This window comes from Plutella xylostella, chromosome 21, assembly GCF_932276165.1.
Source record: "Plutella xylostella chromosome 21, ilPluXylo3.1, whole genome shotgun sequence".
Taxonomy (NCBI): Eukaryota; Metazoa; Arthropoda; class Insecta; order Lepidoptera; family Plutellidae; genus Plutella; species Plutella xylostella.
In genome coordinates this window covers 4697789-4769877 of record NC_064001.1, presented here as the reverse complement: position 1 = coordinate 4769877, position 72089 = coordinate 4697789, and the positions used below count along the sequence as shown (strand labels likewise).

At 37.1% G+C, this 72089-nt stretch overlaps 4 long non-coding RNA genes across 7 annotated transcripts; 2 read left to right on the top strand and 2 right to left on the bottom strand.

The window, feature by feature from the left end:
- Positions 1-2274: 2274 nt before the first annotated feature.
- On the bottom strand, positions 2275-4028 carry LOC125490217. The gene is made up of 3 exons (XR_007267545.1): positions 3386-4028; positions 3110-3274; positions 2275-2806 (listed from the first exon to the last, which is right to left on the bottom strand). It is a non-coding gene; the product is annotated as an uncharacterized LOC125490217 (long non-coding RNA).
- Positions 4029-4379: 351 nt separating this feature from the next.
- Positions 4380-5220, bottom strand: LOC125490218. Its single transcript, XR_007267546.1, has 2 exons — positions 5166-5220; positions 4380-4862 (listed from the first exon to the last, which is right to left on the bottom strand). It is a non-coding gene; the product is annotated as an uncharacterized LOC125490218 (long non-coding RNA).
- A 32562-nt stretch (positions 5221-37782) lies between these two features.
- LOC119690538 lies at positions 37783-46544 on the top strand. 4 transcript variants are annotated; one of them, XR_007267515.1, is made up of 3 exons: positions 37783-38141; positions 44386-45413; positions 45946-46544. It is a non-coding gene; the product is annotated as an uncharacterized LOC119690538 (long non-coding RNA). The 4 variants fall into 4 exon arrangements; XR_007267514.1 differs by lacking the exon at positions 37783-38141 and adding an exon at positions 38315-39228; XR_007267516.1 differs by lacking the exon at positions 37783-38141 and adding an exon at positions 38315-39232.
- Positions 46545-61160: 14616 nt separating this feature from the next.
- On the top strand, positions 61161-62115 carry LOC125490176. The gene is made up of 2 exons (XR_007267529.1): positions 61161-61707; positions 61804-62115. It is a non-coding gene; the product is annotated as an uncharacterized LOC125490176 (long non-coding RNA).
- The last annotated feature ends 9974 nt before the right edge of the window (positions 62116-72089 follow it).

The following is a 72089-nucleotide window of genomic DNA, read 5'->3' as shown; positions in this document are numbered from 1 at the left end:
GTTTGTTCAAATGAACATTTATCAATGTCAGCCGCGGAACAGATAACTAACAAACGTGATGTATGGAATGCAGCCACTACATCGAAGCCACATGCTCAAAAACTGTTTTTGATTGTTTAATTCGTTGTTACTACGCTGTGACAAATGTTATGTGTTTATTATAAAAAAATATTAAGTAATTATAAATTAAAATAATAAAATTATGTACTTATAGAGAAATTTTATATGTATAACTAGATAGTTATCATCAAGATTATCAGTTATTGATCGTCCATTAGTTACCGAAAGTTGTCTTTTCCTACAGATATCGTAACCCCACATGCCAGGTATAATATAAATAACGTAATGTTTAATTAATGTATTTAAGTTCTGCTACATAAAAAAATATTGACTCAAAAATACTGAAATAAACTTCTACTGCAAATATTACAAGTTAGTAGTCACTTATGTAGCTTCTAGCTACATCCGGCTGCTAGTATTTATAAATAAATGCAATGTTTCAATTGGAAGCCTTAATTATTTACTTCCAACATCATATTTATTTGCAAGCAATCAAAATGTCTAATTGCCTTGTTAATTGAAACACCATTTCTCCATCAAAACGGACGGAAACTTACTAATTTAATTACACAAAATAGTAATTATATTCCTTAGCATGACCTTAAATACCTTGACACAAACATTCCGACTACGTTATGTTATTAATAAGTATATGGCTATAAGTACTGACACTGTACTGTACAGCGTACACTTGATATTTACTAACTATGCCACTTTAGGTATTAAAGAAGTCCATATTTTGTGTATTTATGTAACAGAGTGTATAGTATATTTTGTGTGGTAATAATGAAAATTATTTTTGAAGGAAGTTTTTTTGGAAGCATGGTAGGTACTAATAAGTTTAATACGCTTACACCTTACCATTTTCCCAGGTACTTACAGGACATAACACCGTCAAAAATAATAACATAAATCACATAGTGAACTACGAATAATAGTATCCAATATTAGCTAAACACTGTTTCTCACTTACTAGAAACTTATACTGCGTCTCACATTCCTTGCAGACAAATTACGCCGAATTTACGTAATAATTCATGTAGTTAACATTATAGTAGCCTTAGGACCGCTGTCAGGCTGTATTTTAGGATATTCCCATCTTGGTAACAAGGGTCTATCTCTAAGAATCGGCATCAGTGACACAAATAATGCGGACCCATATCAGCGGTATGGACACATTGCTCCACCGAACAACAGTAGATCAATAGGAATACGGTAAATAAGGAAATGGGTAGCCATTGTCAAACATGCTGTTAAACCCCTTCCGGGTGGTTTAGCATGAAAATTCCATTTTAAATGTACACGCTTCGGAATAATGGAGAAAGAACTACTTTGGCCTACCTACCTTAAATTCTTAGGAAAACTATAGGTTTACATTTATTTATTTTTGTCCGTAATTAGATTACGTAAAAATATGCTGCGACGTATTTTGTTTATGACGTCATAATTTCCCGGGTAGCGTTCGCAACGGAAATTATTCACGCACAGCCGAGAGCGCGCCTTCAAGCTGCCATTCAGACTTCGAATAAGCAACAAAATTAGTGGTACCGCCAACTTGTAGCGAAAGACTTCTAAATCCACGGTGTAAAAGCCAATTTGGTTTAACTTGTACGAATTTGATTATTGGTCGAGGTGTATTGGTGACATTAATTAAATCAGACAACAGTTCCTTAGAAATGGGCTGGATTCTAAAATCCATCATTTCGTTAAAGCTGGAGGGTGATTCGTGTCACAAAAAACCACTTCGTTTTCATCTCGTTTTCAGATTTTTACGAACGAGCTATGAAATTGCGATTCACATGGCACTAAAAACAAGCTACATAGTAAGATCGTTTCGAGATCGCAAAATGAATGAACGGATTGGAGAATGACGCGATTCATGTCATTTTTGTTGAACTTTTTGATATCGCTTATCCGTCATATTTTGACGTTTATGCGATTTTAAACTTTCGAAGAAAAGGGTGAAATTGTTAGATCGTTTTCAGAAAAAATACTGCAAAATACTGTGAAATTGACCTTGTACGCATCTCTCCAAGATCTTCAAGCCATTTTTCAGCCGGACAGCCGTCCCTACGAGATACGTTTCCATCTTTACCGAATTCGTAATTTTCCTTTATAGTAAGCTTGTATTAGTGATATTTATTTGATTGGTGTGGGTTTTGGCCTGAGGCCCTCGCAGAATGAGGAAGAATATTTTAACCGAAAGCATACACATTCCCTCAGTGTGCAAATTGTAAGTTAATGAATTAAACACATTGTAATGCATGTATATTTTATTTATTGATAGAACTAATAAATTCTATGAATTATCACAAATATTAAAAAAATATAGGTAGTAATTAGGTCCCTTTACCACTTAATAAAGCTACAGATAATAGCAATCAAAGATTAAAGTCTTATTATTTTTCTCATATTCTCTCCTATAGGTTGGCTGGTACAAAATGCTTTTAGCCTTTCGTATAAGTAATTATTAATACTTATATATACAATATTTTGTTAACAATTATTAAACTATTATTGTATATAGGAACTTAGGTAATCAGTAATCACAGGTGCTCCTCTGTTTGAATTGACGCATGAAGAAGAGGAAGAAGAGAGGCGTGAGGTCATTGAAGGCCAGGCGCATGCGCAGGGACGGGATCCTCCTGCGCAGCAGCCGCAGCAGCGCCGCGCGGACCGCGCGCTCCACGCCGCCGGTCGCGGAGCCAGAGCTTCACTGGTCGCGCAACTGCGTCGCCGCTAAAATCTGTGGATTTTCAATTTATAGTTAAAACATATACCTACAAAAATATTTTGTACTTATTCCGATATAAATTATGTATACGTATTATTTTACTTTAAGTCTGGTCTTGATTGTTCCTTTCATTAGCCTAGAAAAGACAAAATGAAAAGTTCAGTATGATATTGTTCTAAAAAATTACAGACAGATACTAAACAAAACTACGCTGTAACATAAATATTCAACACCAGTTTTCCTAAGACATTATTGGGGTAACAATGAAGTTAAATTCTATTCTATTATTTAGCCAAACATTTAGGAATAACCTACGATTTCCATATGAGGAACACCTCCTCAAGAAGCCTCTCATTGACTGCAGCCTGTCTGTTCATTACTTCAGCTAATCAGCTATCATTGTGAGGGCTGAAGCCGTGGCCCTCTCACAACGCAGTTGCTCCTTCTGCTACTCAAGCACATCGGCTGCTGCTTGTGTTTCTAAAACAATTCAAAACAGAAATTGGATACATCGTAAATTACAATACCTTCTTGACTACAACCGGTAACATTTATATTTCAAAAAAAATAGGTTAATACATTGATACTTACATGTCTCAGTCGTATTTCTCTAAGTAAGTTAAACTTCCTTTCTTCTTATTTTCCAAAAAAACTACGTTGACACGAAAATGAGCAAAGAAAATCAATGTTTTTATGGAGAAAACATGGCGGCTGTCAAAAGTGCCACAGGTTATGAATTTCTTCAACGTTGAATTAAAAAGCTGTTTTTTGATACTTGCTATCGACACTAATTCCAACAAAATATATTGTAGGAACAAAATTATTTAAAACAATTAGTGGTAGTATTTATAATTTTTGCATGGCAATTAAAAAAAATATAGTTTCATTCATTTCACTCAAGCCATCCAAATACGAACTAGCGATATGAAAACGAGATCAAAGTATGTGTGCTATGAATCGCGTTTTTAAACATTGCGGATTTCATCTCGTAACTCGTTCGTATCGCTTTACAAATATTTCGGTTGAGATGTGAATCGCGCCCCTGGAGCGTGATTCGTGTCACAAAAAACCCCGTCGCTTTCATCTCGTTTTCAGATTTTTACGAACGAGGTGTCAAATTGCGATTCACATGGCACTAAAACCCAAGCTACATAGTAAGATCGTTTCGAGATCGCAAAATGAATGAACGAATGGAGAATGACGCGATTCATGTCATTTTTGTTGAACTTTTTGATATCGCTTATCTGTCATGTTTTGACGTTTTAGCGATTTTAAACTTTCGAAGAAAAGGGTGAAATTGTTAGATCGTTTTCAGAAAATACTGCTAAAAGTGAAATTGACCTTGTACGCATCTCTCCAAGATCTTCAAGCCATTTTTCAGCCGGACAGCCGTCCCTACGAGATACGTTTCCATCTTTACCGAATTCGTAATTTTCCTTTATAGTAAGCTTGTATTAGTGATATTTATTTGATTGGTGTGGGTTTTGGCCTGAGGCCCTCGCAGAATGAGGAAGAATATTTTAACCGAAAGCATACACATTGCCTCAGTGTGCAAATTGTAAGTTAATGAATTAAACACATTGTATTGCATGTATATTTTATTTATTGATAGAACTAATAAATTCTATGAATTATCACAAATACTAAAAAAATATAGGTAGTAATTAGGTCCCTTTACCACTTAATAAAGCTACAGATAATGGCAATCAAAGATTAAAGTCTTATTATTTTTCTCATATTCTCTCCTATAGGTTGGCTGGTACAAAATGCTTTTAGCCTTTTGTATAAGTAATTATTAATACTTATATATACAATATTTTGTTAACAATTATTAAACTATTATTGTATATAGGAACTTAGGTAATCAGTAATCACAGGTGCTCCTCTGTTTGAATTGGCGCATGAAGAAGAGGAAGAAGAGAGGCGTGAGGTCATTGAAGGCCAGGCGCATGCGCAGGGACGGGATCCTCCCGCGCAGCAGCCGCAGCAGCGCCGCGTGGCCCGCGCGCTCCACGCCGGTCGCGGAGCCAGAGCTTCACTGGTCGCGCAACTGCGTCGCCGCTAAAATCTGTGGATTTTCAATTTATAGTTAAAACATATACCTACAAAAATATTTTGTACTTATTCCGATATAAATTATGTATACGTATTATTTTACTTTAAGTCTGGTCTTGATTGTTCCTTTCATTAGCCTAGAAAAGACAAAATGAAAAGTTCAGTATGATATTGTTCTAAAAAATTACAGACAGATACTAAACAAAACTACGCTGTAACATAAATATTCAACACCAGTTTTCCTAAGACATTATTGGGGTAACAATGAAGTTAAATTCTATTCTATTATTTAGCCAAACATTTAGGAATAATCTACGATTTCCATATGAGGAACACCTCCTCAAGAAGCCTCTCATTGACTGCAGCCTCTCATTGACTGCAGCCTGTCTGTTCATTACTTCAGCTAATCAGCTATCATTGTGAGGGCTGAAGCCGTGGCCCTCTCACAACGCAGTTGCTCCTTCTGCTACTCAAGCACATCGGCTGCTGCTTGTGTTTCTAAAACAATTCAAAACAGAAATCGGATACATCGTAAATTACAATACCTTCTTGACTACAACCGGTAACATTTATATTTCAAAAAAAATAGGTTAATACATTGATACTTACATGTCTCAGTCGTATTTCTCTAAGTAAGTTAAACTTCCTTTCTTCTTATTTTCCAAAAAAACTACGTTGACACGAAAATGAGCAAAGAAAATCAATGTTTTTATGGAGAAAACATGGCGGCTGTCAAAAGTGCCACAGGTTATGAATTTCTTCAACGTTGAATTAAAAAGCTGTTTCTTGATACTTGCTATCGACACTAATTCCAACAAAATATACTGTAGGAACAAAATTATTTAAAACAATTAGTGGTAGTATTTATAATTTTTGCATGGCAATTAAAAAAAATATAGTTTCATTCATTTCACTCAAGTTAACTTTATTATTATTATTTAACTATTGATTATTGTTTATTGTTTATTGTTTATTATTTAACTTCACTATGTCACTTCTGCATAAATATTTGTTCACCTTTCAGGTAGATTAAGGTCTCGTGCTTATTATCATACTTCAAAAACTTTTATGTACCCTTAATCATGCAAATAAATACATTTCATTTCATTTCATTTCATTTCATTTCAAGCCATCCAAATACGAACTAGCGATATGAAAACGAGATCAAAGTATGTGTGCTATGAATCGCGTTTTTAAACATTGCGGATTTCATCTCGTAACTCGTTCGTATCGCTTTACAAATATTTCGGTTGAGATGTGAATCGCGCCCCAGCAATATTTTCGCAATAATAACGTTATGATACTTTTCCCTACCGATTTGACAAAGTTTGTTTACAGATTGATGGCAGGGAAATATTTTTCATAGTCAAAAGGAGCCATTCTACCCGTCCTTTCACAATAGAGCATTCGTGCGATAGACCAAGCTATTAGGAGAGGAGTACTTTTTTATCTGAAGCTAACGTGTATACTTCCTTATACTTTGTTACTAAAATATCGACTTTAGTTACATTCCAACATAAACAATCATTAAACACCAAATTCACATTGTATACCTACACGAAATAGTGAACCGGTTGGCTTTGGTACTCGTAGGAAACATTTTATTAGTAGTGGATTATTCTAAATACGGGATAGTTATACCGTTTGGCTATTTGTTCTGCTTTACCCCGTGGCCACAGCCAATTGCGGCGCGGCGTGCGGCGCGGCGAGCGGCGCGGCTAGCGGTGAGCGCCGAAAACAAACGCTAGACAACGTACGAAGTATGCCACAGCTAGCCGCGGCGCGAAATGCGGCGCGGCTAGCAGCGCGGGTTGACTGGCGCGGTGCGCGGCGGCGGCGGGCGGCGCGGTGTGCGAGCGAAACAAATGTACTAGAGAGTATCGAGGCGGCCACAGCTCAAAGCGACGCGCGCGGCGGCATCAAGTGGACGGACTAGCCAACGCGCGACCAAAACAATGGTCGAGCTGTGGCATACCACCGCAATCCGCACCGCCCGCCGCCCCTCACGCCGCACCTCATCCCGCACCGCTGAAAGCTGTGGCCACGGCCTTACCCCCTGGCCACAGCCAATTGCGGCGCGGCGTGCGGCGCGGCGAGCGGCGCGGCTAGCGGTGAGCGCCGAAAACAAACGCTAGACAACGTACGAAGTATGCCACAGCTAGCCGCGGCGCGAAATGCGGCGCGGCTAGCGGCGCGGGTTGACTGGCGCGGTGCGCGGCGGCGGCGGGCGGCGCGGTGTGCGAGCGAAACAAATGTACTAGAGAGTATCGAGGCGGCCACAGCTCAAAGCAGCGCGCGCGGCGGCATCAAGTGGACGGACTAGCCAACGCGCGACCAAAACAAATAATTTTGTTTTTAACGCGCGTTGACCGTTTGTGGCATACCACCGCAATCCGCACCGCCCGCCGCCCCTCACGCCGCACCTCATCCCGCACCGCTGAAAGCTGTGGCCACGGCCTTAGTGTTCTTTAGTGACGTTACAGTAGCCGCGGGCGGCGGCGGCCCCGCCAGGAGGCGGCGTCCGGGACCCGGCTGCCCACAGGGCACTCGTCTGTCACCACAACTGTGGAGACGAGCTCATTGCTCAAACGTGAAACAAACACCATTGCTATACAAAAATATTATCATTAGAATACGCTTGAGATATTTTGTATAATTTTATATGGCAATTGTTGTAATGTTTAATGAAATTGTTAGGTAAATGAATAAGTTACGCATTTTTGGTACGCGCCGACAAATAAGCCCTCCCCGCCTTATAATATAACGTAAATTCAGCCGCCGTTACCTCTCCAGCCTACTGTTTAGTATTCAAACAGCGTTCCCAGATACGAACCGTAACATCGACTGGTTTGTTACCAGTTTAGCCTCCAACATTTGAACCAAGGTCGGCCCGCAAGTGCGGCTTGTAGTTCCGTGGACCCTAATAAAACGTTTCGCACGTCGAGAGCAGACGGCCGCGCGTGGCGGGGCACGCCCAAATTGATGGGTCACTCCATCGCCAATGTAATGGTCCTTCAAAAAGTACGACCCGCACTGCCCGGGCCAGTAAGTGAAATTCACGTTTGATTAACTTTGCTTAAGAGCAGTGTTTCAGCTCCGCGCCCGTGCCAATAAGTTCTACTGCCGACCGAAAATGTGGAGCTACGGTAGGTACGCAGGATTAAATTAGTTTTTGACCGATGCCACTTGCGTGGGTGGATTTTATATGTAGAGATGGAGAGGATTTTTTAAATGATTTGCATTCTGTTCTTTAAACCGTGATGGATGAATGGTGCGTCAGTCAATAGCAGTCAGCGGCCATCAATCATGCGGTAGTTCGGCCCGCTGAGTATGTTCCTGTATAAGCAATCTAACCATTTTGTTGTTCACATCGGCTGGCTTTGTTTGCGCGAAATGTTGTGCATATTTCCCGATACTTCGTCAACATGGCGTCGGACGTCAAGCGCGAAATGACGAGAGTGGTCAGCCATTGTACGTAGTGTCCGGTCGAAATAAAATGACAGAGCGAGTCTCGAAAATTTTGCAGCAAACAAGGGAAATTAATTTATAAAGAGAAAAAGATAACATAATACATGCGGAACACTGTTTACCGCCACGTCCCGTCTAGCCCGCACATGTTTGTCTTACCTTCGGCGTATTTGATTAATATGAAAAGTACGCGTCGAAGTTACGTCGAACTCACAAGAAATACGAAGACAAAGAAATATTAAAAGGCTTTCGCGCATCATAACCGCAAGCAATTACCCTTTTGTTTCAGAGAATGTTCGTATAAATTTTTACGGCACAATAAATCTTGTTAGTGAAGCTATCAGAGAAGGAGCAAGAATAATTTCTTCAATATTAAATATTGAAGCGGATCCCCATAATGCGGGAAATTTATGTAATAAAAAATACTGCGAAACATAAACGGAAGTTACAGATAGTAAACTCCGAGTATTGCGGGGCCGAGCACCGCCACTGTATAATACGCGCATTACATCGGTCCGGCGATCACGCCGCCTGTTTATCGGCAAATAACACCGCTATTGGGACTTTATAAACGCTATTACATTGTAATGTTAATGCACACTTTTATGAACCTACTGCAAATGATACCGTGACATCAGCGACAATATATTATTATGTTCCATGTGAACTGTTTTTACGAGAGCACATGATGTCAAATGTATCCATTTACTTGTATTCTGTTGAGGAAGTGTGTTGCGTGTCAAGCCTGAGTAGGAAATGAAATTGTGTTCGCAGGAAAACATTTGCTCGCTTTTTTTCTCAGAACAAATTGACCATTGTAGAGATTCGTGCAAGGGCCTACTTCCATTCAGTTCTTTTTGAAATGTGTATTTTTTGTTGTGAAAAATAGAAGTCATAAATTAATGTAATTTTACGTTTTTATGTTTAGAAGCCACTGTTTATGAAACAACTCAAAACAACACTGTAAAAATCGACAAATCATAGCTGAAAAATTGCAAAGAAACAACATTGACCTGATACTAGTGAAGGTCTTTAATCAGGAAAAATGCTGGACCTTTTGTCCCTCGGGTTCCGCTGGCTGAATGAGTTTGACGAAGCCGGAGGTCCGAGCTGCCAAATACATTGTGCGCGCCGCGTGAGAGATTAAAGATCGTGATAGACGCACAAATGAATAGAGTCGCCTGACCCTCGCCAGGGGGGTCACTCTATATGACGAAACGAAAGACGGCTCTATCGCGTTGTATGCCGTTTGCACGACAGCTCTCGTCCGTTCGTTTTTCGTCAGTATACAGTAACCCTCCGGGGCCAGTGACGCGGACACCATTTACTTTAGATACATCGCCACTCATCCAGTAGGGATCCAACGTACTCGTAGTCGTTGGGATCCACAATGTCTTAATGTAAACAATGTTATAAGCTAAGTCATCATCATTTTGCATGCAAATTTTGTGGCAGTTCTTTGGTTAATAACGTGTTAAATTACAACAGCCCTCCCGAATGAGGAGTGGTAATTGAAGTCGAAACTCTCCCAAGTCACCTCACTACCTACGCACGTTACAACCCGCAAATATACATGGCGGCTTTACGATCCAAAACTCCATAACTCAACAAACTTTTAGTCTGATTTATTATGACTGTAGCTTTATAAAATGAGAATTGAAGTCACGTATAAGTATAATCATAAAACCCAAGGCGATGATAACTGAAATGGCATTTTCGTGTAATCCGCCGCAAAAACTCATCTGCCCTTATCCCGAAAACGAAGTTTGGGAGGTTTCATTTGGCTCACTTAGCTATTTAATCCGTATTCAAAAGTTTTCCCTTTCGCGACTCTTCAACACAAAATGCAACATAATCAAAGGATTGTTTAGAAAACCTTTTAAGTCCGTAACAAGTTGAGTGACTTTTGTAACTAAACCGCAAAAGGAACCGAAGTATTTCTTCATGCTAAAATTTTGAGGATGGTAGTTAATTAGAAAGTAAGAAATTTAAGTATTAAAATAGGGGTTATTTTTAACTTTTAGTTACATTGTATGGAAGTTTATTTGGCAATGAGTGAGAGTTCAAATGTACAGCAAAAACGGCGCAATCATTTCTCACCAAACATACATTACCGTCAGATAAATTAATGTAATGTAGCAACAAAATGAAATTATTTCAAAATTACAAGTGCAATTTGGACGCACGTTTTGCCAGCGAGCGCGACGCGCCAACATTTCATTAACCACTTTCTATTGTGTGCTACCGCGAACTATTTGCACTTTATTAACTCTTTAAAGTGGATAATAATAAAGTTGGTGTACATATTTTAAGCGTCAGAATGCGGCACTGCAACCCACATTGTTGCGAATGTAAAGCGCGCTTTATTAACAATTTAATTTCAACTAAGAGCTTATATAGAGTCTCTTAGCGGACGCATGAAGCCTCTTCAGTGCGGTGCAGAGAATTACGGCGCTTTCAGCACCCGCCGCGGAGCAGTCGTTGTACTAATGTCGTACAGGGATCAGGTAAGTAAAATAAAAAGGTTTGGTGGCTTTTCTAATTAGTTTTTTTTTGTTTAACATGTCAGAATTACTGTTATATATTTTAACACAATTACACAAAGGTATTTCTGAACTAAAGCAACTTGTGTACCATTATGGTTACAACCGGTTTGCATACACAATATTTTGCTTCATTTAAGCATCAAGATATAAATCTGACAAACAAAATTTAATTGAAAATCATATTTGGAAAACCTCGGAGGTAAGTTTAACGATAATACATAATCAAGTAAGTAAGTAAGTTTAACGATATACACAGGCTAAAATAAATAAAGGTAGAAATAAATATTTGTACTCGATCTCGATACATAAAAAGTGAAACGCGGTGTAGATAGAGATACGACACGACACAGTGCCGGGATTGAATAAATATTAGCATTAGCTGTGGAAAGAAAACGTTTTTCAAGCATCTTACGTTACCATTGCTGGAATACCTTCGTTAGGTAGTTACCTTATTTACTTTATTCGTTGTATGTATTAAATACGACAACGAATTCTGACTACAATAAAAATGACTGTAAATTTAAAATATGTACAAAATTTCTAAGAAAATATAAAAGTTATTAACAAAAAATATCTTTTAATAATTTGGTAATTGACAACGTATTACTTTTAACTTTTATATTACACACTCTATATTATCATGTCATTTTTTTTTCTACCATCGTAACTTTTTTATTATTTTTTCAATTTACAAGAGCCCCGCCACAAAGAGGCAATGGAAGCGTATTCTAATATGCAAATACGATCCGTATTTAGCTCGATTAGCTGCAAATTGAGACCGGCTCGGCTCTCCCTACTCGCCGGATTACCGGCACATACAGACTGCAAGGATACACGATGTTTACATTTGCAAGTTAAAAGGTGGAAAATATTTTTCTCTAATTTTATGGCTTATTCTTGTTCAAGTGCCGTCTCTGCTGATTTCCGTCATGGTGGCCGCCGCACGTACTATTCTATAGTGCTCAGCTGAAACCGCAGGCGTAGATTTCAGGGCTAAAACTTAGGTAATTATTTTTTAAAACAAGAATAAATGAAATAAATTTCCTGAGCCGTCATTACCGGGTATAAGTTACATAAGTGAGGTAAGGATTGTCACCGCGGAGTGGTGAAATGATAGGCTTGTCATATTAGTGTCAGTTGCTGACTGCATTGGTCGGTGGCTGATGCGCCGGATATAAGGAACACATTATAATATTTTCGTGCACCCCAAAGACTACCTACACAATAACTTCGTCAAAACCTGCGGCGCGCGAAATTTCACGGCCTAAAAAAACAATCTTAAGCACTTAAATAAATCCGCTAGGAATCACACTAAAGTCGGGTTTCCACGCCGGTGGTAATCTCGTAAATCTTTCGTACGTAACAGTCGAACCAGCGACCTTCCGCTTCACTGGCCAAATGGGAAACCTCGGGAATGTGCTCGTAAAGATTAAGGGAAACTGAACTGCATTAAATCATACCAAATATATACATTAAAATGGACCATATTATACAAAATGAAATAGAGTAACCTGCTGTTTAATTAGTATGTTTTTTGTCTTTAGGTACTATATATAGTTTTGTAAAAATAAAATGGAATTTAACTTAAACTGTCTGGTCATCATTTTCTTTTAGTTTAGTTTTAATTATTTAACTTTAGTACAAACCTGATAATGGATATTTAATCATATATAAGACAGAGTTCAGAAGAAAGCGTAAAGACTAAACATAATATCATTAATGCAATGTAAGAACAAAGTAGGTACAACCTACTTCAAAATTGTGATAAAAAGCGCTCATAAATTGATTGAACAATGAATCTGCCCGCATGTGTGTTTTTCGTTTTGCCGCTTTGTGAATGAATATTGTATTTTTATTTCACATCTCAAATACTCGGAAACGAATACAGATAAAGGACTTCCCAACAATAATATAATTAATTATATCTAGTAATCTGACCCGTAAACCATCAAATAACAAGAAGATTTCCCGTTATTTGGACCGATATGGAACAAATAACGGCATCCACAATGTTAATTATAAATGGTATTCTTTTTAATTACAGATATATAGAAAGCACGTAGATTTGAGAGAAACACACGAGTTTCGCCTTTTTTAAAATAACGAATGCCAAGTCAAATCGAATTCGATTATCACGTTGTCACTTTGTAAACCGACTGTAGTTATAATAAATAAGGCGTTTAAATCGCATAAACTTTAAAATGGCCGCCATTTCTAGAATATTGAGATTTGACCCCACATATGGGGGTGTTTTCTCGATGAAATCACTCGTAGAATACACCCTTAAAGTTTGTCGGGTTCGAAAACAACATATTGTATATTAGTGTTAACATAAAAATAAAATAACTGAAGTAACCGGAATTATTAACCGGAAGTAATCTATTCGGCAAGGTTTATAAATGATGTAAGGAGTCCCATATAAATAAAATAAAACATCTATTTTGTCTCATCCACAGAGTTGTCGCTGAGTCTTAAAAGGTAAAACAGAGTAACTATGTTAACTAGATAATTACATAGTCATGGTCACGTCTAAACTCAGAATCTTCCAATCTTACATTATAAAACCGTACTAATAAATAAATAATTGATGATTTGTGGCCCACAAATAACCTATTCACCACAATGAACCTTCCACAAGCGTCCTCGCCACCAATTACTGTCGTCATCCTTCATCAGCGAGCGCTAACCATTTTTGTAACCCAAACGAGCAATTTGAATATTCGGGGCGCAAATTTGAATGTAAATTTGTGACAGTCATCCTAAGAGCACAATTGATTACGCGCCTAACATCCGTTCATCAATTGTGGAACGATAACCGTCCGACGGAGTTTGCAAATGACAAATGTTTGCTAATGACTTGTAGTGTTGAAAACCGAATAATAATTGTGCCGGCTATTGGCATGCGAGTGAGCAATTATTGTTTGTTGAATTGCTATTCTTTCAAAAATATAACAGGCCGAAAATTGGATTGTGATTTTGCGTTTTAATATCAGTTTAATAAATAAAAATAAAAAATTGTTTCGAAGGTTTCAATTGGGTATGCACATGGTATTAAAACTATGAGGTAAGGTTTTGTTCCAACTTAATAACAACAACAACGTCTGCTGAGTCAATATAATTATTTCCATGAAATAGTACGTTTATCGTTTTAAATAACGTAGCGATACATACATGTTGCATGCAGCAATAGATTTTCACTATCCACTGTAAAGTTTCATATTGCAGCCCAGATTGTTTGCACCTGCCTAACGTATAGCTTATTGCTTTTCACCTTACGGCTTTGCCTTTTATTAGATTCCTCGTTAAGCACCGATATTATACGCTGGTAACGGAAGCGTTTATGCTAGAAAATTGCCAGCTGACATGCAAAATTTTATCCAAGACGCGAATAAGTTGTAAACCAACATTAATGTAAGTATTTCATTCCACAGCTCCAATAAAATTGGTAGCCATAAAAAACAATTCAACTGACATAAAAGTGGCCATTACAGATCATAATAAGCGCATAACATAAAAATCTCAAACGTGCGAAGACATTAACTGCTCTAAGCACTCAACGGATTGCCTTCTGTGAATAATGGGGAAGGAATAGTCGCGGCGGGGCATGCAGGGGGTGGTGGGGGGAGGAGCATGGGTTTCAGCTTGCTGCTGAATAGACTCGTAACTCCGCAGTCGTTGGGGCCGTAATGGCTCGAACGTGACGCGGTAACCGACACGTTCTGAATATAGTCGCTTTTTTGTCGGAATAGTCGCAGCTGAGCGCTGTGTGTGTATCGTGTCGCTGTACTCGCTGTGACTCGGCAAGTTTGTCGATCCGTCAATGTATCGCCTTGTTGGTGTAATATCCTAATTCTGGTTTCTAAATATGGTTACGACAAAGGTAGATCACTAAATGTCTGCAAGTGAGATGATCCATGCACATGTATGATGGTATTGCAAGCTATTTCACCAACATAACTAGAACTGATTATATTTTCTGTTATATTATAAAATTTTATAGCTTACATTAAATTCTTAACAGTGACGACGAGGTCTCATAATAAATTTTATGAATAGTTTTCGTTGTTATCTTTTCATATTTATTTCAAGAAGCAATTGTACTGTTCTTTATATATTTCAATAGCAAAACTTAATGCAAAGGGTTTGTTTAATTAAGCGATTCTGTTTGTTTCCCAAAATTGTTCATAAACATAATTCAAACTCGTTTCAAGACGTGTGACACGGCAGCTGTTGAAACTTACATTATTTGTGTTACCTGATTACAGCTCCGTTCGTATGCTTACTTGCTCAACTTTTCATATTTGACAGTGCCTCGTGGCAATCGTGATGACTGCCAGAATGTAATGTAAAGTAATTCTTTATTTCCATGTAAAGGTGGCGACTGACATTGAGCATTCGCTCGATGTGACCACATGGTGGTTACAAACATGTTGAAAACTCCGCAATCTCAGCATGTACGGTGGCCTGCGCCTAAAAGAATACAGGCGGAGTTTTTAAAATAGCGATCCCTGATGATCAAGGGACCAGCTACATCTGTTATAAATCCGGGGAAGTGTTGTGTGTGATGTGTGTAGCAGTGGTGTTTATGTGGATGTGCTTGACCAGCATGTGCGCTTGAGATCGCTATTTTAAAAACTCCGCCTTTATACTTTTAGGCGCAGGCCACCGTACCTAATAACAACAAACCATGCAGTTCCAAACAGCGTTACAATACTACAGGGCCGGATCCAGACCTCAAAATAGGTGATGGGCAAGTCAAAAATAGTGGTTTTGCCTCGCCTTGACGTACTGATAGCAGATTTTTTTGTATGTTGGTTGTGATTAGGGAATGCAATCTTGGAACCATACCATATCTCGAGTCTTTGTTCTGAATCGAGATTGGACAGTTCGAGATCTCATCGAGATCCGGGTCGAGATCTCGATCTCGAAATCGAGATTATTCAAGATTGAACAGGACCATAAATTGCTATCTTTGTCTAATAATTTCTGTAAATTGTAAAATCCAACCAGTATTTAATTTCGCCAAAAACGTTGTGATTCGGGAATTATTAAAAACTAGCTTTTCTCGCGATGAATTGCGCGGGTAAATTTCAAGTCTCTAGGTTTAGCGGTTCACCCAGTCAGTATTTTTATTTCCACTACTTCATAATTTTCACCCTTATGGGGGTGAAATCATCAGGAACGCCGAGACACGTGTACACTATTTTTCAATCTCCAGCATAATTCCAACATTTAAAGAATGGCTTCGCGTTGATGCCCAATCAGTCACTTTCTTCTTATATATTATAAAAAAATATATGTTTTTTTTTATTTAACACTACATTACTTTGGAAAACAGTCTAAAATTATATAATCCAGACTTTGGTGGCACACAACATATATATATGCCCTTCACGAACGAAATCTCGAGAACTCGAAATCTCGGTTCATTTTGTCGAGTTCTTGACGAGTCTAGCGAAGGAAGGAAGGAAGGAAGAGGAAGGAATAGTCCAGCGTCTACCGGCCACCTTAACAATATCATCAGATCATCGGGCCGGCGGTCTGCCTATTCCTCGTTTGCCAGTTCTTGGCCACCACTCTGTGACTGCCCCAGTCCACCTGCCGTCGTCCCTCCTAACCAAGTCTCCTGCCCACCTCCAATTTAATCTTGTGATTCGGTTACCCACGTCATCCACACGAGTTTTACGTCGAATTTCGACATTGGGCACACGATCCACAAGAGAGAAGCCGAGCATGGCGCGCTCCATAGCCCTTTGTGCGACTTTTATTTAGTGCATGTTGGCTTTAGTGAGCGTCCATGTTTCGACTCCGTACTTAAGTGAGGATAGGCAGAACACCTTAGTCTTCAGGCATTGAGGGATTTGCGACTTAAGGACGTCTTGAAGATTACTGAAGGCAGCCCTTTGAGATTGCATCTCAGAAAATTACTCTAGATCTCGGTGGAATCTCGATCTCGCGAAATCGAGATTGCATTCCCTAGCTGTGTAAAGCCCTCTGGATCAATCATTGTTAAAATCATTGAGAAAACGAATGTAGATACCTGACACCCTGAACTTAAATACAGGCTACTTTTATTGGGGAATTCCCAAGACAATATTTTTTTAGGCAAACCGTAGTAAGCGGGAATAGTTGGTAACTAACTTAAGACAAGTGCAGTAAGTATATCTCAATTGCAATCATTGCGGTATCGCTGCATTTTTGATAAGTAGGTATGTTGTTTGGGATCCTTCACATAGCAGTAGGTATAATTCAAATTTTGCCTCAGCCATACATAACTTACGGGCGGTCATTTAAAATTGCGGCAAAATTGGAATTCAAATATGTGAAAGGTGGAAAGATCCTATACTTATACCTAATTATAAATAGTTAATTACCCCTACAACTTTAAACAACTGATTCCCAAGAACACTATCAAAAGTATTAATACACATAACTAGTATAATTTCATTAGATATTCACACTCAGGAGCAATTTTAGATGGTCTTCCCCTTTTTTTATTAGTTATAACTGTATAATATTGGACTTAAACTAGTCTCGTTGTATATGTAAATAGTCACATTTGTTGTAAGCCGAAACTCAGACTCTTGGCTTGACCGAAAATTGTATGGTTTTATAATTCTTTAAAAACTATCCGGAGGGCTTTAGAGGTGGATAAAAAGCATTTAGCATAACCCGAATCATCACCACCAACTTAATGGTAAAAAAAAGCCTTACGAAAGTGATAAAATAACGAAATCATTATATTGAAATCCCGTGGTGTGATATGGCAAGTCATTTAGGTGATGGGCATGCCCATCTTGCCCATATGGGTGGATCCGCGCCTGCAATACTAGATGACTAGATAGATGTATTCATGCGAATATCCACATCGAGCAAACATTCAATATCAGTCTCCAATGATTACTAGTATGACGAAAATTCAAAAATTTTGGGCCTACGTTTGTGTTTTAAAGAAGCATAATGGAAATCCAATTAAAAACATGTCAATAATATTTATTTATATTTTATATTTTTAACTTTTATCCAATTTTTAATGTAAAATATAAATGGCTTTTTTAATCTATACTTAACATTTTTATGAAGACGTAAATTGAGTGAGTTCTAATTTCCTTTTTATTTTTAGTGACAAGTTAATTATTCAGCCTATTCAAATTTGTATATAACTTTTTTACATTAATAGTTAATTTCAATGAGAATTTTCTGTAAGTAGCACAAAAGTGTAGGCGTTATGAAATATTTGTAATAATAGAAAATGAAATTCTTTGCCATCTAAAAATCTAATTTCACAGTGAAAAAGGTAATGAAAATATTGGAAATAGACGATACAGCGACAAAGTTAATAGAAATGAAACCTTCCGGTGCAATTAATTAGCTGTTATTACTTTGATATTGACAACAAAATAAAATGAAATATTAGGTTGCTAGACTGTTTCATTTCAATTTGCGAAAGAATATTACTTCGTAATGAGCAAAATGCTTTCATTAATACCCCGTGCTGAATAAAATAGTTACGACTATCAACAAAGCATACCAACTGTTAACATCAAAGGGTACAATTATAAAAAAGAAATACCAGATTTACAGAAAAGTAAGTGACAAAATTATTTTCTCGGATTTCCAACAAAAGAACCATTCGACGAGCAAAAAGACGCACAACCGCGTACGGAGACCGAAAGACCTTTGTAAAAAGTGCAATAATAAATAATCATAAAGCTTTACTACAGCAGCTATCGGGAACGTGTTTTCTTGAGAAATATCCTCCAATGAGACCGCCGGCGCTGAGCGATGAGGTCTCCGACGTGCCTCGCGAGTATATTTCAAAGGCCACTGCATTTGCTCCAATAACATTTATTCTAGTAATTTATTTCACTGTGAAAACCATTTCAATGACGACGTGCTCCTAATGGAAAACGTTTGGAGATTGTTCAGGGCAGTTTAGTATACGACATTTTATAGACTTGGTAGGTAAATAAATGGTAAACAATGTCTTTTCAACAAAATTATTAGTATGGATGAGGTATGTACATACAAATTTATAGCACTGGTTATCGCCTACGCTGAGTCATTTTACGTCTTTTTTCCATTAACCCAGTTGCCAGTATATAATATCACAATATATCACAGTCTGGCAAATACCATCTCATTAAAAAAACTACAAAAACGTCATAAAATTAGAATGTCAAGCAAGCAAGACAAATTTACAGAGTGCTACGAATTTCGTAGCGGTTTGCTACGGCTACGAAATGTCGTAGCAAAATGCTACGCTGATTCGTAGCAGAATGTTACAAGTTTTATAGCTCATCGGTACGAGCTTGTGTATGCAATAAATAATAGAGAAAGGTCGGCATATAATATAATATAATGGTAAATTATAAAAAATAACTTTTATTGAATCCATTAAAGTTTAAATTGTAATACCGTTTTATCCCGGAATAAATTTCAAACGCCAGACAGAAATTGCCAGCTCTGTTTTCCAATAAGCGAAGATTTCACTGATACGTCGTACACGTCGGATATTCTCACAAATTCGGTACACGTCCGCCGATAGCTCCATACGTACCGTCAACGCTTTCCCGTAGACAAGAAATTGCCCTCTTTATGGCCTCTTGGCGTAGATTTTATGTGTTCCACTTACGAACATTGACTTCCGAGGTCTTGACACTTTCGTGAATTCTAAACGTGTAATGCCTTTTAAAAAATGTTCGCGAAGATCGCTGATCCGAGGGTTACTCTCTAAGTAGACGAACGAACGAGAGCCGTCGTGCAATCGGGACGTTTAGTAGAACGAGAAAGAGTCGGGGCTCGCGCAGCAGCGCTCTGTAACTTCGTTTTTCGTCATATAGAGTGACCCCCGGGGGCTTCAACAACATCGTTTCATCGCGGCGACGTGCGTTGCTCTCTGCAGCGGTAAGGAGGTTATATTTGGGTATTACTGGTATTAAGGGGTCTGCCGGTTTAAATACCTAGGCTGCACTGTCACGGATACGAACACTCGCGACGAGGAAATCGATACCCGCATCCAAAGCTTCCTGCGCTGCAGTGCCGCTTTGCATAAAGTGTTGACGTCTAGGCTTCTGAGCAGAAACACCAAACTCAGAATTTACAAAACGGTAATAAGACCGATACTGATGTACGGGTGTGAGGCCTGGACGTTAACGCAGAAAGAAGAGAGCAAACTGCTGGTGGCGGAACGGAAGGTCCTAAGGAAGATCTTTGGTCCAAGACAGAGACCCGATGGAAGCTGGAGAGTCCTGAAAAACTCCGAACTGGAAGATCTGATGGCGGGGGCTAACATAGTGGGAGAAACAAAAGCCCACAGACTTCGCTGGCTAGGCCATCTCCAGAGAATGGGAGAAGATCGTAGCGCAAAAAGAGCCTACATGGGCCGTCCGACGGGGCGCCGACCGGTGGGCCGGCCCAGATACCGCTGGAGTGACGCGGTGGAGGCAGACCTGCGCGAGCTACAAGTCGTAGACTGGCGGGAGACTGCACTGGACCGTCAGAAGTGGCGATCTCTTGTATCGGAGGCCAAGACTCACTTTGGGTCGCTGGGCCAGCGGAGTAGTATTACTGGTATTAGCGGCATGCCCGCAGTACCTCGCTCAAGTAAGGGGAAAAACACGAAAATTTATGATTTACATTTCCGCTACACACATAAAATAATGAATAGATAATCACTTGGCTAATAAATTAAATCACGATACTTTTATAAACATTCTCAAAGATTGTAGTGGACTACGGTTGACGGCAACAAAGTTAAGTATTAGCACAAAAGTAATCTAGTTTGCCTCAATATATTTTTCCAGTGAAATAATAAGTTTTCCATCTATAAAACAACAACGATTGCGGCCATTATGACGACGGAATGTTCTTTGGACGGCCTCCAAGCATCGTTTGCCATTGAAGCCAAAACGCGGGTATTGTCATGTGCTTTTACTGTCAATTTCTTTATTTTATCATCAGTTTTATGAAGCTCGAATGATGGCTAGATAGGATAGGGTTTATTATGAGCGAAACAAAAAATATTAAACATTACGACCGCGCAAATGACGCCTTATACAGTAGTTATTCACCGTCGTAAACTCTGGATCTTGTCTATTTTCTGCATTTTATTTGCAATATACATATATACTTAGATACATGAAGTCACTTACAGTACCTACTACTGGTTTTACGAGTAGTAGAGGGTAACTACGCAGGAAGTGCAATCAGAATATTATTATGGCCTCAGATAATTTTTATACGTTTGATAACATCTCAACTATTTTTAAATAGGCCCACCCCCTATTACATTGGGACTAACATAAACACTGGCGAAAACTGGGTGCAGCAATGCATCTCTGCCTACCCCGCAAGGGAGTACATTAGTACAAGGTGTGAGTGTTTATATAATATGTTTAAATGTATAGGTGATATAAATATGTGCGTAATTAACGTATGTAATTATTGGGGTGACGCTTTGCGAAAGGTGGCTGGTAATGATTGGACGCGGAAAGCTATAGATCGCATCCAGTGGCGTGCTTTGGGAGAGGCCTACGTCCAGCAGTGGACTGCTATAGGCTGATGATGATGATGATGATGATGATAATTTAATGTAAAAAATATAATATTGTTTTTTTATTAATTTTCGTCGTCACACATGCTTACCGTGTGTGTTACTGAGGAAATTGTTTCTGCTTTCCGAAAAACAAGTAGCCAATTAGAAGTTGTTGTGTTTGCTAAGTTGTTTTTCCCCGAGAAGTACGCGATGGCAAATTGGTTCGTACTTAGCCTCTTGTTACATGGAGCTTGTTATTTTGCATCGTAAGCCTCTTGTTTTGTATAAAATTTAGGACTACTCACATATTATGATAAATAAACAATCAAATTAAAAGTAATAATATAGCGTAATATATTCTGAGTGTTATTTTTGTAGCGTACAAATTCGCCCCACTATTAAAATTAAATTACATGAAAATGAATCATTCCCGACACATACTATTCCCATCTACACTAAATTATTCTATGTACCTAGGTACCCAATTATTTTGTCGCGGTTATAATTTAAAATATAACATAATATGTTAGCGAATGAATCCCAGCAGTAGCTACGTCACTACCGGATATACATTTCAATATTAGTAGGGATTTCAATTATTGTTTATATGTTGATCAAATTATTGTTAAGGTTTATAGAATATGATTTATGTCTGAAATTATTAATATACAGTTATAAATAGCTTTATAATATTACATTATTTTCGCACTAGCGACAGTGGCGCCATTATACTACCGGAACAGTTAAATTAAGTATCAAGTTTTGTTATTTAATTAAAAGAACCATTTTAAAAATATTATTAATATGTAGTAATTATAATCTAAATAATTAATGATTTTACGAGTTGTTTTGGATTATATAATTTTAATATTTAGAATATCCAGATACTGTAAGCGTTTCCATTTCCGCTTAGATTACGATACTTTTTAAATTGTTGGGAGTTCTTATAAAACTAGATGTAAGGGCCGAGAGAGCCTCACTCTTTACTGCACCGTCACCTAGACACCTAGTTAAGGGGAACCTCTGCCCGAAAATAAAATAAAGTGAAAGTGCCAGCCATCTTTATTTTTCGCCATCCTTCGCCACCTGTTATACCTCAGAAGTGGGATCAGCCCAAGATGTCCGGCCCATATGCTGCTGGTTTGGGCATGAAGAAGAGGACAATCAGCCACGTGTCCACCACCGACGACGAAGAAAACGAAGAAATTTTTTTTTCTTCCAACGACGCCATGCCTGCTCCGACGAAAAGACGGCGAGTCACACATGCCGACGCTGAAGTAGTCCCAAAATTTCGACCAGAAGACAGCAACAGCAGCGTCAGTAGCTGGCTACACAAGATCGACCAGCTGGGAGACGTCTACGGATGGGACGCGACCGAGAAGCAGTTCGTGATGCAACTCCGCCTGCGAGGTTCGGCTCGACGTTGGTATGACGAGCTAGAAAACTACAATCTACGCTGGGAAGATTGGAAAAGTGCACTACGAACTGCATTTCCACGATCAACTGACTACGTGGATCGTCTTGAGGCCATGTTGTCCAGAACAAAAAGGGACACGGAAACCATGACAAACTATTTCCACGACAAAGTTTCACTCCTCAAAAAGTGTGAAATAGAAGGTGAAAGTGCAATCTCATGCATTATTCGTGGTCTGCCTGTGGAACTGCGCGCTAATGCTAAAGCGTATCAATGCGAAACACCTGAGCTTCTCTATTACGGCTACCTGTCGTCACTAGAAAATTACCGAAAAGTCGAAGCGGCTGCATCAACCAAGCGGTCAACATGGAGAAGAGGCGCGACTGACGTATATGTCGCAACATCACAGCCGTCTGGAGTGAAGCGGTGCTACGCGTGCCGACGAGTGGGACATGACGCACGGGACTGCCGGACTCAACAACGCTGCGACACCTGCCAGCGGGCCGGCCACACCTCTACCACCTGCTGGTTTGCATCCGCCCCAAGTTCATCTCGGGCACCGGTGCAGCAGGCGCCATCACGGGTGAGTCGTATTATGTTTACAACTATCAGTACCTGTCAGGACATTTATAAACGACTAGTTTACATTGGTGCGATTGTCCTATTAGCATTCATTGATACTGGCAGTAAATTGAATATACTTACATCAAAGCGGGCCAAAATGCTAGATCTTAATGTCGTTCCATCGGATATAGTAATGAGAGGATTTGGGGGTGCTCATATAAAATCGTTAGGCAGAACGCACATAGATGTATCAATAGATGATATTTGCTTAAGTGGAGAAGTTGAAATTACTGATTACGATTTATCAGATATAGATCTAATCATAGGACAGTCTATGATCAATCAACCTGGTATTAGTCTAGTCACTACCACAAATACTGTAGAGTTCGTACAAACTAAGGAGGTAGAAAACTGTCTTATGAATTGTAAACTAGAGGACAATGATTTCAACTCAAAGTATTGTGTGTATCTCAAGTGTGATGTTAAAATACCAGCTCAAAGCGCCTGTTACATTAACGTATTTGTAGATATTGAAAGTAATGACAATAGTTGTTGTTTTCTGACTAATTCGATATATGTTCATAACGGTCAGATGTGCTATGCTATACCCGGGCGAGTTATCTGCATCGAGGGATATTTGAAATTCATTAACTTAAGTGATGAGGTCATATCTTTACCAGCCCATAAATTAGTGGCCCGAGCCGAGCTTGTTTCGCTGGTTCCTGATAATTTTCGCGACGTCATGGCTGTTGAATTACATACAAAGTCCACACGTAACGTGCCATTATTAGATCCTAACGAAATTGACATAGGTGAACTTTCAGGAGAAGATAATGATAAATTATTGACCTTGCTTAGTAAATATAGTCATATGTTTGCCAAAGATACGAAAGACTTAGGCTGCACAGATCTAATTAAGATGCAAATTCAGACAACGACTGACAAACCAGTTCATTTTAAGCCATACCGATTGTCACATAAAGAAAACGAAATAGTTAATGAAAAGGTGCAGGATTTAATCGATTCGGAAATTGTTCGTGAGTCTATGTCTGAATATGCAAGTCCCGTTATACTTGTAAAAAAGAAAGATGGAGATTACCGGCTCTGCATTGATTATAGAGCACTAAATTCACAAACTATTAAAGATCGCTATCCGTTACCAAATATTGATGACCAAGTTACGAAATTAGCGGGAAAATGCTACTTTTCGACCTTGGACCTCGCCCAAGGTTATTACCAGGTCAAAATATCAGAAGAGTCAGTACCTAAAACTGCGTTTGTTACACCGTCGGGACAGTACGAATTCCTCAAAATGCCGATTGGTCTAGCTAATGCTCCCGCAGTTTTCTCTAGATTAATACGTCTAGCTCTACATGACGTCAGAAATGACGTAGCAACGTATCTTGATGACGTCATGCTACCAACCGTTACTGTAGAGTCAGGACTAGAATTATTAGAACGTGTCTTGGAACTTCTCGAAAGAGCCAATTTAAAATTGAACCTAAAAAAGTGTTCGTTTTTAAAAACTAGTGTCAACTATTTAGGTCACGAAATTACTGAAGGTACTATACGACCAGGTCAAAACAAAATTAATTGTGTTTCCGAGTATCGTCAACCTCGAAATGTCCACGAGATCAGACAATTTATTGGATTAACCTCGTACTTTCGCAAATTTATCCGCGGATTCGCTGAAATTGCTCTACCCTTAACGCGTTTGACAAAAAAAGACGTAGAGTGGCAGTGGGGTCCAGAACAGGAAAACGCATTTCAAACTCTAAAACAACGGCTGATAGAAAGACCGGTACTAGGTATCTACGATAGTAAATCCGAGACCCAACTGCATACCGATGCCAGCAAACTAGGATTAGGTGGTATACTTATGCAGGTACAGCCTGATGGATCCTTAAAACCAATTGCGTATTTTAGCAGGGTTACTACTAGAGAGGAGCAGTTCTATCATAGCTATGAGTTAGAAACTTTAGCGGTTGTAGAGTCGTTAAAACGTTTTCGAATTTATTTAACGGGAATACCAGTAAAAGTTGTTACCGACTGCGCAGCTTTACGTTCTACACTGGTTAAAAAGGACTTAATACCACGCATTGCCCGTTGGTGGCTTACTATACAGGATTTTGACTTGCAAATAGAGTACCGTCCGGGGGAACGAATGAAACACGTAGACGCGCTTAGTAGGAACCCTGTCACTGAAAACGTGTACCAAATAGATGAGTCTGATTGGCTTGTGACCCTTCAGTTACAGGATGATAATTTACAAAATATTATTGCCCAATTACGAGAAAATACAACCAACCCAGATATAACCAACAATTATATTCTGAAAGAAAATCTTTTGTACCGAAAAACATTGCACGGAGAACGCTTTGTAATACCAAAATTAGCAAAATATGGCCTTTTACAGAAGTACCATGATCAAATAGGACATCCGGGGTTTGATAGGTGCGAGAAAACTATTAAGGAACAATTTTGGTTTCCGGGTATGACACGGTTTATCAGAAAATACTTGAATTCCTGTCTACAGTGCGCATATGGCAAGTCAGAGTATGGTAGAGCGCAGGGTGAGCTATACCCAATCGAAAAACAACCGATCCCCATGCATACTTTGCATGCAGATCACTTAGGCCCCTTTACAAAAACTCGAAAAGGAAATACATACATCTTGGTGGTAATAGACTCTTTCACAAAGTTCGTGTTTGCGAGACCTGTCAGAAACTGCAGCTCTATAGAAACAGTAAAACACATGAAAGAAATTATTACAATGTTTGGAAATCCAAATAGAGTCATTACAGATCGAGGAAAGGCCTTTACGAGTCGTTATTTTAAGCAGTTCGCGGAAGAATCCCAATTTAAACACATTCTCAATGCTATAGCTAGTCCGAGGTCGAATGGCCAAGTTGAGCGTGTCAACCGCACTATCATAGATGGTCTCAATACAATGTCTGAAAGCGAGAGTACTTGGGACGATAAACTTGCTGATATTGTGTGGGGAATCAACAATACGCCTAATGCTACTACCTCATTCCCCCCATTCAAACTTATGTTCGGACACGAAAACTCCCGTTTGCCGGCCTACCCTACTAATAGGCCTACTTCTCAAGAGGAAGCTTTAAAAGATAGGAGAGAGAACGCAAAGTTACGTATTGATAGGAATATGACACTAATGAAAAGTCGATTCGATCGTTCCCGTAAGAAGTGCAAAAAATACACAGTAGGTCAATTAGTTTTGTGGAAAGGCGGCGCTAGTAGAGTAACGACAGCAAAAGTTTCACAAAAACTGAAAAGTCCGTACAGCGGGCCGTACAGGGTATGCAAGGCAGAACCAAACATAGATCGGTATACAATATGTAGTGTAAAAGGGATGAAAGGATATAAGAAATTCAGTGCAGTTGTTCGGGGTGAAGTATTAAGACCATATAAATCATGTGTTTCCGATGCAGATCACTAGATGAACAGCTTCATCTAGTGATAAAGATGTCGATAGAGATGATTTAATAGACTTGCTAGAGAGTTAATGATGTATAAAATAAGTAGAAGTTAATCCTGTAAATACTGTTCTGACTGTTCATAATCAAAATAGAGCTTTGCAAAATAATGTCGAATAATTATGATATTATAGGCTTGATTCACTAACTATTCACTTATATCTTGTGTACGAGTATGAAATTAAAAGCAGGCCAAATAGTATGTTTAATAGAAATAATGATTTACAGAGTCTTGGTATTTTGAATATATGGTAAACAGTACAAACAATATTATGGATATAAGTAGGTACATTATCTGGCTGAATACTTGCAACTCCACGAAGATCTTCTTATGCGGTAAACTCGGTAAACTGCAATTAAAAACATATATAGCATTATTGATAACCGTTACCTAACCTAAGTCTATGTGGCAAAACTAGTCTGTGTGACGTCATGGCGCCTTGCGAATTTTAAACATACTTAGCTCTTAAGGTCTATGTGACACGTAGAAGCAAGCACATGGTGTGTGATGATGTGTATAACATTTAGCTCTTAAGGTCTATGTGACACGTAGAAGCAAGCACATGGTGTGTGATGATGTGTATAACATAATAATGGGTCTATGTGACAATTCTAGGTGCAACAAAGTCTGTGTGACAATGCTACGTGTTATAAGTCTGTGTGACAGCGAATAAGTCCATGAGATCAAAAATGTCTGTGTGACATGTTTTAACAATGAGGGGTACTTACTAATAAAAAATAAGTCTGTGTGACTTGAACAAAATATAGACATGAAAGCAATTGAATATACATATTATACTTTACTAACTTACCATTCGCTTGAGGAACGAGATGTTGCTTCACTTTCAATAATATAAGTATACTTCATCACTCCACTTTATATTTTATTTGACGACCAATTTTCTGCCTGAATTTATTATTTTTTCAGATACAAAATGGAGGCAGCGGCAGCGGTGGAGACACCAGGGTGCAGCCCGAGCGACGTGGGACACGCGCTTTCCAGGATGGCCGAGTGTTAGCGAATGAATCCCAGCAGTAGCTACGTCACTACCGGATATACATTTCAATATTAGTAGGGATTTCAATTATTGTTTATATGTTGATCAAATTATTGTTAAGGTTTATAGAATATGATTTATGTCTGAAATTATTAATATACAGTTATAAATAGCTTTATAATATTACATTATTTTCGCACTAGCGACAGTGGCGCCATTATACTACCGGAACAGTTAAATTAAGTATCAAGTTTTGTTATTTAATTAAAAGAACCATTTTAAAAATATTATTAATATGTAGTAATTATAATCTAAATAATTAATGATTTTACGAGTTGTTTTGGATTATATAATTTTAATATTTAGAATATCCAGATACTGTAAGCGTTTCCATTTCCGCTTAGATTACGATACTTTTTAAATTGTTGGGAGTTCTTATAAAACTAGATGTAAGGGCCGAGAGAGCCTCACTCTTTACTGCACCGTCACCTAGACACCTAGTTAAGGGGAACCTCTGCCCGAAAATAAAATAAAGTGAAAGTGCCAGCCATCTTTATTTTTCGCCATCCTTCGCCACCTGTTATAATAATAAGCGTTTAATGCATAAAAACTTGGATAGTATAATCTTACCGTGTCGTTAATTTCAAAGAATTGCAGAAAAGCCGCTAGCAAAATCACCCTGTTTTCTTTTATCCGCACTTTAAAGTAAAATATGGGCATAATCCACAGCTTTAGATGTGAAATTATTACCTTACTCATGAAGCATTTACATTAACCTAACAGAATATGAATCTATGTAAAAATATTGAGTTGTCTAGTTTTCTAAGTAGGTAACAAAAAAAGTTATACATGATCATTTCAATTAAGTTACATAAATGCAACGTTCACACTATTCTACCTACCTATGTTGTGAATGAATCTTAAATATCGATCTGCAGGATTTAAGAAAAGGTGGTGACGGTATACGATACGCAGAAAGGGGGTGACTACCACTGTAGGTTCTAGTAGTAAATAATAAATAAATATTTATTCTCCTTCGCGTTTGGATGGACAACATTAAATATTTCTACCTCTACCTTTCTGTAAACAAAACTAAATTCCACCTCCCACACCAAACTGATAACGCCAGTGCTTACTAACCAAGCCTTTATGAAGTAGGATGGTGAAAATTATGGGACCACTAAAAGTGCTAAGCGACCGCTATTCTCACAAAATAGTTTCTATGATTTCCCCAAGGATGAGCTAAATTAACACAGGCCCTTAACGGCCACCGCTGAAACTGTAGTGAACTATTGCTGTTAATAAAGCTTTCAGAAAGTTGGGTTCGGCATCCCCTTATTTGAGAATAAATATTAAGGCTGATTTTATTTTGATATGCTACGCGGAGCTTTCTTTTTAAGCCTTTAAATTTTTATAAAACGTTTGCATAGATCATTACCAATTAGAATATACTTAACAGTTGATACTTTTTTTTATATAAATTCGATACATAAATAACTTCAATTATCAACTTTATTTCAATAAGTTATTGCAGAGTGATTCTGACGCCTAAATTCCCACAAAACCCGAATTAAATGCGATGCAACGTTAGCTCGGAAAAGTATTCAATAATTGCAAATCCTTATGAAGATTGTAGGCAAATGAGCTTTAGAACTATGGGAGGAATCCTCACCGCCGCCGCCGCCGCCGCCGCCGCCCGCGCCATACATCATGCACTTGTTTATCTGTGACGTTGATGAATGTTCGCAAACAAAGCGACTGTTGGTTCTGTTGTTTTGAACTTATAAAATAACATCCTGGTGCGGAGCTCATTGTGATCATTTAATTATGAGGATTAAATAGATTGGTTGAGCGAGGGGCTTGTCACAACGAGAACTCTATACTCTATAAGTACCGTCTCTATCTAGATTTAAACAATTTTTCAATTAATTCTCCGTATAAATAATTTTAATAACTTTCATTTGGGTATCTGGGTATTTTTGCCTTATTTAGTAATTGCCCTTCTACATTTAATTGTTCGTGGAACAATTTATAATTTCTGCTCATTTTCCTAAAAACGCGGGTTAAGATAAACCGTTACCAGACACATTATAAAATGTAGGTCAAATTACAGCCGTTAATGATAGCTTCACATTTCAGATAAAAGGTCTAACAAGAAATTCTTTGCAAAAAACGTTGACGCGGGCTTGTGAGCCCTTTGTCATACAATATGGGAAACAGCATAATTACTGGCATGTGCAAAAAACCGTTTTCACGAGATATTTTGTTTTATGTCGGCCATTACTTTGATGGCCGTTTAGCTGAAAGGATGCTAAAGAGAACATTGAAATATTTAAAAATTAAGCGGAGTCAAATTCTGAGTACCTTAATACCACTTTGTGCTATGTGATAGCCTGACAATTTTAGAATTGGTTGAAACAATTTATCAGGGAAACGGTATTTGTTCCTGCCCAAGCTTACGATAGGGAAATACCTATACGTATACACATACATTTTCATAAAATACGGATGATTTTTTTTTGTTACCATACATACTAAATATTTGATATCTACAAAGCTCGGCAGCTTATAATATAACACAATATTATGATGACGGACAGGAACAAAGTTGTTTCAAAAGTGCGTTAGACTCGGATCCGATCCGGAAACGGATTTATGAGTGTGGGTCGGCGGAACCTGCGTCAGGTGCCGTGAGCGAGGATGATTGATCTGTTTACTGATGTTCTCCAAATCCGAGACCACTTTTATAATGCCGGAGCTTCTGCTGCGTGGGTTGTAGAAAATATCGGAGTTTTAAAGACGGGTTGAAACGTAAATAGAATTTAAGATATTTTTCGTTTGGTATTTTAAGTTGCGATTACTTATTTCCGTCTACTTCAAAAATATGAAAATAAAAACGTATAAATTTTGGAAATAACATTATTTCTTTTTCTGTGGATTAAACTGGGTATGTAGAAGGAAACGTTCGATATTTTCATTGAAATAGTCTATGACGAACCCATTGTGTCCAGTCGTCTGCTACAAATAACTTGCCAATATTACAGATGAGTCTCCCACGACGCGACCGCTCCAACCAACCATACAGCGTCCGTAACTCGATCAATCATCAAAGATACATTTTTCTTTACAAAAATATCTCCAATAGTTTCTCATACGAGCGGCTATTGTTGCGTGAGAGTTTCCTTGCTAGAGCGGCGAGGAACAAAGGGCATGTCGAAATGTTAGCATTCCCCAATTTGTCTTTTCCATTGTTGGTTCCGACGTCTAATTTGTGAGACCATATCTTCAGTCAACTATTTGCCACCTCATCATTTTTGTGCCAGTCATCCGCCTGGCGATCCGGCCGATAGTTGGCCCGTAATAAGCGGCGATAGGCCTTTGTGCGGGAGATATAGTGCAGGTGTGGCGGATCTTTTGTAGTAATACCGGGTATTGTTACACGTGAGATAAATTGAATGTATATTTGTCAGTTTTCGGTAACTACCAATGAAACAAATTATTTTGTTTGTTGGTTTACAAACAACAAAAAAATGTTTATAAACATAAATAATTTCAGTGAAATAAATAAATAATGAGTAAAACAAACTCTTTAACACAAAAACTACAGAACAGATTAATATGCTGAAATTTAATATGAAGGAATCTGACATTCTGGATTAACCCATAGCCAACTTTTTATCCCGGAACTCTACGGGAAACCGCTCACCAACTTACCCCATTTTTATAAGTAAAGTGCTTCAGCTAGGCAATCAGTGACAGAAAACAACTCTCTGACTGCCTAATCATTTCACCCCAATAATCCATAACCACTTTTATAACATTCTCTTTTTTAAAATGCTTTTAAGGGAGGTAGAAAAACGCATTTTGTCAAAACATAGCGTGAAGGTAAGCTTAGTTACGGTCGCGTCGCGCAGATTCAGTTAGTGCGCCGCTCGTCAGGACGCCTCGCATTACCTCCTGTTTGTATTAGTTTAATTAATTAACCCAAATAATTCTCTGAGCTCTGCTAGTTTGCTACTTTCATTATGCTATTTTGCTGCGCCGCCGTGCCGACTGGGGAAACGGAGATTTTGTTAATTTCCACAATTAACGTTGAATACGTGAATTATGTTAATGTTACTCTATTTGTGTGCTTATATGCTTAAAATTCGTTAGAAACATTATTTATTAATAAAGTTTCAAAAAAATCAAGTATTTAATTATTTTTACACACTTTCAAAATTCTACAGCAAGTGTTTTTTAAAACATATATATAGTTCACTCACAAGGCCGACTTGCTACCAAAAAGTCATATCTTCCAGACAACCTTTGAAAGAGAAAATAATATAGCCCAAAAACATGCGTAAGTAGAATAATATTTTGTGAAGCAAGGCACATTACGTGTCTACAACATGACACATTAATGTAATATTATCATAATCCGGAAGCGCGGGAAACTTCGTTTGTACTCGGAAAGGCTCTTAGCTTGAGGAAAAAAGTAAAACAATACCACTAATATGTGTACTCGGGCAATAAAGGCTCATTCACAAATAAGTCCATTTGGCTCGACAAACAATAAGGAAAGCGTGCAGAAACATTAGCAGCCCTAGGGTCGCGTACTGCCATAACGTCCGACTCATAAAAGTAAACCACGTATGAAATAAACAGGGCCAATAAAACCAGCCTAATTACACTGCGAAAACATTTTGTATACTCCACCTAGATACATCTCTTCGTAACTATTATTAAACGAAGAAACTAAACAAAAGATTGAAATGTTAAAAACATTACCCTCCTCCTTCGGCAGTCGGGTAAAAATAGGGACAATGTCGTTTGTAAACCAAAGCATAACTGAAAGCATATTGCAGTACAACGCTGCTTGAGTTTTGAGAAGCTAGTTTACAGTAGCTTCCCGAGAGGCGATGTACGTAAGAGCTTATGGTTACATTTAAAATATATCGCTGTTCTGAAATGCGGAACACAGTACAAATGGAATGCCAAATGTATTTCTGTATAATGTATTGTTATGTCCACAGTGCTACATACATGCCAATTAGTGACGTAACTAGCAACGCTAACTTTGCAACAAATAAAAAATTAGAAAGAAGATTATGTTTATTCAACGCGTGGCCCTCAATTTATAAAGAAGGTAGATAGACGTAAAACGGTAATGTCAGAATAATCAAAGGATGAGGTCTAGTATCCTATTGTTTTTGTTACCCTATAGTAAACTTTTTTTGATGTCGGCACTTATAAATACCAAGTTGCTTACTTAACTTCTTCAGACCTTCAGTCCCTTGTAGAAAAAATATATATGTCGGGAAATAAAACACGAGTCGTGAACTCATCACTATCAAGTATAAGAAGTTTGCGTTACGCACGTAAGTAACCATTTATTTATTAATCAGGTGAAAAAGCCGACAGAACCTCGTTGAATGAGAAAATGTTTCAATTAGTACGTGAATAGAACAGAGCGTAGGCGACGAGATGAAACACCAACACTTCGGCATCTTGAATGGATAAAATGAATCTTCTAGCTATAAATGGATCTCCTACCTATTAATAGCGAATTGAATAGGTTGATGTCAAATCCAATCTTATTTTTAGCTTATAACGGCTGAAATCGTTAGTGAAAGAAATATTGAAATATATAATATACTTATGAATAATTGCAACGTATAGGTACTTAAGTATTGCAACTTACGATAATTATTGAAATTATACTATGTCCATTGTTAAGTTCTGTAGAAACATTGCCAGATATTATTTCCTGCTGATTCATAATATCTATTACGTTACGTTATGAATAGAACAATAGATTAATGGCAAAGTGGTGAAAGTGACTTTTAACGACGATGCAGTCGTAGGTTTCCAGGTTCGATTTTCGGCCGGGACTCACGAATTAAACACTTGTTATTGCATCAGTGGCAACACGCGCATGATCATCACGAGTATCACGACCAATGAAAAAGTTCCACTTACAAAATTTCGACACCAAATTATTAATCCTTACCCCAATTTTTAAACTTGGGATACGCAAAGCCTCTGACGTAGCACTGCCCGCATTTTTGTCCTCCGTATACAGTACACGGGACCTCTTTGGAAGAATTATAACTCCATCACTTGGTGATTTAGAGGTGCCGTGTCTGACGGAGGCCAAGATTGCATGGCTGAATGCTGCTGGTCCCGGGCAAGATATCCCGACAGACACGACGTCACAGAGGCTATGGGACGCGCCACTTTGCGCAAAAAAAGAAAACCAACTATTGGAAACCGCAACCGATGCAGCAGACCGAGCGCGTCTCCTGGCCTCCAGCACTCCACAGTCGGGATATTGGCTGAATGCCTACCCTTCGGCAAATCTAGGCACGTTGCTGGACAGAACTACTTTGACAGTGGCCATCAGCCTGAGACTAGGGCTTCAAACCAATGAGCCACATCGCTGCCGCTGTGGGGAACATGCTGACCGCCGCGGTCACCACGGCTTATCGTGCGGCCGCAGTGCCGGGCGTATAGCACGCCATGCCGCACTCAACGACACCATCCGCCGGGCCCTTGCCAGTGCAAACGTTCCCGCTACCTTAGAGCCAAGCGGGATCATGCGGGACGACGGCAAGAGACCCGACGGCATGAGTCTGGTGCCATGGAAGAGGGGCCGGCTGCTGGTGTGGGACGCAACATGCGTGGACACACTAGCACCGTCCCATCTTCCATCTACCTCCAGAGAGGCTGGCGCTGCGGCCGGGCGGGCGGAGATGATGAAAGGCCGCAAATATGCATCCCTAGGAGAGGGGTACATGTTTGTGCCTTTCGGAGTCGAAACCCTAGGGCCGTGGGGACCGGAGGCACGTCAGCTTTTTAAAGACATCAGCAGCAGACTAATAGAAGTCTCAAGGGACCCTAGGGCTGGCTCTTACCTCGCACAAAGGCTAAGCATCGCTATACAACGGGGTAACGCGGCCAGCGTCTTGGGTACCCTACCCGACAGTGGCAGCGATCTGGCCAGCATTTTCTTTTTAGTTTAATTTTATATTAGTTAGTTTTAGTTAGGCATTAATAATTATACTTTAATCCTGAGTATCTAAATAAAAGAAAGTGAATTCATTGCCTATATTTAGACCAACATTTGTACTATAAATCAATACATTATAAATTTTTAAACACATTTCATTTAGAATTTGATCAGTATATTTACGTAAAATTCTGATGCGCTGTTAAATGTACTTCAATATTGCAGACAGCGTCATTAAGGTAGCCTTTTCCATTTAGGAGTAAGGGTGAGGCCACACGAGCGTAATTTTGTAAGTTGTGCGCGGCAGAAAAGTATGCGCGAGGGGAGCGAGTGACTTCCCCGCCCTCCTCGTCGTTTACAAAATTACGCTCGTGGGGCCTCATCCTAATTTGGTGTTATTTTCACTGGAACTTTTTCATTGCTCGTCTCTGTATATACCTATAAACATACACAGAACTCAACACATAAAAAGTGTAGCTATTACTGCGGCTGACTGCACGCTTTGAAGCTTCTTTGCCTTTGTGCTTTACTTTTTTATTTGTTTTTACTTTCAACCATCTGACGTCTTTCCAATTATTTTTTTCATAAATGACTGAACTCGCTGAAGAGCACCTATTGCGAACTGTTAATCGTGGCTTTATAGAGACCATACTTATATTTGTGATGCTAGTGGTATATGAAGCGTAAATAATGATGAGGGTAGCAGGTGGTTTGGTGGTCAGACTCAGGACTGATTAAATTAATAAATATTTTTTAACAGTAATAACGTTATAATTTTTTAACCCGGCGTGGGACGCCCTCAGCAGCAGCACCATTCGGTCGTCATCATCATCAACGATTTCTGATTCGTCTTGATTTAGCTTCTCAATAACTACGGAAGAATCCACAATACATAGTAAAATAAATAATTGATTCCGAATAACCATTTGGAAAATGGAGGTAAACTTTACTTACATAATACCTATTAGTTTCTGTTCGTCCGTCATCCCAACTCATCAAGACGAAGCCATTTTATACTATATAGGTCGCCATCCAATCTCAAGTAAAGAGACCTATATACCATTTTCCCAGCATCATCTCCGATATGGATTCCTGGATCGCTCACTCTGTAGCGGTAATGTTCCTATCGATATCGGATCCTGGTGCATTCAACATCGGATCAGGGGAAAATCATGCGGCAAACTACTTATACTCGGAAAATCTAACCGCATAGACTGCAAAGTTATATTCCTTTAATATCTATATGTAGGTAGTTACTAAATTTGAGTTTATAGACAGTATTAAAATTCAAGAAATTGTATAATATATCAAGTAGGTATGTGCTTACACAAAGTATTTATATTACTTTTTTACAATTGGTCAAATATGAATATTTGAAAGCCATAATAACCTAATTACGAACTCAATCATGACAATTCCCTAAACTAGTCAAATCAATTTGAAAGCAATAGACTATTATCATGGTACTAATAATAAAATAACAATGTTAACGTGTTTACATAGATCATTGTTGGACACAGTAGTAATAATTATTGACATAATATGATAATACATTATATCCGATTGACAGTCAAGTGTTTGCAGTACTAATGTGATGTATAGGTAGATTGGCGATAAGAAAATAGGGGAGGTCAGGTGGAATGACCTAATTTATCATCCTGACTAATGATGTATTAGTCTGATAGCTTATTATTGTGATTATTATAATGTCCAGCTCATTACAGTGCAATGGAGTGTTAGTCGTTATAAGAAAAGAGATGGGCCTAAGGGTGTGGACCAATAAATAGATTTTAATTGCTGTCGGTGTCAAGAAACTCCACTAGGCCTAGGGTGTGTCACCGTTGTGTGAGAATATACCAGTCATATTAATTGTGAGGTTCCATTAGTGCACACCATAGTTGTTAGATAAAAGGTATGAATTATGTAATACAGTGCATTTTCATGATGTAAGCGTCCACCTATCGGTATCGTTACTGCCGCACCAAAAGCATTCTCATAAATGGATGAATGAATTTCTATGCGATGAATGCGATTAGTCCGTTGCATACGATGCGTAAGGTGGACTTTTTCTGGTGTTGGTGGTTTTTTATTCTGTCACTAACTGTCCAGTCGCAAAATCAGTAGTAAGTTCCTACACCGTGACTGTAGCGTCACGGTCGTCCGCAACCCTATTACGATGCAAAGGTAGGCAGTGTGTCTGCAGGCTCAGCTCGTCAGTCAATACGACGGAACCCAACATGAGTTCCACATTCCACTGATGGTTTATTCATGGCCTCCGAGCCTCTTTAGCCGAGAGGGCTAGCTGCAATGGAATGAATGCCTAAAGTAGTAAAGTAGGTAACTGTTTCGATTTTGTGTACTGTTACCGGAGTCATTCCCTGAAAAATTACCTTTATATTTTTTCAGTCTATATGCTAAGCTGTGTACACGTAATGTTAGCATATACATTTGTAATATTTGTTATGTGAACCAGTAGGTTCTAATAGAAACCTAGTAAATACTTAATAATATTTCAAATTACCAATAAATACACATTTGCAAACAAACTAATACCATTGTAAGCGATTCTATGAAATTCAATGTGTCGTCTACATAAATTTCAGTACGCATTTTCAGGGAGCGAATCTAATCAACATTAATTAAAACAAACATAGAGCTGTGCAGTAAATCCCGTGTCCAGGGTTGTATAGCATAACTCAGAACAATGGCTGGTATCGGCCATCACTAGTTAAGAAATATTACCGAGGCCGACGAAACATAATAAAGTTTGCGAGCCGGCTAACCTCCGACCCGGAGTAGGTAATGTTAAACATCGTTGCTAATTTGTTAGTTAACAACACGAAGCTACGAATCGAAAAATAATATATCTTATTTATATTTATTATAAACCGTGAATGTTTACTACAATATTTTGTTAGCGTTTAAATTTACCAATGCTATTCTTTACTAATATCAAGCTACTTATTTCATCATAGGTCCGGCCGGATTACTAGATGTAGCTAGGAGTTGTTCTTTAGTTCATTTAGTTTCTATATTGTCTGTGATTCGCATTGACTGGCCGGTCACTGGATTCATGCGGATTCATTCAATTCAAGATGGCAGAAAAAACAAGAATAACTTTTAAAAGACTTCTGTTTGTTATTAGATTCCTTTTTGAATAGTTTGTGTTCCTTATAAAAGTATTTTACTTCAAACTTCCTGAGTGTCTTATTTTCAGCATCTTCTATAGTACCAAGTTAACATTTCAGAATTGAGATGAGTAAGTCTACGCCCACCGGTAAGTGAATTTATTTCTGTGCTTAGTTATGAAAATTGTTATGGATATAACAATATGCAGTTTCTATGATTAACTGAAAAGAAATTTACGTATTATTAACCACTATCTTAAGAAATTAATATCACGTAAAGTCCAAATAAGGTTATAAAAGGTAAAAACGCGATCATCACGCTATACCTATTTGGCGAAAATTTTATCATTGTGATTAATTTCATTATCGAAAAGTGCAAAACACAGCTTTATAAGGTAGATTTGTATTAAAACTGTTGTCTTGCAAACAGCAACAGTGAATGCAAAGTACTTTACTTTACTTTATTTGAAATATCGCGTGCGTATTAGGCCTAAATGCAAAATGGAGAATTCGCAATTCCTCCCATTATTGTGAATTAGCAGTAGCAACTGTAGCAAGTCAATAATTAATAATCATGAAGTTTATTTCTCTTTGATTTAATTGATCAAGTAATAACTGAATTTTTAGCATGAACTGACGATGTAATATCCTACAGAAAAAAATCTTAATACCGCGATGTAATATCCACCATGGAATGCCAACCCTACTTTAGAGTATTGTACTCTATATCATTTAAGCGTGATCTATAATCTATAACACTAATAGAGTACGCTAAAATAGCCTTTTTTTTACACATTTTTACTAGTCATATAATATTACGCAAAAACACATAATCAAAACCAAAAAAGTCGACTATTTACTTTGGACGATCTTGAACGCAGCCACTTATGTCAAACGTCAAATGTCACATGTGACAAGTTATTTTGAGAAGTTTTTGAGGTTTGTTTTGTTTGTGACTTTGGTTTTGTTTGTTTGGAATACTTTTATCCATTCGTTATAACGTGATTGATGAACATTGATAACGCCGATCAAGCATCCTGTACTGATAATAATAACGCAAGTACCCCATCTAAAAATCGAAAAGTTTTGACGAAGAAAAAAAAGGACACAGAAGTACACACAACTTTGGGAAAATGAGTTTTCATGGCTAAGAAAAGACTCAGAAAGTGATACAAATGCAAAATCCATAATCTGTGGCGAAGTTTTCTCTGTATTCCATCAGCTGGAGTTGTACACGTACGTAAGAGTGTTTGATTTTTCTTCTGTATGCTATCTGTTGACGAAAATGTTTTGTGTGTGTGTATGCTTTAGTGAAGGTGCATGCATCATCTATTTAAAATCTTTTCAGATATATCATTTCATTATACCCGCATGCTTACATTATTTTCTGTCATTTTGTTTTCTTATTTTCGAATCAATTATAAAAAAAAATACAACATATGAATTAAAACTATACATTGAATGCCTCACCATTGAGACAATAGATAAACAATACTCCAATATACCTATTAGTTATCATACCACCCAGGCGGTTCAACCTGGCTCACAAACTGTAAAATTTTGTTGAACTTCTTTCTTTAGGAAAAACTTTTAACAGGAAAGATAAAGATGTCCTAATAATATAAGTTATCTATATGAAAGTCAAATACAGAGATTAGTCGAGAACATTAAATTACCATTTAGTACCTATTTAATCATGACCTGTAACAGCTGTATTGCATTTTAACGTTACATTCATTTATTATTGTAAAGGTTTAGCATTACATTACTAACTTTCTTGCTTCCGAATATTATTGTGGATAGTAAGTACCTACCTGTATTTTAAACAAGTCAGGATATAAACAATGTCCAAAAGGATCAAATAGCACAGTCTATTCTGTGTAATTCATAGATATTCACATCGCAACAGGCAGGTCAAATCAGAAGTATTAATTAATACTATTAGTAATATCTGCAAAATCCAAGACGTATAATGTATTTTTTCTTGCTTGGCGCGGATCTTGAGCGGCCTTGGAGTGTCTTTTTATTTGAATTAATTTCAAAACAAATTTATGAAATGAAACATAAATACACATGAAATGCATAGAATGATTGATTTCGTAATTAAACCATTTATTCAATTCTTTATTTGTGAACATAGGTAATGTATGAATAACAGGTGTTCAGCAGAATATTGAGATCTGAGAGTACAAATCATGCACACATGCTATTTCCATAATTTAAACATTAGGTACAATAAATAATGACTTAACGAATTGTGTTAATACAAGTACAATAATGCCTCAATTAATAAATATCAATGTTGAATAACATTATTAATTTTATAATGTCATAGTGTATCATCAGTCAAATATTTATGTATAATAATGAGCATTTTCCTACTAGTAACTCATATAATTCCTTTTGAAACAAATCATAACTTAAACTGTGGACCTCCACAGTACCTAATTGGGAATTTCATTAAAACAAATTTTGGTCTCATACACAATATGTTATTTCTTCATCAATGCTGTTTTTACGACGGAAAACTTACGTTATTAATATATTGTGAACTACCTTATTAATCTGTTAAGAGTCTGGGAGACTTTGACAAACAAACATTTGTTTTACAAAAACCGCAACTTCATATATGTATAAAGATGGAAAAGTAAGTATTTTGGCTGTAGTTAATTTGTTTAATTGTATTTTTATTAAAAACGACACACAAAGATTGTTTACCTTTTGTGCTGAGTGAGAGTGAATGTACATGCAATCACCCATTTTATGACATATTATTATCCGTATTAGTTTCAATATGGGTCTTTTCCAACACCTTTAAGAAGGCTGGACGTCTCAGACAACTTTTAAATCTGATAACATTATTTCCGTAGTTTAAAAACATTAAGTATAAATACATGTTATTATTCTGTTAGTAAATACCACTAGGTCCCTAAGTTTTGAATACTTTATTCATGATCTGCTAAATAAATATAAATTACCATAGGTATATTACAACTTTAATGTTTATGAAGTGTTATATTTTGTATTTTTAAGTACCTACTGCTTTGTTGAGTTTTAAGGAAAAGTCGTTATATCGTATAGGAGACTATGATAATGGAAATTATATGTATTTACTTAGAATTAAAACTAATGTAACACCAACATAGTTGCAATGATAATAATTTATATTATGATTATAAGCAATTTTAGAAAACAATATTTGTATTCGTAGACTTAGCAAAAGCCTTCATCTTTATTAGATAAACTTAAACAGGATTATATCCCATGCATTATCATGATACTATCTTACAAATGTCTAACAACAAACAAATTGCGGAACCTGGAATATTCTCTCTCTTCTTTATTGGTTTTCCATGACTTGTTAATACTAAATATAAATAAAACTAACTATTGACCAGTTTCCATACATAACAATGCTCAGCCTCACATTGATTTCAATCTAAAAATGCTTACATTTTGTGAACTTTAAAACTCAAACTACAGTGTGAAAATATCAATTATGCTCTGTCCATTATATTATTGGTTTTTGGACAGTTGAAATCCCATACATTTTTGACGACTAAAAGGAAAACCAACTTTACTTACCAGACATAAGGAAGCGTCATAAAAAAAACAAAAACATAGTGGAAGCTATATAAGTCTCTCGAGTTGATAATCACCTTGGTGTGAATCACATAACGTCAACAACACAGATATAATTAAAAACTATACCATAGGTACTATTTGTTTATTTATTTATTAATTTATTTAAATAAGGAACACGACTACTGACCACATATACAGTCTAACTATAGTCATGGAAGTAAAGAGTGCGAATTTGTGGAGACTTTATGTCATTGCCTGTTGAATACTTACAGTTACAGTTAATTATATTAGGAAATAAAATAACAATTGACTATATCGTTTAACGGATTGGTGCTTAGATGAAGGTAATAGATCAATTTAATACGGTATTTTACAATTAGTTCCGATCAATTTCAGTTCTGGACTTTATAAATAGACTGTAAAGCTTTTGCACAGTCAGTCATCACATCAGTTACTTTAAATATCCCTGTAGGAACTGCCAAGAACCCATCTCATACTATTTGGGCATAGAGCAGTAATTAAAAAAAACCGACTTCAAAAAACCACTAAAACGTAAGAAATAATTTAAGGTTTAGACCAATCCTAGGTCACAGTATAAATATACCTAAGCAGGTACTGTTCTTTTTTGATGTTGGTGCAGTGACAAAGCAGTTAATCTGAAGAAATATGGCACCAACTTCAAAAAAGAACAGTACCTGCTTAGGTATATTTATACTGTGACCTAGGATTGGTCTAAACCTTAAATTATTTCTTACGTTTTAGTGGTTTTTTGAAGTCGGTTTTTAATTTTTTTAAAATTATTATTTTATTTTGTTATTTTTAGTTTATTTGCAATAATTATCAATCAAAAGTAAGATGCAAATGATACCAATATGTCCTACTCGTTAATACGAATCATTCGAGCCCAAACACGAGGTAGTTGCTATATACCGTTGAGGAGTTCCCTTGACTGCCTTCCGTTTCCATCATCAGATCAGCTCAAGGTCACCATCATATCTTTTTGTTATAATAACAATATTTACGTTATAAATTTCATAAGAATCGGTTGATAAGTGCCCAAAATGGAAATTTATACCCCTGTTTTTACCCCTTTACCCACCCTTGGGGGTGGAATAAAATTCTGAAAAAAAAATGGGACCACCCCTGAGCTCAACCCAATACATCAAAAAAAGAATTTTCAAAATCGGTCCATAAATGGCTGAGTAATCGATGAACATACATAAAAAAAAAAAAAAACATACATACAGACGAATTGAGAACCTCCTCCTTTTTCGAAGTCGGTTAACAAAATATTTCAAATCTATTTTATTTCCTACATTTCAAATATATATTTTATTTGTGACGCCGCTGGCTTGCTGACGTAGAGGTTCAGAATTAATTATACATGATCTTACTTTGCTGGCTTTATTTGCAAAAGGAGAAGTCAAACAAAGTGACATTATCCTATATATAATCAAATATTCTATATTCAAAACTCGTAATAAGCCCACGTCCTCATAATATGGCGAGGTTGACATAGTACCTACATACAAATTTCATTCCATTGGGCCTATCATATATAAAGATAAAAATTCAATAAAACAAAATTAAAAAATAAACACCCTTTACATAAAAACGTAGAAATGATTTGATGAAACCTACTTTCAAATACAATTAACCTAACAGTCCTCCACTATTCATAACAAGGTGAATGAAATACTCTAGATCAATCTGAAGGCAATGACGGAAACAATAAAAAAAAAAAAAAAAAAAAACGAAGTACTTATAAAGAAATGTTTTTAAGAGTCTTTATTGTACTTATCTACAAATAAAAATAGTAGGTTAAATTAATGCACTGTACTTTCTTTGAATATGCTGACATCGATGAAATTTATAATGAGATAGGATATTTAATCAATATTTTGCACATATTAAAAAAAAAAAATTAAGTATACAGTAGCGATAGCGGTCACCAAACTAAGCTTGGTCTGTATCTTGAGGTACCATTGGTATCTAAGTATTTTCTAGTTTTAATTATGCCGACACTGAAAAGGCTGTTAATTAAAGGTAGCTATAAGCACCTACTTGTATTTACCTCTACATATTTTTATTTTATTTAATCCTTTATTGCACAAATATAAAAATAAGTGTACAAAGGGTGGACTTAATGCTACAAGCATTTTCTACCAGTCAACCCACAGGAGGTGTTTTTACCTACTTATATGTGTTTACCTACTTGCTGAATGCTTGATTGTAAATTCTTATCATGGCATGCTAATTATTACCATGCACCATGTAATATGCACAAATATTGTCATGTTATGTAATGATACTCTCAAATATTTATACTCTTGATTTTGCAACTCATATGCATACTAACTCTAATTATATTATATTCATTTGATAGAAAACTTAATACTTAAGATACGGTCAATTTAAAATAATTAATATAAAATTCCACGAAACTTTAACTAATTATAATACAATCATGTTACAATATAATAGGAATGCCATTACATCAACTAATTTATATATGAATAATTCATAATTAATTCGTGGCAACTGTAACACTTAACTTTTATCCGTGTCTCAAGCAATTAAAAACTTGTAATTGGCTATCATTATTTCAAAATTCTTATAATAAATTATTCGTTAATTTTCCTGTAAATAGATAAAGGTAATAAGAACTATTTATGATAAAAGTACATAATATAATATTATACCTTACTTAACTAGGTTCATTATTAAGCTGTGGATGTAACTTATTACTTGCGACTAATATGCAATTTATTTCTCACTTTTCTATTCTAATTCCTGTTCTTGTTTTAGGATAGGAATATTTACATATTGTATGATGAATATGATGATGATAAAGAAAACGATGATTTAAATATGAAGATATAATTGGAATAATCATAAAATGAGAATATGCATATAAAAATCTACATAATGAGAATGGCTGAGGGTCAGCATTGATCTATTAAATCAAGATCGTTAAAACACTTTAATATAATTACAAAGAAAAGGCCGATTTAATATGGAGACACAAGAATATAAGACATAAAATGAAAGGATTGGAATACCTACATTACGAGAATATGGAAAGAAAATACTTACATTTTATACACATAATACAAGAATGTATTGGAAATATTGGAATATTAAGAGAATGGCTGTCTAAAGCTCTATTAAATCAAGATGGTTAACACACTTTAATAAAATTACAAAGAAAATGTTGATTTAATATGAAGACACAAGAATATTAGAATTAAAATATAATAATTTGAATACATTATGAGAACATGGAAAGAAACTTACATTTTATATACATATATTATGAGAATGGCTGTCTGAACAGTATTGTCCTAATAAATCAAAATGTTTAACACACTGTTGTTATTATAATAAATGATGATTTAAATATAAAAATACAAGAATATTATATATAAAATAGAAGAATTGGAATATATTTTGATACTAAGATACCTGCATTATAAATATATTATGAGAATGGATGACCGAACAGTATTGTTCCGATAAATGAAGTTGAATGGTATGCTGAAGTGCAAGCGGTGCTCACACAAGGATGTGATTGGTATGCCGAAGCACAAGCGGTACTCACTGAATGATAATACACACACTTTAATATTGTTATAATAAAAGGTGAATGGTATGCCGAAGTGCAAGCGGTGCTCACACAGGGTTGTGAATGGTATGCCGAAGCACAAGCGGTGCTCACCTAATGATAATTAGTATATAGTGGCTGGTATGCCGAAGTGCAAGCGGTGCTCACACTGGGTTGTGAATGGTATGCCGAAGCACAAGCGGTACCCACTATACTATTTATCTGATAAAGAGTAAGTATGTTGTCCGAGTATATGTGGCTGGTATGCCGATGTGCAAGCGGTACTCACACTGGGTTGTGACTGGTATGCCGAAGCACAAGCGGTACCCACAATACTAGTGACATTTTATATGTAAACTAAGCCTATATTTCTTATAATACTCTTATTAAGTATAATAATACTTTCTTTCACTTTAATGTTACTCAAAATAAATAAAGATTATGTTTAAATTTTAAAAATTATATCAGAAACAAAATCATATCAATATTCAAATAATCACTATTTAATTTACCTACTTGTACGAATTAATTTGATTTATTCTGCTACGAGGCCATTGTCCAGCAGTAGAAGACTAATAAGGAGGCCATTGTCCAGCAGTAGAACACTAATAAGAAGGCCATTGTCCAGCAGTAGAACAACAATAAGGAGGCCATTATCCAGCAGTAGAACACTAATAATGAGGCCACTGTCCAGCAGTAGAACAATAAACAAAAAAAAAAAAAAAAAACAACTAATTAATATATAATTTGTGTACCTATTTCAGATTCTGAGGAACAATGAACATACAGTGTAGCCGACCAAAAATTCACCTAGCAACGTTGCAGCGTAGCAGACCAGCGTCAGACCAGCATTAAGTACATCAATAAGAACAGCCGGAATATGGTTTACTAATTACTTATAGTCTCTTTGAGTTTTGTTTTAATTATGATTGCTAAGTGCATTTAATATCACCGCATAGATATAATAACTTTATTAATTTTGCTAATTCATTCAGTTTGTTAACATAAATCTAGAACTTGTTAGTTAGCGTTCGAATGGCCGACAGGGAATGGGGACATTCCCAATAACAGGACGGCCGACTGTTAGCGTTTAAATTTACCAATGCTATTCTTTACTAATATCAAGCTACTTATTTCATCATAGGTCCGGCCGGATTACTAGATGTAGCTAGGAGTTGTTCTTTAGTTCATTTAGTTTCTATATTGTCTGTGATTCGCATTGACTGGCCGGTCACTGGATTCATGCGGATTCATTCAATTCAAGATGGCAGAAAAAACAAGAATAACTTTTAAAAGACTTCTGTTTGTTATTAGATTCCTTTTTGAATAGTTTGTGTTCCTTATAAAAGTATTTTACTTCAAACTTCCTGAGTGTCTTATTTTCAGCATCTTCTATAGTACCAAGTTAACAATTTGTACACCTCATTTATTTTTTAAGTCATTCCTACACCCAAAGTTTGCCTGGAAGAGATTTATTTATTTATTTATTCTTTTAAAGATCGCTTTTAGCGATGGTTATATCCATTATATAAATTGTTATTTTGTATACTGTTTAGTCAATAAAGTAGTATTCTATTCTATTTACTTATGTTACTTTCGAAGATACCTTTCAGCAAGAAACGCAGACGCTAAGTATCGGGAGGAAGAAGACGCGATGTGAAATTCCAAGAACGGAGCGAATAGGTACTCTTTACGCAAATAGGTTCTCGGCGACAATTCACTTGTTTCAGTTGAAAAATCTATTAGCTTTTTCTTGGAAGAATTATTTAGATTCAATATAAAAGGTGTCGTTGTCGCGCTCATTGAAGATACAAGATACCCTTATTTTTAAAAAGCGTAAAAATAATGTTTGCTTAGATTTTTCTCCGACAGCTGCTGTTGGTGATAATATTAAGTCAATAGCCGCCTGCATTCATGCCGCGGCCTGCACTGCGGAGAAAATTGTTTTCTATTACCATCTGCAAGTGTTTTATAACGATGTCTTTCGAGTTATGATTACTACTGTCGATAACTTTGAACTTGGAAAGTATGCAGTTATGTCTTTATTTACCGAATAAAAAAATTATTTGTGAAAAAAAACTTAAGTTTCTATTATAAATAGTATTTTATCGGCCTAACCAAAATACCTAAGGGTGTTACTTAAATTTCGAAATTTTCTTATGAAAAAAAAGTTGCTTAAAATGATGATTTTTTTCACCTGTAGCCGGATGACCTTCATTTACTGGACAGCCTGTATACACTCAATGAAAAAGTACAACCTGCCATTGTCGTTTCATATGTCACTGGAACATTTTCATTGCCCTTGCGTAGGTATAGAATGTGAAGTTTAAACAGCATTAGTTCGCCACATCCACGGCGGATCGCTTCGCAGCTCCGGGGACCAGTAGACACATCCCCGGTGGCCGTCGAACACCGAAATCAAATTAGTCGAATCCCTTTGACGAACTTGTTCGGTAACTAACAACTCATCCAAACTACTGAAATTATTAACTAGCCGTAGTGAAAGCCTACCTCGCTTTGTGATGCAATGTTTTGTTGTTTTTACTAATAAAGCGATGACTGAATTGGGCTGAGATAAGTGACTGCGTGTGTGATACAAATTTTGTCGTCGGTCTTGGAAACAGTGTGCGTAGGATGTTGATCTCACTGAATTGGTGGAAAGTGGGTAGGTATGTAAGTGGACATAATACACTCAAAGCAAAAGTTCAGTGACCTATGGGACGTCCATGGTGTCAGGTCAAACATTTTCATTGCACGTGAGTGAACATGCATGCCATGTGATGTTAAATGTTAATAAGTAAATTGGTTAATACTTTGACAGTAGTACGTTATCTGTTTTTAAACCATGTAAATCTTCATTTGTAGGTGTTCCTCTCCCCTCCAACTTTTATAATACCTTCTAAGAATTTTAAATATAAATCAAACGAATTTCCATGAGTGCATTCATGCGTTAATTTTAAACTTATTTTACTTGTATTTTATAGCAGCGAACTGTTTTCGTTGGTATTTTACGGCCACATCATTATACCTAACACCAAAATATTGTTTCGCTTAATAAATTATGTACTTACTCCTAGTCTAGGTCTAGCTACACTAGACTCATGAATTTTTCGTTGAATAATTCCTAAGCGGGTTAGTTATAATTAAAGAAGAAAGGTACCTACACAAAATTTACTATTTTCATCAAAACATTTATTCTTCAGCTCCATGACTAAATACCAGTCAAAATCATAGCCCTCCTTTTAGCTTCGCCGTAGTCAGGTGAAAACTTAGATGAAATTTATTAGGTAAAGTGTAAGGTTTTCTATATTTTATATAAATTATTAAATTACCCATTTAAAACAAACGCAAATTTAAAGGAAATTGTATATTTATAATACTAATACTTAATAAAATTAAATAGGTACGTTTTGTATTAGACCGTTGGTAACACTGGATTGGAATGTAAAATTACTATATAAGCGACGAGACCGTTTGCAACGGGCTCAGTCTTGTGGTGTATTTCGAGTGGAATTGTTGAAATAAATATTATAATCAGTGAACAAGTGGATTTTATTATACTTCAGAAGTGGGATAATGTAAGTACACGCACACAATTATTATTATTATCTTTTTATTCTGATTTTTACTTTTAATTTTTCAAAGTAAGTTTGTTTTTGATGTGATGTCTATCATGCTGAGAATAAAAAGCGAGGAGCAGATAGCCCACCAAGTATAGCCATCGGTTAGCACTGATAAACATAGTGAATCGAGATAATTTGTTCCCAAAAGCAAAACACGTGTGAATTTTTTTATTATGTCCTCGAAAGACTAGAGGGCTTATGTTTTCAGCATGCAAGAACCCTAATTTTAAAAAATGATAAATATCTCGAAAACCGTGCGTCGTAGGCAAAATCTGAGCAAATTTTTGATCCCCTTTGAAACCCCCTAGCTCGGCAAAATGCTTAAAATAAAATTGAAAAAAATTTAAAAGTACCCTCAAATAATTTTTTTTCCTAGAATTTTTTTTCCTTCCTTTGCCAAACACGTGCTAATAACGTATTTCGTTCCACCCATCACACAATTCATTAAATTAAGTTAAAGAAAGTTATTTCGTGACTAGATTCTTATAAACTATTACTTTGGTGGTCATAAAAAGTGAATCACATGTAATTTCATCCTTCCCCTTTGTTTACTATTCACATCAAAGTCTCATTCAATATGTGTGCTATGCACGATAGTTATAGTTTGTTATTATAGCATTTACAATTGTTTCTTTTCTCTTTTTACGAGATCCTGGGTCATGGCGGATCATACCAGGTCTGCTGACCATGAGAATCAGCGCAGACTGCGAACACCTGGTGAAGAATCGTCCCGACACCGACGTGACGCATCAGTGGGACACTCCAGTCGTCCCGTCAACCCGCAGGATCTGAATGAGCACGAAAACCAAATACAACGTGAAAGGGAAAGCCGAACGAGGAACGACCGGCAGGTTGCCGACCACGTGGTAGCGCGCAGCCGCAGCCGTGGCCGCCGCTGCAGTCGCAGCCAGCGCCACAGCCGCCGCCGCGGCCGCAGCCGCAGCTGCAGTCGCGGCCAGCGCTGTAGCCGCAGCCGACGCCACAGCCAGCGCCGCAGCCGCAGCCGGCGCCACAGCCAGCGCCGCAGCCGCAGCCGGCGCCACAGCCAGCGCCGCAGCCGCAGCCGGCGCCACAGCCAGCGCCGCAGCCCGCATGGCCGCAAGCGCAGTCGGAGCTGCAGTCTGGTGGCAGAAGCTGAGCAACGAAAGCAGCACGAGGACGACGTACCAAGGAATAAAAGGTCACGTACCCCAACTTTTTCTGTTAAGGATGTACTTGATATTGTTAACACAATGAAGGGTGGCTTTGCATCTCAGCCGTTACCATTACCAGCACAAGCACCGAAAAATATAGATACTAAAAACATTCTCCCAAACTTTGACCCATCGACAAAGAATCAACGTATAGATGTTTGGATACGTAAAGTCAACGAATGTGCTAGTGTATACGGCTGGGATGAAAGGACAACCATTCTGTTTGCTATGCAAAGGCTTCAGGGTTTGGCCAGGGTATGGTACGAAAGTTTGAGTACTATTCTACATACGTGGGTAGAATGGCAAGAAAAATTGCTAAGCGCGTTTCCCTGTGACCATAACTACGGCCAAATCCTGGAGGAGATGCTGAAAAGGAAAACTAAGTTCGGTGAACCAATCGAGAATTACTTTTACGAAAAACTCGCGCTAATTAATCAGTGTGACATTTCGGGTAAGCGAGCAGTTGACTGCTTGATACATGGTATTACGGATCGGACATTAAGATCCAGTGCTTTGGCCTTGAGTTGTTCTCAGCCCGACCAGCTACTTCAGTTTTTAATTAGCAACAAGGAAGTACAATCTTCAGATCACAGTTTCAATAGGAATAAAAGCTGGGCTGATAACAATTCAGGACAAAGAAATACTAAAACTGTTTCTGACAGACCGAATCAGTCACGAGGTCACTTGTTTTGTTTCAATTGCAAGGAACGCGGCCATGTCTACACGGATTGTCAAAAACCGATAGTCAAATGTCTAAAGTGTAATAAGGTTGGTCACATTAAAGAAAATTGCCGTAGTAGACCGGATAACTTAGCTAAAAATGAACCTTCCAAGACATTGTGCATCACAAGCTCTGCTCCAAATTCGAAATTCATTAAAGAAATTCAAGTTAACAATACGTCAGTACAAGCATTTATCGATTTTGGTAGTGAGGTGACGTTAGTAAAACAAACACTAGTTGCAAATCTAGGTCTGGATCACAATCATTTACCGTTGTAACGTTTCGCCCTACCTCCTGCCTACTTAACTCCTACCTAATGGATTTACTAAAAAGATATTTGAAACTACAGAACTAAAATACTTTGAGTGAAATAAGAGTGAAACAAATACTGCTTTAGATTGGCCATGAAACATCTAGGGAACCCCTACGTTGTGTGTTGTAACCCAATAAACGAAAGATAGTGAATTAAATAAAACTATGACCTAGAACTGATTACATACTTCCTACCTGCCTATAATTATTGACCTAAATACTACAACTTTAATGTATAACTTTTATTTGTACGATAAATACATATTTATAGGTAAGTACATAAAGAAAATAATATAGATAATAATGTTTTTTGGAGCTGGTTAATAAGGGAAGCCCCTCCATACGCTTTGTAGGCCTTGATCACTACACCCGATTGAATCAATATATAAGACTCTAAAATAGATAAATAATAGCAAATATTCAATCGGAGCCCTCGTGGAACACAACCATTGACTTGGACATTCCTCCGACCAACTTATTAATCACTTCCCTTGCTCCTAACCTTATATATTTACATGTTTTATATTTATTTCATGTAAATAAATCAACATGAATACATGTTGTCAAAGCTAAAGGGACAATCATATTTATAATCATAAATTAACTGAAACTAGAATAGTTCAATAATTTACAGTATAGTAACTTTATTAAATCATGAATTTCATAATAGATAAGTATTTGAAAATATAATAATATGACTCTAATTTTGTAGCCAAGTGGGAAGTGATTTAGGTATTATTTTAAAAGATTAAATATATAATATGAAATAGTGAATATTCTTTGATCTTATTGGAATATAGGATAATTGTTATGAAATAGTGAATATTATATAAACTTATTCAAATATATTATAAATAGTTGTAATAAATATATCCTAGCTAACTTTATTCCTACTATATCCGTGCTATCTTTATTTACATTAGAATTTATTGATTTAACAAGGAAACAAACACTTCTATGGGTAAGAATTTACATAACTTTCTGAAAATATGCAAATTGGACAGGAATCTGATCTACCTTCAAGCCATTTGTATTTATTGAGCAATATAGGACCAGAAATGATTTAGTTTAAGTATCTAGGACCCTTATTTGTGATATCTTGACACTTATTAGAGTAAATTTCTCCGTCAATCAATTCTTTCCCTGCGCTGTTACTTGTTTTTAAACTCAAAGTCAAATAATCTTCTCTGCCATATAGATACTACAATAAATCATCTTTGAAAAGTTTATTTAAGTATGTATCTACTTTATTCTTTGAATAATTACTATAGCATAGATTCTATAGAAGTATTTATTTACCTAATGAAAAATCAATAATTTGAACAAAGAACCATAGAACAAATTTGAAGGTAGGTGTATATTTTTTATTTGATAAGAATTTATTATTTTTGAAGTGAGATCTATTGTCAGGTTTTAGTTATTTGATAATCATCATCATCATCATCACCAGCCCGCTTCTGCCTATTTGTATCTATCCAGAAGTCCCTATTCTAAACTAAAATAAGTTGAACCAAAGCTAAAATAAGGGAATGTGTAATGTGTAGGTTTTTCTCTAGCTAGCTAAATACTGAATGAGCGAGGTAGAAGACCTTTAGTGTACCTATCTAATCCCTATACCAGTGTGATGGAAATTGCAGCCGTGGGTTAGCGTCCATCAAGAAATAAAGTGTACAACCCATCAATCACATACGGGAGACAAATAAAAAGTAAATAGAAAGGTCACTTAGCTTCGCACTCGGTGTTCCGCCTCGGCTCCACGCGCCTGGTCCTCACGCCCTCACGGCATCGACCACTCCCTCCATCTGACCGTCTGCTCACCACGGCTGCTCACAAAAAAGTGAAAAGTGCCCACGCGCTGCTCGCTTACGTGGATATTATCCTCTACCCTCAACTCGCCGATATCAATATTAAGGCTCACCTACACTCAGAATAATTATCTTGATTATTCTGTGATCCGAAATCGGTACAACGAAGCTTGGCACGAAGTTAGCCGACACCCTGAATGATTTAATAGACAACTTTTCCAAAAATCCCACGGGAAAACCCTTCCAAAGCGCAACAAATCCCTCGGAACATCCAGTCGTAGTTTAAATTCATTATTTGCGAAATAGTTAATGTTTCGGCATCGATGGAACATTACATTCAACCCCTTATATTTTTGTAGTATCGCAAGTATATTATATAATTGAGATATGGAAAAAATATACACAATAATATACACCACCCTTTATTTTCGCAAATATCAAATTCATAGAATTTAAACGATGAAAAATTTGTAAAAGGAAATTCCGATCATCACCTCAATATGTCTGTGTGTGTGAGTGTAAAATGACTCAGATGATTAGCCAACAAGATCCCCAGAAATTATCAAAAATCATCGACCATCCCTATTATTATTTATTATTTACATAACTATTGATCGAATACTTAGTAGATTATTCATGCTCCAATAAACCGGGAACAAGGGGATACCCTGTCGATCAGAAGGATCCAATACTAAATGAGAAACCACAGAACCTTAAATTTATTTTTAAGAATTTTATGGCATCTTTAGCACGCCCTCTTAGAGCACGAACTCTCCCACGCCCTATGTTTTCGACGATGCATCATCAATAGAAATTAATAAAGTTCAAGTCTCATTCTAACAATCCCCAGGAACAATGTCCACCAATCTCCGAGCTTGATGTAGAGTGTAGAATTATTACTTATCATTTTACCAAAACTAGAAAGAGAATTATTATTGTGAACCATTATTGCATTCATGTTTACAACTGATTCACAACTTTTCAGTCCCTCTCCAATTCAGCAAAATGACAAAATTTGTGTTGAAAATATTTTTTTTTTCTTTAAGTAGTTAAGTAAGTACATGTTGAGTATAGAATATTATGAAGATACTGTACATACAACAGTATAATTTGACTATGCTGTCCTAACCTAACACCAAAATCTTCATAAATATTCTCTTTTGTATAGTGTTGTGTGATTAAGGTGAAATCGGAATCTTTCCTTCAGTGCAGGAGAACAGCCATGATATTTTACTAAAGCCACTTTCACTTAACTATATGTTTGTAACTACGTATTATTTTTCCAATACTTAGATTCCTAGATATTCAATTCACCACAACTCTCATCCTCTTTCTCTGATTCACGACACTCTAATAAACATCAAGGCCTTCTTCCTCCCCACTGATTAAATCAATAAAATATAATGTATCTAATTATTAATTTTATTTTCTATCATTTACCTACCTCAATTTAAAAGAAAATACATCTAGTTTATTTACACTTCGATCAGAATGTGTTTTTAGTGTAAAGTGTATTTGTTTTCCGTCATGATCAACTTTTGTTATGTAGGTATTTTTCTAAAGCAAATTGTTTCAAAGTAATTGTCTTTTTTTTGTGTAAAGTGTAGTGTGTCGTGTGGAGTCTGTAAAAGGTACTTTGTAAAAACATCTATAGCCTGTATAGACGTCTCATGTGTTAATGCGTGCATAGCTAACTTAAATAATAAATCGACTAAAGCAGTTGTACACGTTTGTGCCCGTGTAGACCTGCCTTTCTTCGCCAATTTACTACAAAAGCAAGACTAAGAGTGTATGGTGTGTAAATTACTTGAACCAATTTGCACACTACTAACTAACGGTCCGATACCCATATTGCAGGCTCTGCCTAATTTAGGGTCGGATGGTCGAGTGTGAGATGTCCCCACATATTATTAAGTTAGTAGTTTTAAAAAAAAGTTAACTATTTATTTATAAAAATCTTTTTTTCTTTTAAGATTTTACTCAGTATTATTATTTTTAAATTTTTATTAAAATACTTATTACATAAGTAGCAATAATTCTTGTATCTACATTAGTTGATCATTTGGAAAATATTTGTGAAATAAAGGTAACTTTTGGAATAAATTTCTTTTTTAGCTAAATAAGTACCTATATAATAGGTAACTACTCAATCAAGTTTTACAGAAACAATATACCAAAGTTTCCCTTATAAATGTGTGTGTGTGTGTCTGAACGAAGTATCAATAAACCCTTCATTTCCCAGTTGTATTTGTCATGATTATAAATCGCACTCAATATTAAATAAGTAAAACTTCATTCTTCATCATTCTTTAATCAACTATGTAAGACCTGGCCAGGTACCTTTAACATTCTTATCATTCAGACTTTAAAATGACGTTTAAAGTAGTTTTCTTCCTTCCACATTCTGTGCCCTTTCAATTTTTCGAAACATTATAATCACGACATAATCCCCGGGAAATGGCTATGTAAATACCCTACCCTTTTGTTTTCTCTGTAATTTTTTTTTTATATAAGATCAATTTTACCAAAATTGAAAGTTCCTACTCTCATGTAACAGACAAATCCACCCCAATATTCCATCGATACCAAAACATCAAAATACCGCCATCTAGTTTTTTTTCTACAACCTATTACACTAATACACTATTTATTTTATCAAATATGTCTAACTACTACTTCTACTTCAACCATTTTCTACCCTCAGTAACTACCTAAGTCGAAAATAATGTTACTAGGTAACTAAAAATATTTCTGAGATATTACAACTCTCCTTCACAACCCCTATTTGAAAAACACGGTCTCCATTATCCTTATTCTAGGCTGTTTGTGTAAATGTGCCTTACCTGTCTAACTGTCAAATTTATTAAAAGTAAACTGTCAATGTCAACCTGACATAACCTTAACCTGTTTGGCTGTTTTTTTTTCCGCACTAATCAAAACAAAGGCATGCGTCGTTGTGTTCAACAACATCGATCGCACGAAGAAATCTAATGTTTACCCGATTAAACTTACGAAACTCTAAAATAATGAGTGAATCTTACAGGTAAGTGTCATTATTCTTTCAAATACCCTGTATGCATGCTACTAAACTAAGTCCTCATGCCCAAATTATCGTGATTCAAAATAAACAACCTCTGAATTGTTAGTTATTTATACATACAATAGCTCTGTTTTACGGATCTTGTGTTTATAATAGACCTATTGTTATAAAAATCTAACTCAATTAAATATCTCCCATACAGTTTTTAATTGATACTGACAAGACTAACCAACATATTTTAACTTATTGTCAACCCCTCACCTTTTAAATAAGTACCTATCCTAATCATTTGGTCTCCAACTCCTATATTTACATAATTTTATTTGAATTATACCTATATCATTATTTGTTTTATTTCAGGACCAAACATTACAATGCAAACCCAACTACACTCTTTGTTGAACTAAAACCCATGATAAACCACTGATCAAACCATCCTTCTTCTTCCTTGCCTTATCCTTATTTATCTATTATTTATCTATCCTTATTTATCTATCCTTATTTATACTGATCAAACCATCCACTGTGACAAAACATTCAGAATGCCTCACTACTTATATACCAAAGTTACTATTCAACAAGAAGTAAGTACCTATTTCTTTTCTACATATGTTGTAATCCAATTTTAATTATACTACCCTGTACTTAGATTTTGTTAGATTGCTATGAAAATCATACCCCTGTAGATCCAATATTGATTACCATTCATAAAACCATTCCCTAAATGTATTATCCTATTAGTCTACTTAAGTTATATTGAACTAAATAGTCATTTCCTGAATTTTTATAAATTATGTAAATCATCACAATACTTAGCTTTTCTAATTAAATTCTATTCTTCTTTTCAGGATATGACATACTTTTTGAATGCTGATGATGATGATGATGTTCCTTATTTGACAACCAAACTCTGAGATTATATACTATGAAGTAAACATCCTGACTCAGATGAAGAAGTGAATTGCAACCCTGCTCAAAATAGGAACAACTAAACTACCCACATAGTTCTTAACTTATAAACAATATATTGATACTAAATGAGGTCCTAGCCTACTTCACCTGGTCTAACACTTAATCAACAACAGTAACTTGCTACACATTAATTGTTTTCTAAATTTATTGTTATGTCGGACCGCTACACTTTCATCTCTATTTTTTTTCAAATGATAAAGATAAGATAAAGATAAAGATATTTATTTGCTTGAATATAGGTAATTACAATGATGTTCGTTACAATAGAGGTCAGCTATATTCTACCCTTAAGGGTGTACAAATTTTCATATTTGCATGCAGATAATAATTAATTTAATTACACAATTCTATTATAAAAATTAAAATAAAAATCAATGTCAGTTAAAATTCAAAGAAAATAAATAAATAAAGGTACCTAGATAATGTATACAATGTCATGCAGCAAACATTAAAATATCAACAATTCTATATAAACTTATTCAATAATCAAATCATCAAAAAATTCATTAATATTGTAATACGGTTTTGTTACTAATATGTTTTTTAATTTATTTTTAAATTCTTTGATGTCATCGGTTTCCCTTAGTATTTTAGGAAGATGGTTAAATATTTTTGTTGCCATTCCGAATATACTTTTGTCAAGTAGTGCCGTTTTTCTTGGTCTAGCACATATTTTATTTCTATTCTGAAGTCGTTCACTTCTGAAAGAACTAAAGAGACACATGTTTGATTTGACAAATATTGAAACCTCAAATATGTATAAGGAAGTCAGCGTTAAAATTGAGAGTTTTCTGAAATATGGTTTACAGCTATCTGTTTGTTTCAGTCTACACATAGCACGAACACATCTTTTTTGGGCTCTAAACGCTCTATCTCTGTCTGTAGAGTTTCCCCAAAAAATTATACCGTAGCGAAGGGTAGAAACGACATAGGCATGATATGCTGTTAAAACCGTTTTCTGACTGACTACTTTGGAAAGCATATGTAGTGCGTATGAAAATTTGTACAATTTAGTACAGACTATTTCAATCTGTTCCTTCCAATTCAGGTTAGAGTCAATTTGTACTCCTAGAAATTTAGCACTATCAGTAGAAGTTATCGCCTTACCATCCCAAGCTATGTTTACTTGATTAAAATTGCTATTTTTATAATTGTTCGTAAATGTCATAATTTTCGTCTTATCAATATTCAAAATTAAATTATTTAATGTCAGCCAGTCTATTAAATTATTCAAATTTGTATTTATGTCATTGATTATCAAGTTATTGTCTGTGCCTGTAAAAACAGCGGTACTATCGTCAGCAAATAGGTACATTGGACAACTTACAGCTGTGGGAAAATCGTTAATATATATCAAAAAAAAAAAGCAGTGGTCCTAATACGCTTCCCTGTGGGACACCATATTTTACAGTTCTATGTTGAGATTGATATTGTGTAACTACTTTATTTTGAGGATTTGTTTTTGATATTACTGTAATTTGTTTTCTGTTTTGTAGGTATGATTCTAGTAGGTCGAGTACGTTACCTCTTACACCGTATGAGTAAAGCTTTTTAACTAAAATAGCATGATCTACTAGGTCAAATGCCTTTGTCAAGTCCATGTATAGGGCAGTAACTAGTTTCCTTTTATCCAGACTTTCAGTGACTTGCAACAAAAACTTATATATTGTTAAGTTAACATTTTTGTTCTTTCGAAAGCCAGCTTGTGATTCTGTAAACAGCGATTTCTGCTCAAAATAATTATATATATTATTGTAAATCACCTTTTCCAATATTTTTGAGAATATAGGGATGAGAGCTACTGGTCGATAGTATGCCATGTTTTCTCGATCCTCTTTTTTAAATAAAGGTTTTATAATTGAAACTTTCAAGATATCGGGAAAAATACCATTTATGATACATAAATTTACTATGTGGCTTAAAATCGGGCTTATTATATGTGCTACGTATTTCAGGACTTTCGTACATATATTATCGTAGCCAGTACTTTTGGTATTTTTTAGAGACATTGTGATTCTATATATGTCCTCAGGTGATGTAAGGCCTAGGAAAACAGATTTTTCTTGTTGCGGGAAACTGCAGCTATTACTATCTCTTTTCTCCTTTTGTTCACCAATAAGCTGAACCTGGTCAATAAAAAAGTTATTGAATGCTTCCGCAATATCCTGAGGATTTTGAATAATTTCATTTTGTTCTCTAATTTGATGTATCTCTTCTTTAGGATACTGTGATTTACAGTTATTTATAATTTTCCAAGTTTCTTTACACTTATTCTGGGACATTATAATATTATATTCATTTTGTGATCGTTGAGTTTGTTTTATTATGGATTTTAACCTTTTGGCGTATGCCTTAAATGCTATTTTATCTTCCTCATTTTTATACCTTCTATATTTCCATAGCATATCACGCTTTCTTTTAGAGCACTGTTTTATGCCCTTTGATATCCATTTAGGACGTGTAGTTGCTGCTATTTTTACTTTTGTCAGAGGAAAACAAAGTTCATAAAATAATTTAAAACTTGTGTGAAAAGATTCAAACGCTGCGTTTGGATCATTCAAGTTATAGGCCTCTTCAAAACTTAATTGAGATATATAATATTTAAATTTATCAAGGTTTTCAGCAGTATACTGCCTTCTCTCTATAAACCAATGTTTCAATGTACAATATTTTTTTACAGGGCATTTAAATAGTTGGGCAGTATGGTCGGACAATGCAAGTTCTATTACCTCAGCCTTAGAGCCTCGTGTGTTGTGGGCAAAGTTGTCTAGACACGTGCCGCTGCTCAATCGGGTTGGTTCATTAATGATCAATTTTAAATTATGACATGATAAAATATGTTCGAAGTGTGTACTCATTCTTGTTTTTATAAGGCGATCAATATTAAAGTCACCACAAATAATTGTCTTGTTCGCAGTCTTATTAGAAAGTAATGTCAAAAGATTGTCAAGTGCATTAAAAAAAATGTCAATAGTATTTGAGTCATATTTGGGTGGCCTATACAGGCAAACTACATTTATATTATGTTCAGTCAGGTTGACTGCACAGCATTCAAATATATTCGGAATGTTATGTTTATATGCTTCCTTTATTTCTAAATATTTATGCTCGCTTGATATAAGAATACAAGATCCACCGTGACATTTATTGTTATATTATATTATATTGATATTATTGTTATATTTTCTTTTCTTTATTACTTAACTGTAACTCATACTTGTATTTGTTAGGGAAATGTCCGATAACATCTGCTACTAATTGGCTCTCTGGAATTTGATAATTAGACATTTGGGCTTTTCCGGTTACTCTAAGTTAAGATGTTAGCATAAATGGTGTTACAGTTCTATCCCAACTCCTATGATCAATGTTGTATAATATATCTACCTAGTCGATGACAAGCAAAGATCCGATCCAGAAGCACAATCAACCACATCAACAAACCAAAGAACCCGCACAACAAAACTCATACAATCAATACCAAACCGAACCAACCCAGCCAAAAGGATAATTAATAATTATAGACTAGTTGCTATAACTACCGATCCCCCCCCAACCAGGCCAGTCCAATCCAGCACCAATCATACAAGCCCCGCCATGCAAACTGCTCGACCCACCAATGCAGCCGACCGCACCTCCAGACCAAAATCCCCACCCCTCATCTACCTGAGCCAGAATGTCTATATCTATTCTAATAATTTCAGGTTGTTCATAAGGACTAAAATGCGCCGTCTTTTCGTTACATTTGTTTTTTTTTATAATTTTTTATTTTAATAAATTTACTGCTTTTACCTAAAATAAGACCATATCATTATTTTACCTACAACCCCTATTCACTAATAATTCCCTAATCAGCTACATAATCAGAGAGATCGTTCATAGTGATTCAGAGCAACACTAATATGACCTACCTACAGATAAATCAGTCTTTATACAACTATGTTTGATGTTAATCTCTTTAAAGGTAAGTAGGTACCTACCTATTAAAAATTATAGAAAATGTTCTGAATAAGATGATTATATCCTCTTAACTCCACGAGAAGCATAGTCTTATACACACACAACCCCTGATGATGATAATGATTATTTCCCCTTACTCCACGAGGAGCATATCTTAAATACATATACAAACCCCTGCTGATGATGATTATTATTTCCTCTCCATGAGGAGCATAGCCACATACAACCCCTAATCTTTTGTAATTTTTTAATGAGCTACATAACATTACTACAACCCCTACTTATTAAGTACATTTTAATAAATGGATTATTTCCATTTCCTCATCCTAACTTTATCAACTCCCTACCTATCTATCTTCACAAATGCTTCCCTATTACATTCCGTTCCAATACAAAACCTAGCCTCTTGCGCTTCCTATTTCATGATAAATAATTCTTTCGTTTATAAGTTCGATCACTCCACGGCAACAAATTGTGATTATATCAAGGATATAATCACTTTCCTACCCCTAGTATGTAACAAATCATTATGAACAAAACGCAAGAGACTTATTATAACGTAAACATATTGAGAGTATTAGTACGAGTAAAGTGAAAAATTATAACTTGCAGTGATTTTCATGTAATGTAAAATAATGCACACAGCACACTGCCAAATATTATACTTGTCTGTGACGCAATAAAAGTTACTCTGTTAAAAAAAATAACCTTTTGTCTTTTATTGTTTGTGGTGCAATACTGCATAAAGTTTTTCCGACTAAAAACAAAAACAAACTTTTGAAACTTTCTTCTAGCCATAACATTAAAAGAAATGCCTTTATGTGAAAACTGCCATATTGAGTAAATATTTACTTACTAATCGCAAAGACAAACAACAAAACTTAATGTTTTTCCAAGACAAACGTAAGTTACCTATCCTACTATGCAAAAGAGTGTTCAATATTGTGATTTATTTGAAAATAAATACTATCCTACTAAAATTTACTTGTAAAATTTCAGATAAAAGAACAGAAAACTTGCTGCCTGACACCTAACAAGAAGAGATGAAGCAAAATCTAACATCCTGGTCACGGCACCAAATTGTAACGTTTCGCCCTACCTCCTGCCTACTTAACTCCTACCTAATGGATTTACTAAAAAGATATTTGAAACTACAGAACTAAAATACTTTGAGTGAAATAAGAGTGAAACAAATACTGCTTTAGATTGGCCATGAAACATCTAGGGAACCCCTACGTTGTGTGTTGTAACCCAATAAACGAAAGATAGTGAATTAAATAAAACTATGACCTAGAACTGATTACATACTTCCTACCTGCCTATAATTATTGACCTAAATACTACAACTTTAATGTATAACTTTTATTTGTACGATAAATACATATTTATAGGTAAGTACATAAAGAAAATAATATAGATAATAATGTTTTTTGGAGCTGGTTAATAAGGGAAGCCCCTCCATACGCTTTGTAGGCCTTGATCACTACACCCGATTGAATCAATATATAAGACTCTAAAATAGATAAATAATAGCAAATATTCAATCGGAGCCCTCGTGGAACACAACCATTGACTTGGACATTCCTCCGACCAACTTATTAATCACTTCCCTTGCTCCTAACCTTATATATTTACATGTTTTATATTTATTTCATGTAAATAAATCAACATGAATACATGTTGTCAAAGCTAAAGGGACAATCATATTTATAATCATAAATTAACTGAAACTAGAATAGTTCAATAATTTACAGTATAGTAACTTTATTAAATCATGAATTTCATAATAGATAAGTATTTGAAAATATAATAATATGACTCTAATTTTGTAGCCAAGTGGGAAGTGATTTAGGTATTATTTTAAAAGATTAAATATATAATATGAAATAGTGAATATTCTTTGATCTTATTGGAATATAGGATAATTGTTATGAAATAGTGAATATTATATAAACTTATTCAAATATATTATAAATAGTTGTAATAAATATATCCTAGCTAACTTTATTCCTACTATATCCGTGCTATCTTTATTTACATTAGAATTTATTGATTTAACAAGGAAACAAACACTTCTATGGGTAAGAATTTACATAACTTTCTGAAAATATGCAAATTGGACAGGAATCTGATCTACCTTCAAGCCATTTGTATTTATTGAGCAATATAGGACCAGAAATGATTTAGTTTAAGTATCTAGGACCCTTATTTGTGATATCTTGACACTTATTAGAGTAAATTTCTCCGTCAATCAATTCTTTCCCTGCGCTGTTACTTGTTTTTAAACTCAAAGTCAAATAATCTTCTCTGCCATATAGATACTACAATAAATCATCTTTGAAAAGTTTATTTAAGTATGTATCTACTTTATTCTTTGAATAATTACTATAGCATAGATTCTATAGAAGTATTTATTTACCTAATGAAAAATCAATAATTTGAACAAAGAACCATAGAACAAATTTGAAGGTAGGTGTATATTTTTTATTTGATAAGAATTTATTATTTTTGAAGTGAGATCTATTGTCAGGTTTTAGTTATTTGATAATCATCATCATCATCATCACCAGCCCGCTTCTGCCTATTTGTATCTATCCAGAAGTCCCTATTCTAAACTAAAATAAGTTGAACCAAAGCTAAAATAAGGGAATGTGTAATGTGTAGGTTTTTCTCTAGCTAGCTAAATACTGAATGAGCGAGGTAGAAGACCTTTAGTGTACCTATCTAATCCCTATACCAGTGTGATGGAAATTGCAGCCGTGGGTTAGCGTCCATCAAGAAATAAAGTGTACAACCCATCAATCACATACGGGAGACAAATAAAAAGTAAATAGAAAGGTCACTTAGCTTCGCACTCGGTGTTCCGCCTCGGCTCCACGCGCCTGGTCCTCACGCCCTCACGGCATCGACCACTCCCTCCATCTGACCGTCTGCTCACCACGGCTGCTCACAAAAAAGTGAAAAGTGCCCACGCGCTGCTCGCTTACGTGGATATTATCCTCTACCCTCAACTCGCCGATATCAATATTAAGGCTCACCTACACTCAGAATAATTATCTTGATTATTCTGTGATCCGAAATCGGTACAACGAAGCTTGGCACGAAGTTAGCCGACACCCTGAATGATTTAATAGACAACTTTTCCAAAAATCCCACGGGAAAACCCTTCCAAAGCGCAACAAATCCCTCGGAACATCCAGTCGTAGTTTAAATTCATTATTTGCGAAATAGTTAATGTTTCGGCATCGATGGAACATTACACCGTCAAGTATGAAAGGTTTTGGGAATGGCATAGTTCAGTCGTTAGGTGCAGTTTCGTTAGACCTGGCAGTGGACGGAGTCGAGGCAAGAGTTGTTTGCAGAGTTGTCGATGACAATTTATTAGATAAACCAATTTTGATTGGCCAATCCTATACCGAACAACCTCATATAATTGTTATCAAAGATTCGAAATCTTTACAATTCCGAAAAATTGACTGTGAGATACCTACGTGTGATTTTGACACAAACGATCATGAGCTCCACGAGGTGAGGGTAGATGTTGATGTTGAGCTATTTGGGCCTGCGTCGATTAGGGCACGTGTAGATCCCGTGTATGATGGATGTATTTTGTTGAGCAACAAGGTGATTGGGAGTCCAACGAAGGAATGTGTTATATCAGGAGGTGTATATCATGTCCGTGGTGGTTGTCTGGACGTTTCTGTATGCCCAAGCTCACATCCGTACAAAATGTCTCAAAATTTTGTAATAGGCAGAGGAGAAAAGGTAGAGTTTGTTCAGCGTATAATGATACAAGCACCAGGAGTTGCCGAAACAGAACCGGTATCCACTTGTGATAGGATTATTGGGGAGGATGAGGTTCGAGTAGGTAGTTCTACGACAAAGGAAGACAAAGAAAGATTGATGACTATCTTACACAAATACAAACACTGTTTCGCGGACAATCTTAAGGACTTGGGGTGTACAGATTTGACACAAATGACTATCGAAATAAATAGTCAGCGCCCCGTTGTTTACCGTCCTTACAGATTATCTCATCATGAACGGGACAAGGTACAGTCGATGATAGGTGAAATGATGGAAGCAGGGATAGTTCGGGAATCTGTGTCTGAATACGCAAGCCCAGTTATACTTGTGCGTAAGAAAGATGGCAATTTCAGAATGTGCATCGATTACAGGATGCTCAATTCGATCACAGTTAAAGAAAGATATCCGATGCCGATCATAGACGATGAAATTGCTAGATTGTCTGGTCAGGCTTGTTTTATATCTTTAGACTTGACATCTGGGTATTACCAAGTACCAATATCAGAACAGAGCAAACACCTGACAGCATTTGTTACTCCGGATGGCTTATACGAATTTAATCGCATGCCATTCGGCTTAGCAAATGCACCAGCTGTTTTTTAGCGCTTAATTAATAGAGTCTTAGGATCTACCCGTTTTACTAAAGCTACTGCTTACATGGACGATATCCTCGTTTTTGGCAAAAATTCTGACGAATGTCTAGCAAGATTTGAAGAGGTTTTGCAGTTATTAGAAAAGGCAAAGCTAACTCTAAACTTGTCAAAGTGTGACTTTTTGCGCTCTAATGTTGACTATTTAGGGTATGAAATTAGTGCGTTAGGAGTTCGACCAGGTGAAAAGAAAATTCAATCAGTAATGAATTTTCCAAGACCAGAAAACCTGCACGCTGTCCGCCAGTTTCTAGGGCTCGCCAGTTATTTTCGGAAATTTATTTTGAATTTCGCTCAAATTGCTTCTCCATTGACAGATCTTTTGAAAAAGGGTCGAGTATGGGAATGGAGTGACAAACAGGAAAATTCGTTTCAGGTATTGAAATCCAAATTGATAGAGAGACCGATATTATCAATATATGATCGCGAAGCGGATACCGAATTGCACACCGATGCGAGTAAGGAAGGAGTGGGTGGTATACTGATGCAGCGGTCAAAGATCGATGGCAGTTTCCGGCCGGTAGCTTATTGTAGTAGGCGAACATCACCCGAAGAACGGTACTACCATTCGTATGAACTCGAAACTTTGGCTGTTATTCGTGCATTGGAAAAGTTTCGGGTATATTTGTTAGGTAAGGAATTTAAAATAGTTTCAGACTGCAGTGCTCTTCGATCCACGTTCATGAAAAGGGACTTGATTCCCAGGATTGCACGATGGTGGCTTTTGCTACAAGAGTACGATTGCTCGATCGAATACAGGCCAGGTACGAAAATGTCCCACGTGGATGCGCTATCGCGTAATCCTGAACTTGATGACGTCGTCAGTAGCGCAGAAACTACACAGGTCATGGTAATAAGCGATGAAGATTGGCTTCTTACCTTGCAGTTAGGTGACTCTGAGTTAGACAAGATAAGACAAATGTTAGACAGTGAATTAGATCCAAAAGGGCTTCAATATATGAGAGACAATTACATTTTACGCGATAATAGGTTGTTTCGATGTGTAGGTGGTGACCGGGAAAATCTGCGTTTTGTGGTTCCAAAGGGAGCGAGGTGGCAAATATGTAGGATGAATCACGATGACATAGGTCATCTTGGATTAGAAAAAACTTTAGAGAGGATTAAGAAAAGTTATTGGTTTCCTAAATTAAATCGTTTTGTAAAAAAATACGTGACTGCATGTCTTGATTGTGCTTACGCCAAGAAGTCTGCTACAGGCAATGAAGGTTTATTACACCCTATAGATAAAGTAGAGATCCCGTTTCATACTCTACATATAGACCACCTCGGCCCCTTTGTAAAATCAAAAAGAGGCAATTCGTATTTGCTAGTAATCGTTGATGCATTCACCAAGTTCATCTTTATTAAACCCGTTCGAAACACAAACACTCAAAACGTGATTCGCATTCTTGATGATATATTTTATACGTTTAGAGTGCCGGACCGTTTGATTAGCGACCGTGGTAGTTGTTACACTTCAAATGCTTTCAGGAAGTATTGCTACCATAAAGGAATAAAACACATATTGAATGCTGTTGCGAGTCCTAAATCCAACGGTCAGGTAGAGAGGTATAATAGGACAATTCTCAATTCATTAAAAGCGCAGAACTTAAGACATGATGAGCGGGACTGGGATAATCAAATTGGTAGGGTACAGTGGGGTTTGAATAATAGTGTTCAAAAAACCACTGGTAGGAGGCCAACTGAAGTTATGTTTGGCACTTGTATGAATAGCGAGATCAATCCTTGTTTAAACGAGATATTAGAAGAAGTTCGTGACGATGTTGACGTATCCGATATTAGGTCTCAGGTTAAGGATAGAATTGATACGGAGCAGGAGAAGCAAAAAGAGCGATACGACCGAAATAAACGGCCTGCTCGGACGTATAATGTAGGTGATTTAGTTAAAATTACTAATGTATCGCTGAATAATGACGGGAAAAGTAAAAAACTTCTTCCATCTTATGTTGGACCATACCGCGTTATTAAAGTTCTAGGACAGGATAGATATAGAATTTCATCAATTCCTGGATTTAATGGTAGAACCATTAAACGAATATCCACCGTAGCAGCAGATCGTATGGTACCGTGGGTACACATAGCTGCATTACAATTAGATAACGATGAATCCGATGCCTATAAATCAAGCGATGACGATCGTGAGCAGAGCTCCTAAACATGCCTGTGTAATAAGCATTTCATTAATCGTAATTATTTACTGCAGACTTGTTATTATTGTAAGTCAAGACGCGAGGACTTGCTGGCTCTCGTTCTGGTAGAAATAATAAACTATGAAGTGAACGACAACGAAGATTGATTGGTTCGTGTGTCGAATATTTATATTTATTATGAGTTAAAAAAAGAGATATGTTCTTATTGATAAAGTACAGTATGTATTTGATTCTAGTGAAGATTGATTGGTTCACTAAAATTATAAATATTATGTAGCATGATTTCTATCGGTGTTTGATTAGACCGATAGACTTTAAACAGAAAAATTATTAATAGACGAAGACTGACTGGTTCGTCCATATTACAAAAAGTTGCATATATGTCTGATTATTGATTTATGATCATTAAGTTATTATTAGACGAAGACTGATTGGTTCGTCCATACTATAAATAATTCGTATATGTGTGTGATATTTATGAACGCTGTATTTATTTTGGATTTTTTTGTCAATCTTTATAGATCTCCTTACTGTATTCTTATACGAATTGTTATTTTAATAATACTTATGTATTTTTTTTTCTCTTCATTGTATAATATTTGATGAACTGCATGTAATTATAGGCCAAGTGTAAGGTTGCCACCTGGCGCGTGTATGGGGACATACACGTCGTCAGGATGGTCGAGTGTAAGGTTTTCTATATTTTATATAAATTATTAAATTACCCATTTAAAACAAACGCAAATTTAAAGGAAATTGTATATTTATAATACTAATACTTAATAAAATTAAATAGGTACGTTTTGTATTAGACCGTTGGTAACACTGGATTGGAATGTAAAATTACTATATAAGCGACGAGACCGTTTGCAACGGGCTCAGTCTTGTGGTGTATTTCGAGTGGAATTGTTGAAATAAATATTATAATCAGTGAACAAGTGGATTTTATTATAAAAGGAATACTACGAGACTAGCTGTTGCCCGTTACTCTGATTGACCCGGAGTCCTGTGGTTGTGCCCTGCGGCAGCTCCTTAAAGGACTGCTGCATTGTATCTTCTACGGGACTGTCGCACTCTTCCCATGCGACCGGGCGGGTTGGCAGGTTGCGGATAGCCAGTTGTTCGCTGTGCCACTGTTGGTCACAACTCTGGCACAGCGCACCCCGGACAAGGGAAGATGTCACTTATATCTGACCGGTATAAGTGGCATTAACCTTCCGCCCCCTCCTAATCCTACTCTATCATATTCCTTCATCCCTTGCTATCCTGGAGGAGTAAACCTTGACTCCAAAAATCCCCAATCCAAGGTGTGATCCTACCGTGCCGAAGGATGCGTGGCTAAGGGGGAGCTTAGTCGCAAACGGAGGGCACCGGGCACCAGGCGGAACCCGGGTGCAGTCGTCTCCCGCCTTACCTGTGCATGCGGGGCTCTGTATGGGTGGACCTTTATTTCCCTAGCTACTCGTGGGATCTTCATGTCTATGGAAGATTTAATTTTAGACGTAGCTAAGTTAGCTACTGCAGGGGACGACCCAAACGTCCCTCCTTTGGTCACTGGGGTACCGGAAAATCCCGCTGACCAAATCGCCCCTGAAGGGGCTGGTGACAACCAGAGAGAGCAGGTGTCTACCCGAAGACCGGCTCGCTCAGGTGCCGCCAGGAGAAGGCTCCGCATGTGGCTGGCAAAGGGCAAAAGCATCGAAGAGGCTAAAGCCCTCTGCCTAAGGCCGCTTGCGGAGACTGAGAGTGAGTTGGAGGTTGAAGCTACTCCCACCCAGGCCAGTAAAAGGACTAGGTCGGAGGAGCAAACGCCGCCAAATCCACCGCGGAAGCAACCTAGGTGTGATGGGACCCCGGAGGACCGCCCCACCTATAGTGCCGCCGCCAGCTCTCTCAAGGTGGGAGTGCGCGATGAGCGAAGGGCCCTCAATATTGAGGACGTAGCGCTCTTTAACGCTGCCATCGAGAGAGAGCTCTATGTGACCGATTTTGCGCCAGGGACAGCGCCCGTCTTCGGGGGAGTGTCCTACGCAGACGGTCTCATTATCGTCACGTGTCTCAACCAGGCCAGTCGGGATTGGCTCTGCGGTTGTAGCAGCAGACTTCGGCCCTGGGTGGGGGCAGCCCTGAAGACAGTTGAAGGGCAAGCCCTACCCAGGCCCGTGATAGCGACGGCCTTCTTCAAGTCCTTTGCGGAACCGAAGGTCCTCCTCGATCTGCTGCGAAAGCAGAACGCCGGTCTCGACTGCAGCACATGGCGAGTGCTTGGTAGGAGGCTCGAGAAGAATGGTCAACATTTGACCTTCTCTCTCTCGAAAGACTCCTACGAAGTACTTAAGGCCGTGAATTTCCGTCCCAACTGTGGAATGGCTGGGGCTGTTTTCAGGGCCAGAGTCCCGAAGGGAGCAGCCGCCGTGGAGCAACCCACCGCGCAAACCACTCTCCCGGCGGCTCACTGCCAAGCTAGGCCTGATGGGCCGGTGGAAGCAGAGAGCCGAGGGGGGTCGAGCGCGGCGGTAGAGCCAGTTGCGGGGCCGAGTGGTATAAGTACTCACCGGCCGGGGCCGTCACGCGCGCCGCCGGTCGGGGGTGCTGCACCGCGGGGCGGCAAGCCCGCGCGCCCGGGGGCCCGCAAGGCACCGGCGCCACGTGGGAGAGCTGCTGGAGCTGCAGCTGGAGTGAGGCGGCCCACTCAGCTGCCCTCTCTGGCAAAGGAGCACTCCAGCAAGAAGGCCTCCCGTAATCCCCTCAACAACCCACCTTAACCCACCAAGTCCCTAAACCTAATTCCTTCAACTTACCCTCCTTAATCTCCAAATCCTAAATCCTATCCCCTCCCTTCCTACCACCATGTTGAAAATCTTACAAGCCAACCTCCAACACGCGAAGGCATCCAGTGCCGTCGCGTGCAAGGTCCTCCAAGAGGATGGACTGGACATGGCTTTGTTACAAGAACCGTGGATCCATGGAAACACGGTACTGGGACTGACCGCTGCAGGTAACGTTTTATACAATACTTGTGGCAATAGACCCAGAGCTTGCATAGTCTTTAAAAAGAATATGAAATTTTTGCCGATTCCAGGATTCTGCACTGATGACCTAGTAGCGGCACACGTAATGCTACCCGGCTGTGAGGGCATGAAGCTCATTGTTAGCTCGGCCTACCTGCCCGGGGAGCACACAGATCCGTCGACGGCCCTCGCTCCACTGGTGGAGTATTGTGAGGACCAGAATGCCCAGCTTGTGATAGGGGCCGATTGCAATTCCCATCACACAGCCTGGGGCAGTACGGATACCAACAAGAGAGGTGAGATCTTGTTCGACTTCCTCCTGACTAAAAACTTACTAACACTAAATGATGGAAACACACCAACTTTCGTTACACGTGCGCGTCAGGAGGTTCTAGATGTAACAATCTGCACAGATCTACTTGAAAGACGTGCTTGCAACTGGCATGTCTCGAAAGAGGCATCCATGTCTGATCACAGACACATACGATTCGACATTGCTCTCATAGGGAAGAGCCAAGTGGAGACCTTCAGAAATCCTAAGGCTACAGACTGGGACGTTTATCGACACCAAGTTTCGGAAAACCTAGGGATTATAAAAGGCTCCGTCAAATCCATACAGCAACTCGAATCTACAGTAGAGGAGCTCGGAAGGTGCATGTTAGATGCCTACGAGAACAGTTGCCCTCTAAAAACTAGATGCTCTAACACTAAGGTCCCCTGGTGGAACTCTAACCTGGAGCATCTAAGAAAAACAGCTCGGAAAGAATTCAACAGGGCTAAAATCACAAAGGAATGGGATTTGTATAGGAAAGCCCTCACTGAATTTAATCGCGAGCTCCGGAAGGCGAAAAGGCAATCTTGGAGGCGCTTCTGTGAGGAGGTAAAAAGCGCCCCTCATGTTGCGAAAATCAAAAAGATTTTGTCTAAATCGCCTTCCGCAAATCTAGGACTGCTTAAAAGACCAGATGGGACCTTTACTGAATCCCCAGAGGAGACTCTTAGGCTGCTTGCACAGACCCACTTTCCTGGATCGCTGGATGAGCACATTGATGCACATACAGGGCAGCAGCCTACCAAAATCAGGCCAAGTAATGAGGACTGGAGAAAAGCCTCACAGGTCTTCACTCCTAACCGCGTTAGATGGGCAATCAAAAGCTTCATGCCCTTTAAAACCGGGGGAGAGGATAATATATTTCCCGCACTACTACAAGAAGCATGTGATATTATCCTTCCAGTTGTGGTTAAAATCTTCAGAGCTTCTTATGCCTGGGGGTATATGCCACACCTTTGGACTAGGGTGAGGGTGACCTTTATCCCCAAAACGGGAAATAGAGACAAGTCCCTACCTAAGTCCTATAGACCCATAAGTCTCACCTCCTTCATGCTCAAAGCTATGGAAAAGGTGATCAATCTTCATATTAGAATGGGCTACCTCACACAAAACCCACTACATGTGAAGCAGCACGCCTATCAGAAGGGCAAATCTACGGAAACTGCCCTAATTGAACTTACTTATAGGATTGAGAAAGCACTAGAGGACAAAGAAATTGCCCTCTGTGCTTTTCTAGATGTAGAGGGTGCTTTTGATAACACCTCGACGAATGTCATTCTCAAATGTATGAGGGACAAAAACATCGACAACACCA